Here is a 72089-nt window from a genome sequence, read left to right as displayed (position 1 = left end):
GAGAATACAAAAACGGTCACTAACAGGACCCTAATAACACTCGCCGAGGAGTTCAAGGGCTCGAACGAAGCCCTCATAAGCTTACTTCGGGAAAAGTACATCGGCACGGTAACCATGGCTCCAGTCATACGGAAGTACAATGGCCCCGCAAATGGGACGCTAGACGCTCCGATATCAAAGGCCGAACTATTCGCAGCGGCGCAATCCGCACGACGGAACACCGCCCCCGGTCCAGACAAACTAACTTACGCAATGCTACGAAACCTTAGCGACGAACATCTGGAAAAGCTCACAGACTACTTTAACCGGCAGGTTTGGCACAGGGGAACACTACCGACGCAATGGAAGGAAGCGTCCATAGTTCTTATACCAAAGGCCGGGAAAGCCCGCAGCCTGTATAACCTTCGGCCCATATCTCTCACTTCATGTCTAGGAAAACTATTTGAAAAAGTCATACTGAATAGCTTAACTAACCACCTCGAAGAAAACGACTACCTATCTGACAGCATGTACGGTTTTAGGCAGCATTTATCCACGCAAGACATATTCCTAAGACTGCATGACGAGGTTATCACCAACATCCCAACAGGAGCAGAACACGTAGTGGTGGCATCAGATTTGAAAAGCGCATTCGACACCATAGCACACGACCTAATTCTGCAAGAGCTAAGCAGTACGGCGTGCGGAGAAAAAACCTATAACTACATTCGATCCTTCCTAACGGGCCGAAAAGCCACAATAGGTCTAGGAGAAGTCCGATCTGATACTCTCGAGATGCCCAATCGTGGAACTCCACAGGGTTCAATATTATCCCCTTTGCTATTCAATATGGGCATGAACAGGCTAGCTAAACAACTGGAAAAAATACCGGACCTAAAATTCGCGCTATACGCAGACTATATCACGCTTTGGGTAACAGAAGGATCCCTGGGGCACAAAGAAAGCGTGCTACAAGAAGCAATACAGACAGTACACCACTTTGCAGTAAAGGGCGGTATGGCTTGCGCGCCGGAGAAATCTGAATTCATCAGAATTCACGGCATAGGGTACCGCAAATCACAATTCTCGCTCCGGCTCGATGGCGAAGAGCTCAAAGAGGCACAAACAATGCGCGTACTCGGCCTTCGTCTTCAAAGTAACAGGCGCGCAGATAAAACAATGAGAACTCTCCGAACGACAGTCAAACAAATCTCTAGAATTATACGAAGAGTGACGAAGCATCGTAGCGGCTTTAGCGAGGCCGAAACTTTGAGACTTGTTCACACCTTCGTCATCAGCCGCATTACATACAGCCTCCCTTACCAGGAGTTGTGTAAAACGGATCTAGAGCAGACAGACGCCCTTATACGAACGGCCTACAAAGCTGCAATCGGACTCCCTATGAGCACCTCCACGGCTAAACTATGTGCACTGGGGTTGTACAACACCTTCGAAGAACTTAAGGCAGCGGTATTAATATCGCAAAGAGAGTGCCTAAACTTATCCCCAACCGGGAGAAAGCTGCTAGAAACATTAGGCTACCCCGTACGACCGCACTACTGCGAGGAAGACTTATTGGCTCTACCTCGAGCGATACGCGAAAACCTCATAGTGGCCCCAGTTCCCAAAAACATGAGCCCCTCTAACACCAGGGCCGGCGCAAGGCTCGGGCACACCAACTTCAAAAAAGATTTGGAAATTGTTCTGAAGCGCTGTACACAGATGCAGCTCCGGGGCCAGGTGGCCATGTAATAGTGGCCACAAGCTCGATGGATCGATCGAAATTCCAAATTAGCGCGACAATTAGGTGCAAATCCATAGGCACGGCGGAGACAGCCGCCGTTGCAATGGCAATTAAAGCCAAAGATGCAGCCGGCCAGCCCTCTGTGATCCTCACGGACTCACAGGTGGCTTGTCGCCTGTTCATGCAAGGCAGAGTACCGGCATGTGCCCTACGCATACTAGGTCACACGCTCCGGGAAACGCACAGTGTCATCTGGTGCCCGGGCCACGCGGGGGTTGCGGGCAATGAAAGGGCAGATGCTCTCGCTCGAGAATTGGCTTGCCGAGCGGGAGTGCAGCCCGAGAAACCCCGATTCGATCATTTGACATCTCCACGCGACTCCTTGAGCATCAGCGTCTGGAACGCAGAACATACTCGGGGCCCCATCCTAGTCTGAGCGGAGCGGATGCCCGGGATTTGAGACTAATTCAGACAAATACCTACCCGCACCTCGGGCTGTGGCATGCCATTTGGCCTACGGCCTATCCAAGCCACTGTCCATGGTGCTGGGAGAAGCCAACTCTCGCCCACGCAACGTGGGAATGCACGATTAGGCCCCCAAAATTCCATTCCCCCCTGTTGGGGTCCAAATTCACTAATAGGGAGCAGTGGGAGACCATCCTCTCCGGCGCGGATCTGGAGACCCAGAGGGGTCTACTCGACCAGGCCCGGCGAGTAGCTTTGGCCAGTGGAGTCTCGGAATAGGGACCCACCCACCCGCTCCCAACACCCCTTTCCTGTCTAATCAATAAAATGTTATTCTCTCTCGCTTGCGACGTGCACCCAACTTTGCACAACCAGGCACAAAGGCAACGCACTACCCGGCACGAAAATCGTTGGTCCACATTTGCCGGGCGCGCCACGCATAAGGCGAGTTTGCAGCAAGACACAAGCTATCTTCTCGCACTATTATTGAAGCTAACTACGTCACATTTCATTACCGCAAACACAAAAACACACGATCAAACGTATCGTAGAAGCAGCGAAGCAGCTCGCACATCTAACAAGCACGTTGTAGACGGAGGAATGACAACGGCGCCACCTGCGCACTGGTGAGGCTGTGGTGGCCTCCGTGATACATGAATATTAACTAGCCGTGTTGCGCCCAACTATGTGGCGAGACAAAAAGGTTTAGCGTAGAAATAAATTCTGTAATGTATTTTCGAGGTTCTTAAACGTGCATGCAATGCACTATACGAGCGTTTTTACTTTCTGCCTAAAAGCGGCCGTCACGTCCTCGAGCCCAGCGGTAGGGTGGCTAGCGTCGCAACGCCGTAGCCACGGGAATACGTTAAAACACTGCAATTAAACCGTTCAAGATTATACATCTTTATATTAAAAGGTCTGTGTGCATTGCCTGTACCTGTCATACCACCTAATACGTTTAGGTTTGTCGCTACCAGCAAATGTTTAACTTGGCAGAAAACTGATTTGCATTTCGGCACAATTGGGGGGTCGCATTTCGTGCCTATATAAGATCGTACGCAAGTTCACAGTATGTAAAAAAGAAAGGCGGAAGGTGGCGTTATATGCGAACGTGTGTGCGTGGTGGTCAGTTCTGTATGAATTTTTGTGGCATTGAATCTGTTCATAATTACGTCTGTGTGTAAAAATGTCTTTGTAAGCTTGTTAATGTGACCATGTGTACTATATAAACCGAACAGTGTGACTATGTGCGTGTGTTGTTGATTCTCAAGTGCTCTATGAATTGAATGCGTATGTGTACAGTTGAATACTGCTCTAAGTGTAATGTGACCATTGTGTGCGCTCTTTTAATTAAGTGTTATATTATATAATCTCTGAGAATTAATAGAATGTTATATGCAAAAATGTGTGTTATACTAATACGTTCACACATGTTTCGCTTGTGGGAAAAATCTTTTTGTACATACAATTTTTTTAATCTTTTATTGCCTGTATAAATTTTTATAGCCTCCGAGACCATTGCTCAGTGCGTGCGAATCTCGAAGCCTTGTATTGGCGCCCCTAGTAGCTTCAATCCTAGTTGTTAAGCCTATAGTAGTGTTGCTGGCTTCAGTTGCCTGGCGTCGGCCATGTTGGTTTTGGAAAGGGAGTAACAGTTGCTCCCAGCCATGAGGGAGGAAAGTTCCTCCATTTAAAGACGAACATAGGGGACATCGCCGTTCCTCCTTTAAAGGAGCAAGGGTCACTCCTTTTTTTTTTTTTTTAGAGTGTACCAACCGTGGGGCTGCACAACGTTTGATGCTTATGCCTATCAAGGTGTATACTCATGTTAAGTGTTCAGGAGCCGGAGTTGTGGCTAATTAAGGGTGGTGTTGGGACTCGGGTAGCGTTTAGGCCAGTGATGAAGGGGGTGGCATCGGGGAAAGCACCCAAAGGATGCGCACTGCCGAGTTCGGGCGCTTGTTTGCCCGTCTCGTCGTTGTCGGGCACTGTCGCCGTCTGGGCGACGCGGATGAAAAGGCCTGTCTCGATGGGAAACAATCACAGAATGCGCCCGGCCGATTCGGGACGCAACAGACTCCTCCCGCGCTGGAAGATCCGACCTGAGGGTGACCAGCTGTCAGGTTGCCCGAAGCGTCGGTGGTCAGTCGTGAACTCGGGGTTTCTTCTTGAAATGATGGCCGATGACGCAATGGAGCATGAGGTCCCAGCATTAACCTCTTTGTGGCCTTCTCCCTGGGAATACACAAGCACACACACGACCACAGGGCACAGGAAAGCGACTTGCTCGCACCGAGAGCCGTCGGCTCTAGCGACGGCTTCAACACACCTGCCCTTATCTAATAATAGCACCAAACCAGCCATCAAATCACTAAACCTTCCCTGAAGCCCAACATTTTGAGATTAGACCAGGATTCACAACTTTCTCGTAACTTCCGACACTTAAGAGTCATTCCCAGTGACAAAGCACACCATGGTGCGCAAGCGCCCGAAAACATTTTTAAACTCACCAGGCCTCGCCTAACCCAATAATTTGGACCCAAAATTTTGTGCCGCCAAAGCGAGCTCACGTGTACCTCTGAGTTCAACAATACCAGATCGTTGTGCTGCAGAGAGTAAATGTAGAATGCTTTAAAATGCTCTAAATAAATGATAAATGAAACATCATACGCAGACAAACGCGATGAACAGTCTTACATCCGCTAGTATGGCACGTACTATAGTGCGATTGAGAGCCTTATATGCATCATGGATGTACTGTCAGAGTCGCTTTAACTTTGCGGACAAACTCACATGTAATACGTGCGAATAATGCACTAACAATTTCTTTCTCTTGTCCATATAGGAGACACACTAAAGAAACAAAAAGAAATCTTGCGTAAATTACACGCTAATACTACAAGACTCGTGAAGATTTCTAAAAAGTGAAGTGATGATCAAGCGCTCCACCTCAGGCTTGGACCTGAAACTGCAACCGTATCTCCTACAAAAAAGATGCCTATTTGCCTAAAAAGGAGCGACACGGTGAAAAAAGGTTTCACAAACATTTAGGCGCGCGCAAACTATCTCTTTTGGTATGGGGCTCTTGCGTTGCCCAGGGGGCGCTGGAAAAATGGTGCTAAAAAGCGCCCTCAATCCGAAACTGGGTAGTACCAAGCTCGGTCGTCTGCTTCGGGAAGCACGTTTACAATATGGACCCGCCACTTTCGGTTGTGTTGTACCACGGCTTGCAGCGAATATCGGGCGCCGAAGATTTTTGCACGGGTGGCATGCTGCCTAAAGGCAAGAAATTATGCAACGCCGAATACGTGTACGCCGTTCAAGAAATAAGCGGCGAAGTTTTAGCGCGGTGTCAATCGCAAGTGAAGCGAGTCACGCACGTGCGAAGTTGAACTTCAGGTAAGGTTTCACGCTGCTAGATTCAGGTGCACAAACGCGAGGAAATGCTTTCTATAAATGAACTCACAGCAGCGATAAGCAGACATGTGTACGCAACTGCTCGAGCGCACGACGGTACGCGCCGCGACGGCAGCGGTCTTTCAGCATGCCGCGGTGTACGAACTGCTCGAGCGCACGATCGTACGCGCCGCGACGGCAGCGGTCTTTCGACATGCCGCGAAACGGCGGGTCTCCTGCAATCTTTGTTGACTGCATGCCGCTAGACAAGTAGTTATGCCTGCGCTGTAGTAGCGGCCATCTGTCTAGCAATTGATAAATAACTGATGCAATGCATATAAGCTCGCAGTAACGTAGGTACGTGCGAATCGCGCTGCAGCGCGCGCTCGTTCATTGCTCGCTTGATGTAGCTTTTAATGACAGCACTCGAACATCGATGTGCTGTAATCAATACTACCTTGCTGTGCTGCCTCAACGTGCTGGCTTGAGGTCAAGGATAAGCACATTCAACTCTCTAACCTGTGCTGCTCGTTGTGGGGTAGTGAATTTTCAACGAATCAGCCCGACCATTTGTGGTCATTTGCACACACCTGGTCACTTCACGACTTCGCATCGGTCGAATTATTAATTGTCGCTGTGGCCGGGTCTCGAATCGTGAATCACCAGCCATGCCTGCTGCTATGTCGGCCTTCCATTTCGCTTACCCAGCGCGACGAACTGCAGTTAACCAGTGCGCCCCACGCTCCGCAGTGTGAGGCCTTGAAGGAAAACGGTAGAATCTGATGTTGGGATTCAGGCCTTCTTGTTCATGGCAGCCCACGACGCAGCAGTAACGACGGTGACGCTTTTTCGAGGCTGAACTAGCTCTCGCCGGATCGGCATCGCCGATGTCTTCTGCTTCCAGCATTACGTCCCGCGGCACACGGAGAGTCCGTTTTCGTAAAACTATAGGTTGCGGCCAGCTCGCAGCCTGGTCGCCATGGTCTGTGAGAAGTGACGAGCCTTTTCGCACTCGAAACAGGGCAGAAAAAAGTGCGAATCGACGCAAAACGCGGGCTAGAAACGTGATTCGCCACAGACAGGGCTCAATACTATCCAAGCTGGTACTACCCAGATCACGTTTTTCGCCGCCACCAGGCGCCGCTACTATACCTCAAACTCCAGCGCAAGACGCCCATATCGCTAAGCTTCTAAAATAAACGAACTACAAGTAAGCTCGCAATGTTGGCTTATCCGGACGATCTGAAGTCTCAGAGATCTGAAAACATTTAACCAAACACAAAAATACAAAGAAACAAACAAACAAAATGATGTTTCCACAAACCCTGTATCGCCGCTTTTTGTTCCGAATAGCCTAAGGTTGCGGCATATTTTAAAGCCATACTCGAGGCGGGCGCGGTCTGAGAACCTGTCTTGTCAACGAGGGCGTGCAAAGGGCACGTAGGTTATTCTCCTCACTGCCCACCCCCGACACTTGCCAAACAGGAAACATGCCTTTTTGGCATCGCAATAGGACTTCACTGAAGCGTATACGACTAATTCGCGTCGCCTTACCGGCTCGCCCTCCAGTTTCATGCCTAACACACTTTGAAAAGAACCGAACGAGGGGAACATAATTGCCCCCTTCGCACCACCTTCGCTTTTGTCCACTTTCGCGCCGATCGGCGCTTTCTTTTCTTTCTCGTCCGGCGGTTCGGACGCGCCCTGTCCGGAAACATTCCAAGGAACAAACGCGCCGTTAGAACTCTTTGACTGCACTCCCCACTGGGTTTAGCGCCTTTATTAGGCCGCGTTGCCCTGTCTGCCGCATTCCCGACTTTGCGACGCCGTTTCATCCTAGCACGTTTACTAGTGCTCATTTTCAAGCCTTCCGCTTGAATCTCGTGCTGACCGGCACTTATTTCATCGGTCACTATTTCCGTCTCAACCGCACATTCCGGATGATTTGCGGGTAAATCATTCCTCTCAATGCTACCTCGACTGGCGGAGAGCTTCAAACACACAGGGACAATGCAGCTATTTTCATTTGCGCAAAGTAGCGCGTATACATGGGAGCTGTCCACAATTGCACTGCCCTGACTACATTGTGCTTTAGCGCACTTTCCTGACCGATTGGACTTTGCACTGGTGCTCTTGTCTGACGAATAGGGGCCACTTCGGACTTCTGCAAGAGCTACCTTCGCGACGTACTCCCTGGATAACTGTTCCAAATCGTACACAGCTGGCCTAGCTGCTTCTCTAATATTCCATTGCGCCAGTACCTCGTCGCGCTCAATCCGGTCCCCATTAACGGACTCCTCAAGAACTACGTCACGGTCTACGGATCTGGCCTCACCTGTGAACGTACCATTAGGCTCAGGGGGATCAGCCATGCTTTCTACCATCGGTAGAACCGTGCGTGCTACTTGTTCGCACTTTCCGTGCTCTACTTGTACGGGTGCCTGACATTTCTGTTGCTCCACTTCAAAACCCTGTTCCAATCTTTCAACCTCTTGATTGAGAGCTTCTATCTCTTCGTATTGTTGCTTAATCCATTCCTGTCTTTTCAATTCCTGCTCATGGTCAATTGCTTCCTGTTCCTGTTCTTTTAGAATTAAGTTGCCGAAGTATTCAAAGTATTCCTGATCCTTGTTGCTTTCTAAAATTGCTTAATTTCGGCTTCGGACCTGTCCTCATCTACTTCTACATCGAGCTCTTCACACAACCGGAACAATCTAGCTCCCGTCAAATTCATGAGGTCCATGGTCACTACTTTAGGCTTTGGCTCAACTATTCCGCAATACTTGCTGCGAAACCCGCACAAATTGCAATGCAAGTAAAAAAACTACCAGTGGTTCAATTCTGTTTTCCTAAGAGAACTTGAAGCCTGGAAAATATAGCAGAAACCAAACGCATATACACAGAAGAAGCACCAAGCCCCCTAGTTCTCATCCACTGCATCGAATCAATTGCAAGAAGACGTAAATCCTGGGTCGCCTTTAACTGATCACGATTCCGGTACAGGTCTCTACGTCCCAATTACTCCCACGTAGGTACGAGGTCTGCCTTTAGTAGCTAGTTCAGATCTATGCTGAAAGCGGGTTTCTGCTGAGATGCGCAAAAACGACAGTATCAAAATGGGCAGTTGTACACGCTCCATCGGTTTTTAGAAAGTCTAGGCTAAAAGATCCGATGACTCAAGCGCAAAGCCAGCACTCACCCTGCACCGTGCAGTCATGATGCGCTGCGTTCATCCAGCCGCTCGCGAGCCAGTTGGCGATTGGCGTTGGCTGCATGTTTCATCTTGTCGCTGTCATCCAGTCACTCGTGAACCAGTTGTTGGTGACTGGCGTTGGATGCAGGATCCATCTCACCACGGCGATTCAGTTGATCGCGAACCAGATGCCGGTGACTGGCGTTAGCTCAAGGGTCGATCTCACCGCATCCATCCAGTTGGTCGCGAACGAGATGCCGGTGACTGGCGTTGGCTGAAGGGTCGATCTCACCGCGGCAATCCAGCTTGTTGGGACTCGGGTAGCGTTTAGCCCGGTGATGAAGGGGGTGGCATCGGGGGAAGCCCCCAAAGGATGCGCACTGCCGAGTTGGGGCGCTTGTTTGCCCGTCTCGGCGGTGTCGGGCACTGTCGCCGTCTGGGCGACGCTGATGAAAGGGCCTGCCTCGATGGGAAACAATCAAAGAATGCGCCCGCCCGATTCGGGACGCAACAGTGGGAAGATGTCGGGTGCCCTCGAGACGCAAGCCGAAAGTGGACTTCGAATACACGGGAAACCCCTCGGTTGTATTGCATCACTGTACAACTAGACAAACCGACAACTTTCTTAGTAATGCCTTATAGTTACCTGCTGAGCAGGTGGTTTCATTTCCTTCACAATAAATGTGGTGCTTCCGTCTGTTATTAATCTTGTACAGCAAAATGACGCAGACTGATTCATTTGCAGGAAATCCGTGGGACATGAAAGCAATGGCACACGCCTTTGTCAACGTGAGATAATGAAATAGTGATAGGCCATCACCGGCGAACTCACCCCAAAAAAATGAAGTCAAAAGGGAAGGTCACGGTGTACAGCACCACGTAGCTTTGGTGGTGCTTCGGGTTGACGGCGTAGTACGTGGCCTCCAACACACCGTAGGACTGATACGCCACATAGATGTCGTAGACTTCCTCGAGCGTCTCAGTCACGGCGAACCATTCCCTACTCTGCGAGACAAACGGAAAACAAGTTCTGTGATACCCGGATCGTGCGCGACTCGGGTGACGATTACATTACATCGAGGAGACGTATGGCTCTTTGACATGCGCTGAACCGGCCGCAAAATTTATGTTAACTAATGTAGTTGGTGCGCCATTGGACAGATCGCTGTGCACCTATAACCTGCGCTTTTTAGGAACAAAACTTTAAACTTACGAAGCTTAGCACTCACCATTGTTTGCGGTTATCGTTGTTGTCCAGCGAACATGTGACTCATACCCACTATTGTGGATGGGCGAAGAAATGGTTATACGCTTTTCAAGTTACACAAAGAAATAAATTATCTGGACTGCTATAGAGTAAGTACTGCTGAAAGGTCAAATTGCATAGTAATCCGTTTGGCTCAGTAGACCAGCTCAGTCAAGCAAACACTTGCCAAAAAAAGACAAACGATGAGACCAGCACGTTTTTTCCTCTTTATTTCTTTTTTTATGCAGGCATGAAGAATATTTGAACTGCTGTGTTGGTCGGCGCTTTTTCCGAATAGAGTGCTTTATTTTGTGTTGTTGTAAATAACATCAGGTATAGTGCAAGAAGCTGTTGAAAAGTGAAGTTGTGAGCACAGACTCACCTGTGAGCAGCGAACCCCACCTTCGTCACAGTGTAAAATGAGTTTCTTAGTAAAATTCACCTTTCTAACAGAATTCTTTTGCATGGCCTTGCTTTATGCGACCATCAGAATCGTTAGGGCGTGGTTTTGTGAGCATACAGTAACTTGTATGCAGTGAAGACCACTTTCGTTACCGTGCAAAAAAAAAACACTTTTTAGTAGAATTCGCCTTTCTGACCAATACATTTCGCGTCGTGTTGCTTTATATGTCCATCATGTGTCATTTGTATATTTTTACAAATGTGTCTTCTTTTGCAAGTTTTCTTTTTTTTTACTTGTTACCGTTCTTGGGAAATATTAGCACGAGAGAAAAAAATAGAAGTGAGAATAAGCAATCAATAATTCAAAATGCACACACAAAAAGGAAAAACCTGACCGGGCCGCCGGTTGAACTCAATAAGATATTCCTGGGCAGCGGAGCAAGCATCCCTGTAGCTGAATCCATCAACTATAGGCACCAAACGAAAAAATAACAGGCTCTGTTAAGTTCAGGCCAGGTCTTCGAAGATGTAGTTTCAATATTTTTTTTCTTGCTGCAGTAAAGCGACGACAAAATAAAAACAAGCGTGGAATTGTTTCTTCCTGATTACTAAACGAGCATAGAGGCAAGGGTCGCAAACATGCCCTGTGTAAGTTAACATATTTTTGCGAGGGAGACCTCAGTAATTTTTATATTGCAGAATTCGCAACGCCAAGAAACTACCAGGTGCTTATAATATGGAAATATTAGTCCCAACTATGATGCCCCCAAATTTAAAAATATGCAAATGCCACTAGCTGGACAGAACCAAGGTAAAGATGATGGCCGTCGCTTGAAGATACTCGGATAATATTTTGCCTTCCGCCTAATTACATAATTTGTAATAATTATTTATCAGCTTCTCAAATACTATAATTAGATGTAAAGTGTCACAGAGAAAATCGTAGAGCAACATAAGAAACTGCCGATCAAGCTTTCTGTTGCAGAATGCATGCTACATAAAAGTGTTTTTCCGAGCGTGAAAGAAGCCCGCGAATAAACGCAAAGTGCATCGAGCGGTCAGTCGCGCGGCAATTTCGCGTGTATTCACGGGCTTCTCTCACGCTCGGAAAAACACTTTTATGTAGCACGTATTGAGAAACAGAAATCTGTATCAGGAGTTTTTCATGTTTGCACGCATGTTATGTCAATCATGTGGAAACCGAATGCGTCCTCTGCTACGAAGCAAAGTGGCGCGAGGTGCGTCGGTGTGATTCGAAGGCACCGCGTGCCCTGTGCAGAGTCTTTGTGTGTGCCGTGTGCACAGGCGAGTTCGGCGTTCAGAGCAAGAAGCGTTCCTAATTTGCTATATTTTCCCTTGCTTCGTGACGTTCTCATCCAGAAAAAAGCCTGCGTGCCGATTGTCCTCTGTCCTTCCTCTCGTTCTCATTGCGTCAGCGGACCGCCCAAATAAATGTTAAGCGCCACCGCCAAAGTGAATTCATCTGAAACCGAATCGTTACAGAATACGGCCCCATGTGAGACCTATAGCGAGGCTGTGCATGTGAGAGCTTGACACAAATCTAGTTAACGCCGCTTCTATAAATCACACCGTGCTTTGAAAAAGCATGGTTATCCACTCCACAATTATAATAGCTGGATCCTTGTGTGTTTACGAACTGATAAAATACACGGCAAACGGAAATTTTTAATTTGACACGAAGCAAACAAAACGACATAGGTTGTTAGAAACAACGCTAACGCGCGGGGCCCCCGGGGGGCATTTCCGCACATCATTATTTTATCGAAGTACGATGACGCAAACCTGCTTCTGCATACCCTTCTGTCACGTATTTAGCATTTGCTCTACGCAAAGTTACATGTACCTTCTTTACTCGTACAAATCGCGCTAAGGACCTCTCGTGACGTCTATATGCCTTTAGAAATGAGCAATAGGCCGCTGCGTAAATTTCTGTCGCCGCACTAGGGGCACGCCCGCCGACACCCATCTAAGAATGACGGCGCGTTTGGCCTTCGTTTTCTTCCTCGTTCTCTAGCCAACCGTTGTTTACTCTCATCTATAGCATTTTTTTTGCCTTATCTCTCGTCTTCCCGGATGTACGGTGTACGGCCAGTGGGCGCGGCAGAGGCACAGCGACAATGCCGCTCACGAATCCTTTCCTGTTTTTCGTCCAGGCTGTGCTCTTCATCTGCCCGACATCCTCAGCCGCCGAGACACGCTCCGGCCTTTCTGCGGCTGCGAAGATGGAACATTGTATCTTCAGGCTTACCAGTCCACAGAGATGCGACATGAGTGACAAGCTCCCGGACATGCGCACATGGGCATCGCTACCTAGCGGACTTTCCTTGGCGTCATCGGTTACGTCACAGTTTTGGCAACATAAATGTCCGTCCACTTCGCGGATGGGCGCGGCAGAGGCACAGCGACAATGCCGCTCACGAATCCTTTCCTGTTTTTCGTCCAGGTGAGAGACTATCACCTAGCGTATACCTACCGCAGTGACAATGTTTGCCTTTTGCTTCTGCCGAGCCCACGGTCACTGTGTCATGTGCTTACTACGATTTACCATTGCTTTGTTAACCTACTGCCTTCCTGTGGTGACGTAGAGACTAATCCGGGTCCAACTACTGCAGAGATGCTTCAGACGCTAATTGATGATGTTCGTGAACTCAAACAAACTGTGCAGGCTACTAATAGCAAGATGAATGAAACGAGTATTAAGCTGTCTTCAATTGATAAGAAGCTTGATGACATTTCTGCTACGGTAACTGATTACACGTGTAAAGTAGACGAGCTTCAGTCGGAAGTCGCGAAACTGGTTTTGAAAGTAGACGACTTGGAAAATAGGAGTAGAAGAGAGAACTTGATTGTATATGGCATAAAAGAATCGGTAGCAGAAAACCAGCAATCCCTCGAGCAGGTCGTGTCTAAAAGCATTCTGGCTGACACACTAAAGGTTTCAAATGTGGCTATCGAGCGTATCCATAGAATTGGACGTCCCATGGAGGGCAGGTGCCGACCTGTAATTTTCAAGCTTGTGGACGGCAGGGATAAGCCTAATATTCTGAAGAGTTGTAAGAAATTGAAGGGCACAGCCTATAGTATATCAGAAGACTTCTCCCAGTGGATTCAATTAATCCGGAAGAAGCTAGATTGCAGAGGCGCACATTCCCGCCGCCTCATCCAAAATTAAACAAAAAACAGTCTGTCGAATGGCGGCAGTTACAAACCAGTTCCTATCCGAGTCCAGCTATCATGCACATAATACACCCAGATTTATACACGGCTGACAAGTGCAGACATTGCGACTCTAGAGCCACCCTAGAGCATATCCTATGGGAATGTGCGGGTATAACACACAATAACAGTGATGCAGCCTCAAACAGCGACAGCCTCCGCGCGCGCTGGGAGTCTGCGTTGCTCAGCTCGGACCTGCAGCACCAACTCTGGGCCGTCCAGCGAGCCGAGGAAGCCGCCAAGGGCCAACAACCCTTGGCCGAAGCCTAGGCGGGGTCTAGGCCCACCCCACCAAATCGCAGGGCACTCAATAAAGTTATTTGAATGAATGAATGAAGCTGTGGGCTGCTGCTGCTGAACACAGCAAAAAGGGTGACAAGGTCATGCTGTCCTTCGACAAAATTAAAATTAATGGTGAACTGTTTCGATGGGATGGCACTGAAGATAAAATTGTCCCACTGGCTTCACAATGACGGCCTCACTGTGACCTCGGAAAAAAGAGTAGTCGTAGGAACCGGAATATAGGCCGTAGAGATGCAGTACAAAGCGAGTTTTGTGTTTTGAATATTAATTGCCGCAGTATTTTGAATAAAACTGAAGAACTAGAAGGTCTTCTTTTAGCGTATGAGCCCGACGTTGCAGTACTCACTGAAACGTGGCTGCATGATAACATACCCGATAAGGACGTGATACCTCAATCGCATGAAATTATCCGCCAAGACCGCAGCTCTAGAGGGGGTGGGGTAGCCATTGTGATAAAGAAAGGAACAGATTATACGCTTGTACCACACCACACTAGCACAGAAATGGTTTGGATTCGACTTCAAACTTGCAAACACAGCATTCTTATTGGCGCCGTTTACAGGCCACCAAATTCAGATCTCGGTACGGTCGAGACGCTGTATGACTTCCTAAATGAACACAAAAAACGATATGCGCATGTCATTTTGTGCGGTGATTTTAACCTACCAAAAATAAACTGGGAATCATTGAGTACCTCTTCCACATGCCAGCATTCTGATTTGATACTTGATATTGCCTTTTCTTTTAATTTGAAGCAGGTTGTGGTCGAACCGTCGCGGGTCACTGCAACAACAGGCTCACTTCTAGACCTTATGTTCGTGTCTGATGCTATTGAGAGGCTGGGTTTTACGGTAGGTATTATGCCTGGTATATCCGACCACGATCTAGTGCTTCTCAAAACCAATATGGCGCGACCAATCACACGCCAAGCAACAAAACAATTTTATGACTTCAATAACGCCGAAGACGAAAGTATTTTAGATTTTCTTGAGCAAGAATACGACAACTTTTCTGCAAGAGACAGTGACGGTCATGCAAGTACGAATGAGTTGTGGTTGGATTTTAAAAGTACGGTACACAAGTGTATTCATCGGTACGTTCCGCTGAGGAAAAAGAAAATTCATAGCCACAGTCCATGGATTACACGGGAAATAATTCACTTTAAACGCCGCGTAAAGAGACTTTCCCATAGCATTTCCAGGGTTACACGCGGTACTTTCGCGTCACTTCGTAGAGACCTAAGAAATAAAATAAAACAATCCAAATTTCAATTCATAAATGTAAAACTGCACAACTTCCTCATTAATGACCCACGAAAATTCTGGATCCACCTAACTGAAAAAAGGACCCTATAAATAAATTGACAATAAATGATGTGGACGTTACTGACTGTCAACAAATAGCGGCAACATTTAATGACTATTTTTCTTCTGTGTTCCTGCGTGGTGATGGCCGGTCTACTGATTTCAGATCAATCAGCTTTCCGGTACCTGATCTTACTATAAGCGAACAAGGCATTTTTTCTGCCCTTCTTCACCTGAATACAAAAAAATCATCTGGACCAGACGATATTCCAAACACGTTTCTTTCCAGGTACGCGGAATGGTGTGCGAAATTCCTCTTTGTCATTTACAGTACCAGTCTGCGTGTAGGCGACGTCCCCAGTGATTGGAAACTGGCAAAGGTTATTCCTGTGCACAAATCTGGTACTAAGTTCCACGTTGCTAACTACAGGCCAATTAGTTTGTTGTGTACTGCAAGTAAAGTAATGGCAAATTTCGTTTTTAAGCACATCGCCTCATGCTTGAAAGACAATAACTTTTTTTCAGAAGCTCAACATGGTTTTCGTCGCGGGTTATCTACCGCGACACAGTTAATACACACTTCCAATGATTTCTGCTCAACCCTTGACAAAGTGGGACAAATAGACGCCATTTTTCTGGACTTTGAAAAAGCCTTCGACCGAGTACTGCATTGTAAACTTTTACTAAAGCTAAGGCACATCTTGCAAAATCAACAAATTTTGCAGTGGCTTGATTCATACCTATCACACCGGCAACAGTACGTCCAGATATCCACTTCAAGTTCACCCATCGCTCCAGTATTTTCGGGAGTGCCACAGGGCTCAGTCCTTGGGCCACTTCTTTTTCTTATATATTTATATGACCTCAAGCTTGACTCCCCTGTGCGTGCCCGTTTTTTTTTGCAGATGACTGCGTAGTTTACCATACAATTCTTGCTGAAGGTGACCAGACTATTCTAAATAACTATTTATGTGCCGTTAGTAATTGGTACCAAAACTGGACGATGTCATTAAATGTCACGAAGTGCAAACAAATGACCTTAACCCGAAAAAAGTTCCATTGAAGTATTCGTACACAATTAATAGCGCTTCTCTCGAAACAGTGGAGCAATTTAAGTATCTTGGCGTAACGTTCAGTGCGAATCTCAGTTGGAGCCCCCACATTAAAAATATGGTTTCAGTAGCATCCAAAAGACTATGGCTGATAAGACACCGGTTAAAACATGCAACCACTAAAACAAAGATGGTAACCTACACTTCACTCGTGCGTCCCTTACTGGAATATGCTAACGTGGTCTGGGATCCGCACACTAAAACGGATATAAAAAGTATTGAGGGGGTTCAGAAAAAGGCACTGCGATTTATATACCATGCTTACGGAAGACAGGTATCGATATCTGATCTACTTAATCGCTCCGGTGTTCCCACCTTGGAATCCCGTCGAAAAATGCACCGTTTGAACATGTTATTTGCCATCATCAATAATCGTACCAAAATAGAATTCAATACTTATATGCAGTACAACACAACACGACAAACTCGGCACAAACACGATAAAACTATTGTAATGCCACAATGCAGAACCAATGCATACAAGCTGTCCTTCTTTCCAAGAACAATAGCAGACTGGAACAAGTTGCCTTACGACGTGGCCACCTTAACATCACCTGATGCATTTTTTTCTGCAATCAGTTCTAATCAGTAAGTTTTGTGTGCTAAGTTTTATCTTTAACTGGTATGCTTGTGGTGCTTTATCCTCGGATTTGAATGTAACGCGTCTGTGTCTTGCTTTGTATAATCCTGATTTGCTGCACAAAAATTTTACTGTGTGCCTGTGCGTTTTTTTTTCTCTTCTCTGTTGTAATTGCCATTCTTGTTGCTCTCCTGATGGACCAAGACCTTGTTAATCACATGTACCCACTCCTGCCTTGGCTACCAAAAGGCGGCCGGCAGTATTGAATAAAAGAAATAAAATAAATATAAGAGCATACGTATATCTTACACCGTGTCCGAATGTCAAGTAGCGTGCTGCGTCCCGAGAGTGCCATTGAAAAAAGAAGAAAAAAAGGGCTCACCTCTAATAACCTCTATATATCGGTCGCATGGCTTAGGGTGACCTTATGCAGAATAACAGTGCATACAGTGAAATACAGTGCAGTCACCGTAGGTTAGTGAGGTCTAGGATTTCTCTCAATTTGAAGAGAGAAATAATAATATTAGTCAAGAAGAAACAGGCCAACCTAGACGTGGTAAGGGTAAAACTAGACCAGTTCAGGCTGGTGCTCGCAAACAAATAAGCAGCTTTAAAACAGGGACATGAAGACAACATAGAGGTAATGAATGAAATCGTAACTAGGCTTATCTCACAAGCAGCAATTGAAGTGGGACGTAAGGCACCAAGCCAACCTGTAGGTAAGCTCTCCCAAGTAACAAAGGACCTAATAAAGAAACGACAAAGCATAAAAGTACCAAAGTCAAGAAATCAGATAAGATTCGCTGCACTGTCAGAACTGATCAACAAGAAATAAGTAAGGGATATTCGAAATTATAACGTGCAAAAGATTGAGGAAGCAGTAAAATATAGACGCAGCATGAAATCAGTGAGAATAAAACTTGGCATAGGACCATGCAAAATGTATGCACTGAAGGATACGCAGGGTAATATAATCAGCAATTTTGGTTACATAGTAAAAGCAGAGGATGTCTTCTATACTGACCTGTATAGTACCCAGAGCAGCCAAGCTACTTTCACTCGAAGTAGCGATGAACAAGATACAGAGGTTCCTTCTGTAAATAGCGATGAAGTTAGAAGGGCCTATCAAGACATGACCAGGGGAAACGCTGCTGGAGAAGGTGTAATAACAGTCGATTTAATCAAAGATGGAGGAGATATATAGCATGAAAGCTTGCAGCCCTTCATACGAAATGCCTCACGACTTCAAGTGTACCAGAGAGCGGGAAGAACGCCAACATTATACTAATCCATACGAAGGGATGCGTTAAATAATTGAATAATTGTAGACCCATTAGCTTGCTTTTCCCTGATCCAATTTCCAATTGGATCAGGGAAACACTTGACTTCAGTCAACCAAGACAACGGGCTGGCTTTAGGAGGATATATTCTACGATGGATCATATCCATGTCATAAATAAGGTCATCGAGAAATCTGCGAAATACAATCAACCTCTCTATATGGCTTTCATAGATGATGAAAAGGCATTTGATTCAGTAGAGATACCAGCAGTCATAGAGGCATTGCGTAATCAAGGAGTACAGGAGGCATACCTGAATATCTTGGCAAATATCTAGAAGGATTCCGCAGCTACCTTGCTTCTCGGCAAGAAAAGTAGAAAGTTACCTATCAAGAAAGGGATCAGGCAAGTAGACACAATGTCTCCAATGCTATTCACTGCATACTTAGAAGAAGTATTCAAGCTCTTAGACTGGGAAGGCTTAGGAGTGAGGTTCAACGGCGAATATCTCAGCAACCTTCGGTTTGCAGATGACATTGTCCTGTTCAGCAACATTGAGGACGAATTTTAACAAATGACTGAGGACCTTAACTGAGAAAGTGTAAAACTGGGGTTGAAGAATAATCTGCAGAAGACAAATATTATGTCCAATAGCCTAGAAAGAAACAAGAATTCAGGATCACCAGTCAACCTCTAGAGTCTGTAAAAGAGTACGTTTATCTCGGTCATTTACTCACGGAGGACCCTTTATATGAGAAGGAAATTCACAGAAGAATAAAATTGGTTTGAAGTGCATACGGCAGGCATTGCCAAATCCTGACTGGGAGCTTACCAATGTCGATGAAAGGAAAAGTGTACAATCACTGCATTCTACTGGTACAAACGTATGGGGCAGAAACTTGGAGGATAACAAAGAAGCTCGAGAACAAGTTAAGGACCGCATAAAGAGCGATCGAAGGAAAAATGTTAGGCCTAACGTTACGAGACCGGAAGAAACCGGTCAGGATAAGAGAGCAAACGGGGATTCCCGATATTCTAATTGACATTAGGAGAAAAAAATGGATCTGGGCAGGCCATGTAATGCGTAGGATGGATAACCGGTGGACCATTAGAGTTACGGAATGGATACCAAGCGAAGGGAAGCGCAGTCACGAATGGCAAAAAACTAGGTGGAGTTATGAAGCTAAGGGAAGCGCAGTCACGAATGGCAAAAAACTAGGTGGAGTTATGAAGTTAGGAAAATGCAGGCGCAAGTTGGAATCAGCTAGCCCAAGACAGGGGTAATTGGAGATCGCAGAGAGAGGCCTTTGTCCTGCAGCTGACATTAATATAGGCAGATGATGATGGTGATGATACAAAATAAAACGAAAAATCGAAAAAAAATTATCTGAGCTCTGTGCTGACCTCACTGACTTCGAAGGGATCATGCTTAGGGTTCCCTGTGTGCCAGTGTTTGTGACTCTGCTAGAAAATCGCTTAATATAGCGCGTTTTTAGTCACCTTAACAACTGTTATTCTTTGGAGTCCTTTTGTTAATTTTTTGTGACGAAAATTACCAGTAAATTACCTGCCTTGGTAAAATTCCTCAATAGACTTTGGGTAAGTTTACTGCCTCGCCCCGCTTTACCCGATGGGGGATATATGTGCACCTCCATGTGCACCGCGCAGCCGTTGCTGCGCGTACGCGTTGCAAATCATGTGCAATGAATATAAAGGATAGATGAAACCTCGTAACGTTGGTCCCCTGGTTTCGGTCTATTGAACTCACTATGAGGCAAATTTATGCTATATAACATCATTGTTTTGAGATACAGTGACATGTGTAGGGGGTCACCCGGCAAACCATGAGCAGCTGAGAAAGGAACATCAAGCGTGCAAGACGTTTTAACAGTTTTTCAACCTAAAACACCAAGATGCATGATCGCGCAATTCCTTAGTAACGTCTTCTTGAAAACACGAGTGAAAATAAAGATAACCTGTATTTTTTTTCCTCGCATGATTCTTTAGGTTACTGATATTTGCGTGACACTCTCTCAAATTCTAACGAAACGCTGGACGCGCATTGGTTCAGGTTTTATTTGAATGCTCCACATAAGCAAGCTTTTGTTCTTCACAAAAGGCTTGGATACACATGCATCAGGTAAGTGAAGTTTGAATTAAATGAATATGTTTTGTTTTCAATGAAGTTCATTAATATGATGTTTCCATGTGATAGTTATCGCGGCTAAGTCCGAATGATGCAGCAATTATCATGTGTCACCAACACGCCCTATTTCTGGCGAAGCCGATAGGCAAGCGTCCTCGCTGTCCCTTGACTAAGGGTCATCTGGTGTATGAGATTTATTTATTTATTTATTTATTTATTTATTTATTTATTTATTTATTTATTTATTTATTTATTTATTTATTTATTTATTTGGCTTGCCGTCACAAATCAACAATGGAGCTATGAGAGAGGCTGTATTGAAGGAGGCTACAGAATAATTTTGAGCCCCCGGAGTCTTTGAACGTGCGTGTCAACCTAGTACGCGAGAGTTAGTGCCTTTCGCCCCCGTCTTAATGTGGCCGCTGCGGCTGCGAATCGAACCCGCGATCGTGTGCTGAAGAGCAGACTGCCGCAGCCACTGAGCGGCGGTTACTGCGGCTGCCGTAGCTGCGGCAGGGCATATCTGAAGTCTCTATAACGCCCCCAAAACAGGCAAGTGATTTCGACCTTCGCTTTATGGTGCGTCGTTCAAGTGTAATTTCGAGATAAAAGAACATTGTGCATTGTTTGGCAGTCCCTCCGTTTTTATCTGCTGTTCTGCTCCATCGTACGATTATCGTCTACTGCGTTACAAAGGGGTGGTTTCGTATGGCGCGCTTGATCCTCCCACATACGGGCCGTCCCAGATAACGTTAGAAGCTCTTCAAAAAGCTTTCAATATATACGATTATGAGAGTTAAGATGTTCGATCATCAGTCCTGTTGCGCCACCAGGATCATTTTTGTGCGCTAATTATCCGGCTTATTGGAGAAGACTACTTAAACAAGTTCTTTATCGCTTCTCGGCCTTTTGGCTAAGATCAAATGTAAACAAGTTCTTACATTTTGATTTCGGAACGCGACTTCCGATGAGAATACTGCTATTGTGTCATAAAATAACCAATTCAGTAGAATTTATCACTGCTATGTCCTTCGTCATTATTTTTTTCCGCGCTTGAATTACCGTGCGCGAAATGTGAAAAGTCACGCGTGATAGCCCGTCCGCGCGCCGCGACACTCGCAAGTGATTTCAAGGAACTAAGTGCCTGACTAGGCCGCCGTCTGTAAGTGGCAAGATGTCGGCACTGGCATCTGTCGATAGCGACCTGCGTGTGCCACGTGGCGTTTGCCGCTTACGCACTGGCCAAGCAGCTGCCGAGTCAGACCGCAAATGAGCGGAGTTGGTTTCTTCAAATCACTTTTGGGGCCGCTGCTCTGGCTGCGCGTGGACGCGAAATCACGCGGTACATTTCATATGTTATGGGCGATGAGTAAATCAAGGAAAAAATAATAACGACTGAATGGGGATGTTTAGGGTGCAATAAACAGCTTTCCCATCGGAAGTCATTCCCGGAATTGAAAAATGGGATAACCTTTTGAATTCTCCTTCTTTAATTAGCTGGATAATCAACGAACAAAAATTATCCTGGTGGCGGAAGAGGACTGATGACCGAACGCCGTAGGTCTCATCATACAGTATTGTACCGATTTTCTTAAGGTGTAGGCTAAAGTTAGCTGGGACACCCCTGTAAAAGACAACATTTTAAAGTAATCTCCATGATAATGTTAACGTACAGTTCAATGTGTGTGCATGTGTGTCTTTTTAATTCGAGCGCGGAATATTTATGTTTAGTACACATACATTTAATATTGCTCTCCTTGTAGCTTTACCTCTCTTCACCACTTTATCCCGTCTACCTCAGGGACAGGTATACAGTAACCACACGGGCGTCTCGTTAATCTGCATTTCCTTGCCTCTGTCTTGACACAGAATTTCAATAAAAGAAATTGGCCAATGCCAGTGTTGTTCCACTCGATATTTTCATTACACAGGCAGGCCGTGTGAGCACACCTACGATACCGCGTGGTTACGGTGATGTATACAGCAGGATTAAAATCTGAACGGCTTCTTAACTGCTAATATTGTGCCTACATAACGCGCAAAATAGCATAGACGGAATCAAAATTTGTTTCGTTATTCTTTCGTCGGACGTCTTTTCAATATGCTGCAGTTTAAAATATCATTTACACTGATGTAGTTCTTTCTTTTAAATACTAAACCACGCAGTAATCACTGGTATGCAGGCAACCTAAAATTTATTGCACGCTTCTAGGAACGACCTGCTTGGCCGTGCACTTTCTTGTGTTAATATGTAGCGCAGAACAAAATCGTAAACATGTCAAAGCCAAGACTGTGTAGTGGATGGATGTTTGCGTGGATGCCGCCCCACATAACCGAGCGTTGAGAACGACATCCTCGTGAAAGCTACGAGGTTCAAGGCCGCGGTAGCTAGATAAGGTTCTGAGAGCGCAGGGCGAACAGTGACGGGGTACTCTCATGACGGGTTCTAAAGCAGAGGGGAGGAGTCAGGACATTGGCTTCTACTTCAGTCGCGGTCATTGCTCGCTCTCCTTCTATTGAAACACACAAGGCTCTTAAGCACATCATCTAGCAAAAGAGGGACGTGGAGCTGTTGCGTCCGGCTCTGCGCAACACTCTCGCCACCGTTACCGGATTCACGCGTCCTTGGCAGCCCAAACGCTATGCCGCGTAGTGTTTCTCTCCCATTCTGAGCGGGCGGCAGCCAGCGATGGCAGCAAGCCAGGAAGCGTCATCGGCTCCCGGCATCGATGCGAGGAAGTTTTACAGGCGCTCATGCGCGCCCGAAGTTTCGGAGCCGGTCACGGGCGTGCTACGAGGAGAGCTGCCCGATTGGCTACAAGGTCGGCTTTTACGGAACGGTCCAGGCCTGTCTTCGATTGGCCCCGATCACTACAACCACGCATTCGACGGCCCCGCTCTGTTGAGGCAGTTCACAATCGAGAATGGCCGAGTGCTTTACCAGAACCGCTTCCTGCGAAGCGAAGCATACGTACGCAACCGGAGGGCCAACAGAATCGTTGTCTCCGAGTTTGGAACCGTGGCGCATCCTGACCCTTGTGCCACCGTATTCGAGCTGTTGGCGTCGTACTTCTCCGTGAACTTGACGGACAACGCTTTGGTGAACGTGATGCCCGTGGGAGACGAGGTGTACGCCATTACGGAGACACCTCATATGACTCGTGTGGACCCTGCGTCGTTGGAGACTCTGGAGAAGAAAACCTTGAGAGATTTGGTGGCCGTGCACATGGCCACCGCCCACCCACATTTGGACCCTGATGACGGTGCTACGTACAATATCGGTACGCACGTTGGTGCGCGTAATTCCTTCGTGCTTGTGCACTTTCCTCCCGGTGGATCCGAAAACTCGGTGGACCGTGTCAGAGCCGTAGGCACGATACCGTTGCAATCTCGGATATCTGTGCCGTACATCCACAGCTTCGGAATGACCGAAAAGTGGGTGGTAGTGCTGGAGCAGTCTCTTTCCATGCACCTGCCTTCCATGTTCGCGTCGAGGTACCTGGGCTACACGGCCTACATGAACGCCCTGAAGTTTGATGCCAAGAAGAACGTCCGCTTTCACGTAATCAACAAGAAGACGGGAGAGCTTCACCCCGCCGTGTTTGAGTCTGCCGCATTTTTCACTTTCCACCACATCAACGCCTTCGAACAGGATGACGAACTCGTGGTCGACTTAATAAGTTTCGACGACGACAGCATCATCCGGAGCCTCGACTACACGGTGGAGAAGCCCATCGTGTTCAAGATGGGACACATGCACCGTTTTTCGCTGCCTCTGAATCGAGGTCCAGGCGAGCGTGTTATCATCGAGTCTCGGGAACTAGCCAAGGGCAAGCTGCGCGGGGAACTTCCTAGAATCAACCACAGTCGTAACGGGAAACTATACAAGTATAGTTACAGCCTCAGCAACGTCGATGACGAAGAACACAGGGCGTTCGTCTCCAAACTTGATGTCACTACGGGCGATTGGATGCGCTGGGAAAGAGAAGGATGGTTCCCCTCAGAACCTGTCTTCGTAGCGCGTCCAGGCGCTGTTGAGGAAGACGATGGTGTCATCCTAAGCTCCCTTCTGCACGAGGAAGACGAGAAGAAGCTCGCTCTGGTTGTATTGGACGCGAAAACATTCAAAGAACTGGCCCTTGCAGAGTTTGACTGCCCGTCCTCAATTCCGGCTGATTTTCACGGATGGTTTCTTGAGCAGGACGTGTAAGAAGCATTTGAAATTGCAATGTGCTTTTTGTATGTGATTTTATTATAGTTCATCCTTACTTTAGCGCTATATAAGGCTACTCGATTAATTAATCTGATTCTGCGACGTGTTTACGAACAGCGACCTTGCGAATATTCTGCTCAGTTCTCCGACAGGCTTTTGAGAAAGACTGGGTCAAGGATATTCAATATCATTGGAACGACCATTTTTAATTGACATGTCGGAAAAGTGCACAAACCATGTGTTGGGTCTGTTTTAGTGAGTCAGATGCATCGTCCACCGTAGTTGACACACAAATGAGCCTTGAAAATTTCCAGTTCAAGAGCGTTGTACATTATTTTGTGTTTATTCCTTTCAGATCAATTACTTTCACTGGAATATAAGCAGCTGCAAATTTTCGGAACGCGCATTTTTTTACACTTTAGTGTTTTTACAGTTGACACAAGTGGCACGCAGTGGCACGAAGTGTCGTAGGTAGTCGTAAGAAAACATGTCAGTGTGTTAATTTCGTGAACCTAACCAGTTAACCACCAGCCTAACCAGTTAAATCATCATCGCACGCCAAAATCTTTAGGTGAAATGCCCGAAGGAAGAGCTTTTTGTTGCAGGATTTCTAAATTGTGACGAAAGTTAGATAGGTCACCGAGCTGGCCTGTGTTGTCGTAGTTTATTTGCGTATAAAACGCTCCGGACCAATTACAACACACCAGCAACATTTTCAGGAGTCGGTCATTATTTTCCTCTTCATGTAGTATATGTTACCTACAATCGCTGCTCGTGAAAAGATTTCTGTTAAAGCTCGACGCAGCTTCTGATCACCTGTTTTTGGAGCTGATGCATGCGCTACTGCAGTCATACAGTCGTGCTCCTTTAGCAGCCGCTCTGTTCCGACATAACAAATCAGCTTTTACGTCCCGCGCTGAGAATGTTTTTAAAAATTATCCGGCCATGTCTTATAGATCGACAGTGAACTCATCTGGAGGTCCATAGCAGTAAGTGAGTGAGTACGAACTTTATTTAGGTCCTGAGGAGAAAGAATTAAAGCGGGGCCGGAGGCCCCGCCAATCTATCCGGTGGCTCCACCCAGGTCGGGGCCGGTAGACATAGTCCTTCGGCGACGGCCCGGGCCCTCTGGACAGCCTTGAGCTGAGCGATGAGCTCTGTACTTCTGAGCGCTGAGTCCCAGGAGGACTGGTCAGGAAAGTCCGTGCCCGCGTTGGCAGGGCACAGCCAGAGCATGCGTTCGAAGTTGTTGTATTCGTGGCCGCAGTGTGGGCATGCAGTAGGAAAGTCTGGATTGATCCTGCTTAGTGTTGTTGGTGTGATGTACGTCCTAGTCTGCAACTGTCTGTAAATGACGTCCTGTGCTTTCTTGAGGTTTTGGTGAGGAGGAGGAAAAATTCTTCGTGCTAACCTATGATTTGAAGTGATTTCGTGGTATGATACAAGCGGGTCTTTGTTGTCTAAATCCCTCCAGGCTGGGTTGAAGCGAGGGGGCGGACCGCAGACGCGGAATGTGAGTTCTCGCGCCAGTTGGTGTGCCCCATAGCAGTAAAATTTATTTTGCGGACACTTCACAAGTCATACAACGCCATTTACAGTGCTATACTGCACGTACCGTCAAACGCAATAGTTTACGGGACGCAGGACCTGCCATGAAGCTTAATTCTTGCGAAGCGTGGTCACACAGCCTCAAATTAAACGTTTCAGCATGTAGTAGCCTTCGCCACCTACACAATGATTCATTAAATTAGAAGTGACGTGCCTTAACGGAGCAGTCATTCACATTTGCAGGGCAAACGACACCCCGTAAACTTTTGCGGTTGAATGTACGTACCGTTCACAAAGCAAATGTCAATGTTATTAGGTTGTTTTGATCTGTGAAATGCAGTTTAACTTTGTTGTAAAACATTTAACGTCATTTGCTACATATCTTGTCCCCAAACAATAGTCTTTGTCAGTCTTACGTGCAATTCGCTCACTTGACTTACTCAAATGCCACTTTCATGTCCGGATCACTGTGTCACATCGATACGTGCGTGCCCTTCATGAGCTGAAAACACTACGAGCGTGGCCCTAATTGGTCCTGAAGAAAATGCACGCTAGATGGATGGCGATTGTTGATAGGTAACAGCGTAAGCCCCAACAGGTGCAATTTCTTCTGAATGGGGAAGAAGACGACGAGGTTGGCCTATGCGAACGCGCCTCCCATGGGCTCCTGCTTTTCACCTCAATATCTGCTGAATTACTTGCCGTATCGACCTGACACCGACGTCAACCAGCGCCGCAAGTGAAGAGGCATCTTTCGAGACCACTCTCAGGCCAGTCCACCAAATCTTACGGACTTTACCGACGTTTTTGTTTCGACGTGTACGGCTAGGGCTAGCGCTCGCTTGGCACACAGCATGGACGCGGACACGCCGCCCCAGCAGCACGTGCTCATGGACACGTCAGAAAATGGCCCAGTAACGTCAGAATCCTCCAAAGAGCCGAAAAATGACGATCCATGGATCACAGTAAAGAGTAGGAAGTCGAAATGGACGCCGAGCAAAACACCAGAAAATACATCTATGTCAACTAAGACACAGGAGACGCAACACGCCCAACCGACATCCGCACCGGTGCACAGACGACTCCCTCCGCTACCGAAAGATGATTACAAGGTGATTTTCCGCCCTCGAGAAACTTATACGTTTGCTAGGTGGCAGACGGATCAAATCGCCAACAGCATCAAAAGGGCGAGTAATCAGCCAATCGGAACGTGCACGCAAACCATGATCGTAAGAATAGAGCCACAACAAAACATCGCCATCGGGAGCGTACCCGACAGAGATTACGCGATCAAGCTAATCGGAATCAAATCTCTACAACTTGGAGAGAAAGAATACGCAGTCACCGCATACGCAGCAACGCCTGACAACTCGGGCAAAGGTGTCATCCACGGCATAACCCCTGGAACCTCAGTAAGGACTCTGATGGAAGGACTTTACGCGCCAGGACATGCAGTCCTGTATGCGAGAATGCTAGGTACTACCCACTCGGCTCTCATCACTTTCGAAGGGGAAGAAGTGCCTTTCGTCGTGTATTACATGGACGGAGAAAAACGCTGTTACTTGTACCACTCCACTGCTCCACTGCTCGCTGGACAGATGCGGCCATGTACCCGAATGGAGAGGGCATGGTAATCAGCGTGGCTGGACACAGACAGCAAGAACTGGTATCCGCTTCCGTTCGTACGCAGAACGTCGCCGCAGCCGAGGAGGCCGATATTGCCTTCGCCATCTCGGCATCGAGACAAAACGAAGAACTATATATTCTTACAGACTGTCAATCAGCATGTCGAGCTTACGCGAACGGCCATCTACATAATATCGCATGCGATATTCTACATCGCCTCAACGAAATACCCCGCACTACGATAATTTGGACACCGGGACATGAAGGCGTCAGCGGAAACCATCGTGCACACACGATAGCCCGAGGTCACTGCAACCGGGCACTGCAAGAGACGCCAGAAGACCCAAGTCCAGACACACTACAAACTTACTACGATATACTGCAGCACTACCACTTTCGAGAAGAACGATGCCGCCACCCCACCCATCCCTCACCAGAGCTGAAGCCACGACCTGGAGGCAACTCCAGACAAACACCTATCCTCACCTCACGCTCCTTCACGCGATGTACCCCACCCTTTATCAGCCCCTTTGTCCTTTCTGTACAGAGCGAGCTACCCTCTACCACACCACATGGGCATGCCAAAATATCCCCAATAACTCCCCAAATCGAAACGCAACGCACGAGCAGTGGGAGATGGTGCTGACCAGCTCGGCACTGGAGGATCAGCGAAAGCTTATCGCCAGAGCCGAAAGTGCTGCCACCGCCGCTAGGGCCCTGGACTGAAGGCTCCACCCACCACGGAGATCGACGCTTCTCCGTGCCTCATCAAAATAAAGTTTTGTCTCTCTCTCTGAATGGGCTGGACACACTTCTGAAAAAATTACTAGTCGCATAAAGCTGCATATCCGCTGCGGCAGCCCAATAGCTATGGCCTTGGGCTGCTGAGATCGCGGGTGCGATCCCGGACGCGGCAGCCAAATTTCAATACGGGCGAAATGCACAAAATGCTTGCGTACTTAAATTTAGATGCAAGCTAAAGAAACCCAAGTGTTCAAAATTATGATGATGATGTATGTTGTTTAATGGCGCAAGGGCCAGGTATGGACAAAGAGCGCCAGGCCGGTGTTAATAAGTTGACAATGGAGCAATGAATTGCGAAAGGTAGATGTGACGTGGCTGTAAAAGGGCCTAAAAACAATCGCTGTAAAATGCGTAAAATATATATGTAATAAAATTATGGCAATGGCTAATGAGGTGCACTATGAAACGAAAGAACAAATTGCAAGATAATGATGATAAATGAGAATTTATCACTGATAAGTCTTTCAAAAAGCATTACTGCCTCTTCAGGCCCTTTGAAATGCAAGGGCCTGGAGACGCGTGCTATACAAAACTACTATCGCAGCGGCATCCTCTGGAGAGAGGATGCGCTATGAAACTATTGGGCAAATAACATGCAATGTAACATCGCTAAGAAAACCCAGGACAGCTTTGGTGTTAAAGAGGGGTTTGTCACCCAGAAACATAGCGGGATGGAGAGGGAGACAGTACCGGTACGCTAGAGGAAAGTGCCTTTTTCTCTCTGTTTCGGCTTCCCTGCACTCCACGAGGGCGTGGAGCACGGTAAGCCTGTTTCCACATCTACCACAGGTTGGTGGGTCATTTCCGGTTAAAAGAAAATTGTGGGTGCCGTATGTATGTCCTATTCTCAAACGAGAGAATAGGACATTAGTTCTTCGTATTTTCGTAACGGGATGCCAGGGACCTATCTGTGGCTTAACTAAATGGAGCTTATTGTTCGTTTCGGCATCCCACAAGCGCTGCCAGTGGCTTCGAAGATTATTTCTTAAGTAGGGCTTGAGGTCTGCGGCAGGGATAGAAGCTGTAGGGTTAACGGCTCGCGATGTAGTTGATGAGGCCATTTGATCAGCCAGAACATTGCCCTCGATGCCTCTATGGCCAGGCACCCAGCACAAAATAATATGCTGGTTAGCCATATATGCTTTGCACAGAGCAGAATACAGTTCAATGAGTACGGGGTTTTTGTGTCTGTGTAGAGTCATGATAGCTTTTACAACGCTTAGGGAGTCTGTAAATATTATTGATCGTTTGAGTTTTGACTTGCCTATATTCTTCACGGCTGATAAAAGTGCATAGGCTTCAGCCGTAAAAATGCTTGTTTCCGGGTGCAGTACATCGGACTCGGAGAACGATGGGCCGACTACTGCATAAGAAACCCCTGCATGTGACTTGGAAGCGTCAGTGTAAAACTGAGTGCAGGACGAGTACTTGAACTGGATTTCTAGAAAATGCATCTGGATATGTGCCTCTGGAGCGTCTTTTGTGACCTCTACAAACGAAGTATCACACTCTATGAGTTGCCACTGCCACGGTGGCACTGGATTTGCTGGGGCCATCAAATTATTTTCAAGTAGTGGGATATCCATTTCTGCACTAATTTTTCTTATACGTAGTGAAAAGGGTTCTCTTACTGTCGGCCGGTTATTAAACAGTGTGGCACTGGTCATATCATTTATGATTGAGAAGGACGGATGTTCCGAGTTCGAATTTACTTTTAGGAAATAGGCAAGGCTTAAGTATGAACGTTGCATGTCAAGCGACCACACGTCCGCTTCTACGTACAAGCTTGACACAGGACTTGTCCTGAAGGCACCAGTGGCTAAGCGGATGCCGAGATGGTGTACAGGATCCAGCATCCTTAGGGCGCTTGGCGTAGCGGAATGGTACACTATGGCGCCGTAATCTAGTCGTGTGCGTATGAGGCTCTTATACAGATTTAAAAGGCACTTTGTGTCACTACCCCAAACGGTGCGTGACAACACTTTTAGAATATTAATTGTTTTCATGCACTTGTTTCTTATATACTGTATGTGTGCCACAAATGTAAGTTTCGTATCTAGAATCACACCTAAAAATTTATGTTCTGTTTTTACGGCCACACGTTGTCCCTGCAACTCAATGTCAGGATCGGGGTGCAGACCCCTCTTCCTGGAGAACAGGACGCAGGTGGTTTTTTGTGGGTTAAGGCTAAATCCATTCTCGTCTGCCCACTTAGACACCTTGTTCAGACCAAGCTGAGTCTGCCGCTCACAGACTGCAAGATTGCACGAGGCGAAACCTATCTGTACATCATCGACGTATGCAGAGTAAAACATGTTTCTTGGGATGTACAGACGCAAAGAACTCATTTTTACGATGAAGAGAGTGCAACTCAGCACCCCGCCCTGTGGCACTCCAGTTTCCTGCACAAATGGTCTTGATACAGCATTTCCCACACGAACACGGAATGTGCGATTAGATAAATAACTTTCTATGACATTTAACATGTTACCACGTATACCAACGTGTGAGAGGTCTCGAAGTATTCCAAACCGCCACGTGGTATCGTAGGCTTTTTCCATATCAAGGAATACAGACAGAAAGAACTGTTTATGGACAAAAGCTTCACGAATTTGCGTCTCAATACGTATTAGATGGTCGGCGGTGGATCGACCCTCTCGAAACCCGCATTGGTACGGGTCAAGCAATTTGTTTGATTCGAGGAAGTGTATTAGTCTGCGGTTTATCATTTTTTCGAACAGTTTGCAGAGACAGCTTGTTAGTGCTATAGGCCGGTAACTTGAAGCAGACGAAGGGTCCTTGCCCTGCTTCAGTATAGGAATGACAATGGCCTCTTTCCAGGCAGAGGGGATCTTGGCGGAGGACCATATAGCATTGTAAAGGCAGAGGAGCGTTTTCTTTGTTTCTTGGGGAAGGTGTTTTAGCATTTGATAAACTATGCGGTCAGAGCCTGGGGCAGACTTGTTGCAACAACTAAGGGACGCATACAGCTCAGCGATGCAAAATGGCCGGTTGTATGCCTCGTCTCCGGTGCATTTTCTTTCTATTTTCTGTTTTTCTATGGTAGCCTTGTGTCTTTTAAATGTTGGCGAATAATGGGATGAGCTGGACACATGTTCAAAATGTGCTCCCAGGCAGTTAGCTTGTTCTTCCAGACTGTCGCCTTGTGTGTTTACCAACGGGAGTGAATAAGTTTGTAGCCCTTTTATCTTATTAACTTTCTTCCAGACTCTGCCCTCATCTGTATACGAGTTGATGCCTGATAAAAACTTCTCCCAACTCTCTCTCCTGGCCTGTCGACGCGTTCTTCTGCCCTGCGATTTTATCTTCTTAAAATTGACAAGATTCTCCGCAGTTGGGGAGTCCCGTAGCAAGCCCCACGCTTTGTTCTGTTTTCTACGTGCGTTCCGACATTCGTCGTTCCACCATGGGACACGGCGTTTGCAGGTCGCACCACTTGTTTTAGGTATACATTCAGAGGCGGCATCAATTATAAGAGATGTAAGATACTCGACAGCAGCATCAATTCCCAGCGAAGATATGTCAGACCACGAGATACTACTTGTCAGACTTTGGAATTTCTCCCAATCTGCTGTATCCAACTTCCAGCGAGGTGCCTGTGGTGGTTCGTTTTGTAGTGGTGATCTCAGCAGTATCGGGAAGTGGTCACTCCCGTAAGGATTTTTTATAACTTCCCATTTAAGCTCAGCAAATATAGACGGGGAAGCTACACTGAGATCAATGGAAGAAAACGTTTTGTTTGCGAGATTGTAGTAGGTGGGTTCCTTCTTATTCAGGAGACACGCACCAGAGGAGAAAAGAAATTGTTCGATTAGGCGTCCTCGTGCATCGATACGCGTGTCGCCCCACAAGCTGCTGTGTGCATTGAAATCGCCAAGAACGAGGTAAGGTTCTGGTAATTCATCTATAAATGACTGAAATTCATGCTTGTGTAAAGGATAATGTGGGGGTATGTAGAGAGAGCATACGGTTATGAGCTTACCCAGAAGTACAGCACGAACGGCTACCGCCTCAAGTGCCGTATTGAGTGGAAGTTGCTGACAGGCTACACTTCTGTCGAGTATGATGGCCACACCACCAGATGATGAGGCAGAATCCTCGCGGTCTCTTCTGAAAACAATATTTTGACGTAGGAAGTTGGTGTTTCTGGAGTTTAGGTGTGTTTCTTGAACACACAGCACCTTTGGATTGAATTTATTGATAAGTTCTTGGATGTCGTCTAGGTTGTGGATTAGTCCCCTAACATTCCACTGCATTATTGTGTTCATGTTTGAGGAAAATGAAAGGTGCTGTGTGTCTCAAAAGGGAGGAGAGTAACTTACTTTACAGAGCCTTTGTTAGGCCCTGTAATTGGTGTTTTGTCTTTTTTGGAGCGGTCGAGAGAACCTCGCCGCTCCATCGACGCTACTAGCGCCGTTTGGCTTGGACTGGTGTCCATAGCCTCTTGCGAGGCACTGGACACCCGCTCCAGAGAGCGATGTGTGCGTCGCGTAGACTTCATCTCGAGCGACGAAGTCTTCGTCCTCACCGGACCGGAGGTCGACAGGACCCCTGGGGCCTCTGCGGTGCCCTGGCTGCTGCCGGAGCTTGTAGAGGCCACTGGTGTGGACAATTTGAGAGATGGCAGGGCAGCGTTGGCTGCTCCCACCTTAGGGGCGGGTGGCGTTGGCCTCGGCACGCTAGGCGTGGTCCGGGCTGCCGCCAGATGCCGTTGTGGTGCCGCCCCCCGTTGCACCACTTCGGCGAAAGATGTTTTGAGCAAGAATAAAGAGGAGATACGTTGTCGTGCTTCACGGAATGTTATGTTCTCCTTCACTTTTACAGTAATTATTTCTTTTTCTTTCTTCCAGGCTGGACAAGCTCTGGAGTATGCAGGGTGACTGCCATCGCAGTTAGCACAATGTACCTCGTCATTATTGCAATCGTCAGAAGAGTGACCGGTTGTGCCGCACTTTGCGCACATAAGCTGCCCTCGGCAGCTCTGGGATGCGTGACCAAATCTTTGACATTTGAAGCAACGTCGCGGGTTCGGAATGTATGGTCGAACATTAAGTTTTACGTAGCCGGTTTCAAGAGTCTCGGGTAAAGTAGTTGAACTGAAAGTTAGTATTAAATGCTTTGTTGGGATTTCGTTGTCATTCCGTCTGATTTTGATGCGCTGCACATGGATTACCCCTTGGTCCTTCCATCCATCCAGGAGTTCTTCTTCATTCAATGTCATTAGGTCTTCGTCTGATACTACACCTTTTACTGTGTTCATTGTTCGATGTTCGCTTACAGAAACAGGGATGTTACCAAAGGCTACGAGGTGTGCGAGTTTGTTGTATTGTTCCTTGTCTTTTAGTTCGAGGAGCAAATCTCCGGTTGCCATTTTTGTTGCCTTATACCCAGCTCCAATGGTCTCTTTTAGGCACTTGGCCACAAGAAATGGGGAAATTGCTCTAGCTTTCGTAGATGGTTGCTCACAGTGAAGGACGTGAAATTTCGGGAAAGTTTCTTTATTTTTGGGCCAGAATAGCGAGGTTGCGTCGGTGCGTACCCTTTTCGAGGCACGATCGGTTGTAAACGGGTTTGAGGATCCCATGGAAAGAAGTGGTTTATTCGGCAACGGCGTCTGCCACCCACCACGGAGCCCAACAAGGGGACGTGGCAGAACATGTAAACAAGTCTGCACAGCGCCAGCAGTATGCCGTTACTATAACCTAACATGGTATACCCAAGGTAGGACAGCCACACCAGGTTAACCCTTGCCGCCAGGAAAAGTTGAAGTGAATGGAAAAGATGAGAAGACAGGAAAGATTAAAACTGATAGGGAAAGACGAAGATTGGAGAGAGAGACAGGAAAAGGCAACTACCGATTTCCCCCGGGTGGGTCAGTCCGGGGGTGCCGTCTACGTGAAGCCGAGGCCAAAGAGGTGTGTTGCCTCCGCCGGGGGGCCATAAAGGTCCAAACACCCGGCTTCGGCTCAACCTCCAGGATCCCCTTTTCCCCGGACACGGCTAAGCCACGCACGGTTAAGCGCGGGAGGGCCCAACCCTCTTGTGCTCGGGTACGTGGTGGCGCAACTCACCAAACGCCTGCTTGCGCAGACGCCCCTGCGGGGAAGTGTTCAAAGTGTTCAAAATTAATCCGGCGTCCCCCACTACGGCGTGGCTCATGATTGAATCGTGATTTCTCCACGTAAAGCCCCGAATTCCATTAAAAAAAGGCACTTGAGGCTGCAGTTTCAATATTGATGAAGTCCACGCTGTATAATGGCAGGATTCTGGAGTTGTTGGACAGAAAATGAGCACAGAGAGTAAGTTCTAGGACATGAAAATTTTCGCACTGCGCTCTCACTACCACACAATTCACTTCAATTTTGACACTTGAAGAAAGATGCTTGAAATAGAAAAGCACACTATACCAAAATGATGCACTCGGCTGCTATTATTCCATGCCAACGTTTAGCAACTTTTTTTATGACCCGGTGGTTTTGGCGTTGATTTTGTGCTACGACCTGTATTGATACCGAGTGTTCTGGAAGGAGGTAAACCAAATGGAAAAGAAACTTGAAGCTGAAGTTCTTAAGTTTGTGAAATCGGCTGCAATATGGCAAAATGTCATCTCTTGCATCGTAAGCCCGATGAAAGAGAACATCTCGTATGAAAGGCGCGACACTTCATCAATAAAAGAGAGACAGCTGATGCAGCGAAAAATGCATTGACCACGTTTTTTATGAAGAGTACTACGCTGAACTCTTCGTTAAGCTACAGTGACGAACCTAGTTTACTTCCCATTGATGCAGTGAAGTAGGGATTTCTGACAAGACGAACAAAATTAGAGGTTCCTTTCAGGTGGAAACATTTTCAATACCATTCCCACGAAGTCGATCATACATGTTCATTTCTAAACAACTACATTCGTGAACTTCGCTTCTGCAAATGCGAAAATTATGACCACGTCAATGCGGTTTAAGTGAATATTGCGAGAGCAAGAAGCAGAAGTGCCAGCTATTTATAGGTGGAATGACAGCTCTCCTTATCGAAATGACAAGCATATATCAAAAGTATGAGTGCCTGAAACGTGCAAGCTCCCACGATGTTCCCCCGTGAGACATCAACGAGAAATAAAAGAAATCATGCATTCATGCTCCGAGGTATAGGCACAGTGGTACATAAACCGAAGAAACGGGAGTGAGCTCGCGGGCTGGCGCAGTTTCACACACCCTAAAGAAAGAAAGCAAGAACGTAACACAAAACACCTGCGCTAATCCACGTAAACAATTAAAGCATAGCAGTGAAATAACGCCTCCCTCACCCGCAACGATTTCCTCGAGGCTCGCAACACTTTATTTGCCCAGTTCGACGACCACGTGTGTTGTACCACAAATGCAAAGTATTGCTTTTAACTTCAGTGGCATCAAGGTTTTTGAGCTAAGCGCAACTCTCAAAATACTATCAAGCACAAAGCATATTCAGAAAACTATAGGTGCTCGTCAGACGTAGAAGACACAATCCTATGTCAAGTAAAGTGGAGAAACAATAGAAATCTGTTGCCACCACTGCTTGCACGCTCAGTCGCTCACTTTTTCGCCAAGAACAGACACTGCACAACGCTCTTGCAGCATCTTCTACAGCCGCGGAGCCCGGGCCTGTCAGAGCAGGTGGCGGAAAAACTGCCCATGCGCGCTGTGCTAGCCCTCATGATTTTTGCTAGCGGCATTGGACTCTCATCCTCCTGTTCGTCTTTTCTTCCTCCTTCTTGAGACAGTGCGCATGCGCGTTGCTCGATAAACGGAAACCCACCTTTTCTCGCAGTGCCGGCATAGTACCGTGATGTTTAGAGGGAACAAATGCGTGAAAAGAACGCGCACTTTTTACAGTGTATATTCAGTGAGCTACACACTTTCAGCCAGCTTCGCCGCTATACATTACACTCCGACGTTAGGATGTACCCACTGTTGCCTATAAGATGACACTCGACGTTGAAAAAAAGGAAAGAAGAAGGCGTGCGCGAAGGCAGAAGGGAAATACGACGTTTCTGTTACATGTCCATTCTCTTGGCACGAACTCTTTCATGCAAATTTCACCTACTGGTGGTCCAGTCTTTCTGAAGGTTATGTGAATCAACTTTACACCACTCTTAAATAATTTTCATCTCTGGTCCAGAACAAGGTTTTCCTGTTGACTGGCCCAGGTTATTATAACTGTACAAACATCACTTGAGCCCGCCGCGGTGGCTTAGTGGCTATGGTGTTGCTGTGCTAAGCACGACTTCGCCGAATGAAATCCCTGCTTTGGCGGCCGCATTTCTATAGCGGACAATTGTAAGAACACCCGCATCCCATGCACTGGGGGCACGTTAAAGGTCCCTTGGTGGCCGAAATTAATCCGGAGTCCCTCACTACGGCGTTCCTCATAACCAAATAGTGATATTGCACGGAAAACCCACCATGCAATTCAATTCAATTGAATGCCGAAAGAAATTCACAATGTTCTTACCATGTATACTCATTTTATTTCCCTGGAATTTTTGTTTAAAAACATTTTTCCGAACTACGTGAAACTACAACCATACAGCATTGTAAGAGGAAGATTTCGCTCGGGGACAACGCCAATTTCGCCTGTTCAAATACAGATAAAACGCAGCAATGTTTCTTAAGCAAACCCAAGACCGATTTCGATAAAATTTGCTGCATTTATGACGGAAGGTAAATTCTAGTGTCTATAGAAGTTTGATTTAGAGCTTGGAATGTTTACAAAGATTGTCGCAAATCGGTTTCTAAAACTAATATAAGCAGAAAGTTTGCAAATGGTTAACTCTGCTCCAAAAACACATATCGTCGTTTCGTCAAGCGGACAAATTTGACATACGGGTTTCCACCTGGCGTGAAATTGTTACAATGCTTACGACGTTTTTGCAACAGTTATACTCACAGAATAATGGCAGGGCATTGTATATTACATTATATTCTAAAAAACGAAATTATGGAGTTTTACGTGCCAAAACCACAATCTGATTATGAGACAAGCCGTAGTGGGGGACTATGGTAAAAACTTGGGGTCCTTTAACGTGCACCTAAATGTAAGTACACGGGTGTTTTCGCATTTCGCCCCCATCGAAATGCGGCCGCCGTGTCCAGGATTTCATCCCGCGACTACGTGCTCAGCAGCCTAACAACGTAGCCACTGAGCAACCACGGCTGGTCACAATATATTCTCGACTTTCGATTTATTATGAGGTGTAGTTTAGGCAATTGTGGTATAAAGTAAGTTTTCATTGCTGAGTTGCAGAGTTGTACACTTTATAGTTTTGTTGTTTGAACTTTTGCGATTTTCAACAATTTTTATTAAAATATCGAAGGCCTAAATAGCTTCCTACAGTCACTGTATGTTTTCTTTTTTTTTTGCTTTTAATGTAACGACCTTATCGACTTTGGTGCAATAGTTGCCGAGAAAAGGGATTTCCTCGTTGCTATGTATTTAGACAGGAGCCCCCGTGATAAAGCTTCCTCTTAAATTGAATATTACCCCCCCCCCCCCAAGATCATTTAAAGACACTAGCAACAAACGGTGTAATTTCGGCTTACGCATCGCAATGGGAGGAAACATCTGGCATTCGAATATTTAGACCTGTACTCGGCTGGCCTTTTTAAATAAGGCTGCCTGATTTAGTGCCTCCTTTTCTGACTGCCTTTATTGGAGTAATTCTAGCTTTACGTAAATTCTGCCCTGCAACTACAATAGTTGCTATTGTTATCGACTCACTCCCTGTGTGCTCTTCGTTTTTCACGTCTAGTGATTCGATCATGCTTAACTCTCTAACTTGCGAGTGCGTGTCAATCTACTATGTGTTGATGTAATGGGCGCACCAGCTTATGAAGGCTTATTTTTGGACGAAACAGCCCATTCACTGGTAAAGGCACCGCTTTGCGGCCCCGTCTTTCCTTTTTCGCAACCGACAGCACACATCACAAGGGCTAGATTTCGGATGCGTTCATTTTTGAAGCATTATCAGACGCTGTACTCACTGTTTGTCCAGGTTATAAACACCTGACATTTCTCCGGCGTAGCAAATGCTACAACACAATAGTGCTGAGGCCTTCCTCAAAAAATTACGTCGCCGAATTCACTCCTTTAACTTTTAATTATACTGGGCAGGTTTGGTGTCCTCCCCCTCTCCCGTGCTCTTTTCGTAATGAGGAAGAAACAATTACACATTCATTTTTGCCTTGTCGGTGTTTTATTACTACAATAAAAAGAATGTTGGAGCTACGTCTTCGAAGACTTGGCGTTGGCTTAACAAAACCTGTTAGTTTTTGTTTGGGGCCATTGTTTGGGATTCCGCCACCAATTAGTTTGCTCCGCTGTCCAGAAATTTCCTATTGAGTCCAACCGAATGCGCTGCTAAATTTGTATCGTTTTTCTTTTTCCTGCGACAACAGTTGTGTTTCAAATCTCGTTTGTATTCTGCGTCTGTCCTTTATTATGTTACGCTGATGACTACCTCATCGTCATCGATGCTATCTTGTCGTCAAGCATCCAACAGCCTCCACAAATGAGTTATGAACCCGTGTCTCTACCAAGATATTCATTTCGTAGTCGTGTGCGCTATCTTGTGCCCTAACGATCAAACAACAGGGGCATGTAAACAGTAGAATGTACTGTGCTTTTCCAAGACTCTGAGTGTGGTAGCGTCTGTGCATGTATGCTGATACGTACATCTGCGCAGGTATGTACATACATACATGTGCTAATGCATGTGCATGTTCGGAGGCCATAAAAAGCAATACTATAGCGGACGAGGATCATGCTGTGTGCCCGACACACAAGTTCTTCTTAAGAAGATGGTGGTGTGTTGGTGTGCTATTATTTGACGTCATGCTCGTGAAAATACCATCGATGAAACAAAAGAGGCTTAGATGGCAAATGATGATCATGAGCCGCAAACATAGAACATGCCCATGATGCACCCCAGAAACCACTCATCTCCTGGATATCTCCCACAAACATCTTGGACCTCCCTAAAAGATGTCGACTGAACCGAAAAACATCCCAGGAACGTTTTGGCAACATGCACTTTCTAACAAAACTTTCCTCGCACCGACCTCCCCATTTGTTTACTCACCAATTTCTCGGCGCCGGTGCAGCATTTGGATATCTAAAAGCACATTTGAGCCAAATTCTGTGCACCTGCAACCATTGTGAGCGGTACTCACGTTGCCGGTAAAACAGCAAATAGAGACATGGTGTTGCGCTTCCTGTGCGTTTGCAAATGTCACGCAAAATCAAAGGCAAGTGATCTCCTGACTCCATCAGCCTCGCGCAGCTTGTTCCTCTCTGTCACATCACGTATAGTATCTGTCATGACTGCTTATACGAATATACGCAGTCATCACATTATACGTCACCGGCAGAGACAGAAAGAAGTGGAAGGCTCATGGAGTCAGCACATCGCTTGCCACATCGCGACATCTGCAAATGCACAGGAAGCGCTACCTACAGTGACCGCAATAACATATGTATCTGCGTAGTGTATAGCGGCAACATGTGTGTGCCGCTCACAATAGTTGTGTGCGCAACATTTGGCTCACACGTATATTGCACAATAATGTGTTTCTGCAGTAATGAGGCATACTCCAAAACCTGCGTCACGTACAACACTTTTTTCTTGTAAAATATGTTTATTAGCAAAGTAAAAGCTGTACAACAGCATCACAATGAACACATGCTTCTCTCGTTATTTCACGAAGCATAAAACTTTAAAAAAGACTAAAGTTTTATGCAAGCAGACACATTCTTTGTCTGGCCTTAAAACTTGAAAAAAAAATTGCACCATCTTCCGAGGGGAACCATGGGCTGATGCGCAGCATCGCGGTCGTTATAACGGCGTTCACGCGATGTGATGGTGACCAACGCAAGTTAACATGTAATAAAAACAACTGACAGCGCTTTGGTACGATGAGTATCATTCTGGATGTTTCCAATCCTCGTGAGGTTGTTGTCGAACCAAAGTCTGTCACACACCTTGCAACTGTGTCCGAAGCTCCTGTCCAGGAAGTCACGTTTGAAGCGAGCGTTGGGCTGCGCGTGCAGCATCGGGAGCAGCCTCTCGTTGTTGACGTTTACACGCGGCTTTCCGTTCTCGAACTTCGGGTTCCGCCGCTCGCTTCGTACGTTTACGTTGAACTTCACAGTCCCGAACCTCAGGTTCTGCTGCTCGACGTTCTCGAACCGACGCTGCTTCACGTTGCCGAAGCTCACGATCCGCTGCTCGACGTTCACGAACCAACGGGGCTTCACGTTCTCAAAGGTCGGGTTCCGCCGTTCGCTTCGTACGTTTACGTTGAACTTCACGGTCCCGAACCTCAGGTTCTGCTGCTCGACGATCACGAACCAACGTGGCTTCCCGTTCTCGAAGCTCAGGATCCGCTGCTCGACGTTGACGTTTCGAAGCGGCTTCGCGTTCTCGAAGTGTGGAATCCGCTGCTCGACGCTGACGTTTCGAAGCGGCTTCGCGTTGGCGAACTGAATCTGGATCCGCTGCGCGTCGCCGACGTTTACGTTCTGCGTCGAGAGCTCTTCTCTGCGCAGCCTTGTCTTCAGAGGTGCTCGCGGTTCTGTTAATGAACTGGCTGCTGCTGCTTGAAGATTTACCAGACAGTTCGTTGACAGATTCGTTGGCATCCATTCAGCGCATCGGACGGCGCAGCGTGACTAAACCGAAGCAGCAACTGAGGCAGCGGCGCATGCACCGGGTTTATATAGGCAGCTGGCGCGGAGAGGAGAAGGAGAGAGAGAGGCGCGCATGCGCGCGCTATCACAAAGGTGGCGGATGAAGACACGGAGGGAGAAGCGCGTTATCGAACAGATGGCGTGGAGAGGGGGAGAGGAGGAGATAGGCGTTATCGCACAGCTGGCGTGGAGAGAATGAGGAGAGGTGCGGACGAACGCCGACGCCGATGCCAACGACGCCGCGGGACAGGCCGCCGCTATAACATGCTCCGCATCTAAAATGGACACTGATTACATTAAGCGGAAGCTTCAATTATGGGGCTCCTATCTATTTACATGGGAAAGAAGAAATAGTTTCTCTCCAACCACTGCGCCGCCCCCGCCTTTTTTTGTACTTCACTTATTCTGTGGAATGGCGCATCTCTTCTGAAATTCAGACCCGACCACTCAGCAGCAACATTGTATTGTTTATTCTTCTTGTTTTTCTTAAACTTCTGAAAAGTGAGTAAAACACAACAATTCAAAATAAATGCACCGACAGCTTAGGTAAGTTTGTACATAGCTTCGTGCAATATACTTACAGCACTCACTCTCTAATGACTACAACCTAAACTAAACTGCATGTATGTACAGCAAATATGCGCTAGCATAACTACAGATAATTTAAAGTGGTTATGAACCTTTTAAGTATGGTGAAGCAGTATTTCCGGACGGAAATCGTTGCAACAAATTTCTCAGCCATGTACCATTAGGTAACCATTCTAAGGGAAAGAGCTCTTGGTCGACTTCATCAAGTAAGATCGAACCAAAATTTTTATCTACGTATCCCAGAAAGCCAAGCATATGACATACGCTGTTTCATACTTGACATAGCTGATTTGAGAATGCAAAACTTAGCATAAAGCCCACAGTAGCTTTTCTGACAAGCTGGAGCAAAATTTCTGTTGTAGATAGCTCAGCAAAACAATTTCTAGTTCGGTATTAGTTAGTACAATACTTACTAATTTGTAAATCAAACAACATTTTATTCATTTTGTGGTGAATGCAGTCCTCATTGCCATAAATAAAGGTGCTCAAGTTGATCGACTCCTTCTTGGTAGGATCTGATGCTTTGGCTTTCTGGGCTCGAAGAAGGTTATTGAAGTTATCGAAGACCACATGAAAGTAAAGCCCAGTGTTTACGCGCACTTCTTGTAAAGTAAAGTTTGGCTTGCATAACTGAAAAGCTTTTTTAAAAAAGGTATTTCAACATGTTTGAGTAAATCTACGTTGCCGTGCCAAATATGCTTGAGCACGGCCCGGTATGAATTAATTTATACTTAGAAATGTTGCATTTGGCCCACGGATGTTTATTCTGCAGAGCTTGTCTGTTTGTGTTTCGCAAAATTATTTCATCCCGTTTTCAGTGTGAACAAAATAAAATTTATGACGCCTGATTATCCTTTCTGACCGCTAGAAGCTTAAAAAAGGATAATCCAGAACTTCAGCCATTGAAAAAAGCCTTATAATCAAAAACATGCTGCATAATATCGATCGCGTGACGGAGTGCAAGCGCATCGTCCGAATTCCACAGGAATTATCTAATGTACCATCAGGCCGGACTAAAATGCGAAAATGCGATCAGGCGCAACAAATAAAACGCGCGACGTGTGGTTTCGTACAAGACAGCTTGGTATATATATTGCACCACTAAATCCTAATGCCCGATATTTATTTTATTTATTTATTCCATGCTGTTAACCTGGGTGCCAGGCCTTAAGCAGGAGTGGGCATACATAATTTTTGATGGCAAAATAGTTGCAACACATAACATCACAAAGACATATTGAGAAAATCGAAAAATAACCGAACACAGAAAAACATTGCATAATCTACAATGAAATGCATCTTTATATACAACCAATACAAAAAAATCGGGATCTGTTCCTGAGTGAATTTATAAATAAACATACTGTTCCACATTCTACAATATCAGCTGGTAGACAATTTCATTCATGGTTCGTTCTTGGAAAAAATTATTTTTGGACGTATCCGTGCGACTTAAAAATCTATAACTTTCTTAGAATGACAAAAGCGAACTGCAAATTCAGATGCTGGTTTTATATACAGTTCCTTATCAATTCTAATTTTTTCATGAAAAACTAAATAAAAGAGATTCAGCCTTTCCGTACAGATTCTTCTTCTTTGTAGCTCTTAAGTTCCGCTTTTTGTAAGAGGAGTGAGGGTTACGTCGGCCAGCTATAACAATTAAAGACGTCAGTGTCATACATTTAGGTGAGTAGTTTAGTTCGCGTTGAATTCCTACGCGGTATTTCATTATCTAAAGCCCAAACCACAAGGAACTAGCTCCCGGCCGGATTTTCATGATCTGCCGGCGTCGTCAAAAACAGTGAGACGCTCGTTCGACGGCAGAATATGGTGACTACCCTAGCCTGCAGTCGCCCGCGCCAGAATCGATGCCCGAAGTGGCTAGCAAAGCATGCGGCCCACGTTGGCCGATGCCGAAAAACCGTCGGAAACTTGTTCCTTGGAGTTGGGCATTAAAATAAAAGCAATGTTGTTACAAATTAAAACGAAATGCCCCACAGGCGCGACGTAGGAATCATCGGGATCTAGATTTGAAGCCTGCTATGGTCCCGGAATAAAATACAAAGGATAGGAGGAGGAAACAACCTTTATTTTTTTTATTTGGCTTAGTGAGGGGTGGCTGCCAGGCGATGCCTTACAACCTCCTCCTCGGTTCTTTTGATAGCCCGAAGTTGAATCTCCAGGCTCGGATCCCCGATGAGAAAAACGAGGTGAATCGCGTATTCAGCACACATGAATAAGTTAGCCCTGGTGCGATTCGATCGTCTCAAAGGTGTTCACATTACCTTCTTGTAGCGCCCGTATTTCATTTCATCCTCACAATACACGCAGTACTAATTCGTGACTTCGAACTACGCGTTCACACGCACAATGGCACTCACATGACTACCCCGCACAACGAGTAGTACGAACAGTCGTTTGCAAGCTTCTCTTTCAAATTCGGGCATACACACCTCTTGGGAGAATGAACAACCTACCAAGAACCTTGCCGCAAAGCTCGAAGGAGCTCGAAGCAAAGAGCCACCGCACAAAACACACAAACGACGAACGCGTAAGGTCAGCACCCACTGCCATGGCGCCGCACCACTTAGAATATTCACAACAACTTGCACTCGCGAAGCACAAGGCACATGGTTGCTTGCCATTACTTCAAATTGAGTGATTTTTGACTAAATTTTTCGCAAGAGCTCTGCAAAAGCTTCACCGTCATAGGCCAGCGTTCAAGACGCTGACGTACAATGCTGGCGACAATGAAATAATACGGAGACGAAAGGTTCACTCCTCGGATTCAGTGCTCCCATTTGGTACCATTTTCGGGCTAAATGGGCTGTTTGGCTTTTGATGGTATTTTCATCGAAGGATTTAGTATCATAGGGACGTTCTGTGGCCTGAAGAGGGCTGTCTTGTTTGGACTGCATTTTAATGAAAACATTCAGTCCCGCAGCGGCATTCGCTGGTTATGGTTCTTAGTAACGTTTAGTTTTTTGTTGTAACCACGGAACTCATTCAGATACGGTTTCACACATGCAGCTTTGGGATATAGACATTCCAGCCATTTGGGGAGATCGCAATAACAACGCAACATAGTGTTTGCATAGTACATCACTTTATTCATAGCCGCCAAGTGCTCGATAAATCAGTAAAGCAAATGGATAGGACAAAGTAGATTCTTTCAAATCTTGTTGGTGTCACTGTGTTATTTCGCTCGTGACATCAGTTGTAGAAGAAGGTTTAGGATCAGAATTGAATCGTCTTCAACCGGAACGGTTGGAGACAATTCAATTCTGATCCCAAACGATGAGTCGTCTCCAACCATTCCGATTGGAGACGACTCATCAAGGCTGGAAAGCAAGAAGCATTTAACAAAGCAATTGGCTCATCACCGACGGCTTATACACTGACTTACAAAAACAGTGAGTTTTAAACACATTTGAGAAACATTTTTAAAGGCCGTGTGAAATGCCACGCCTCCGAGAAATCAGACGGCTTGTTGGACGTTGTGCTATACTAAATGAATAAAGCAGCAAATATGGTTGTTTTGCACAACTTCTAGGAATTTAATACAGTGGCCACACGGCAACCTCATCATGATGATATACAAATGAAAATATTCGATTAAGATAATCTGGCGCATCATGTCTATTATGCTTTCTAACAGCAAAATTTTTTGAACCCCAACATAAAATGTGAGACCACCTTGATAAAAAAAATTCCAAAGCCCAAAGAGCTGAGAACATTAACTTCCCTAATGCCCATAAAATCGAACCTACTTAGACATGGGGAGGCTGAGTGTGCCTAAGTCTGTCCATGTGTTTCTAATTCTACAACAGTCATTACTATAACATACGGAAAAGAAATTGGGCACATGACAAAAAAGACAGAGCCATAACTTTAATCTAATATCACGAAAATTATTTCTTATATAAATATTACCTAAAGTATTTCTTTGCATCATAATATTACTTCACATTATTACATTATGCCTCTTCGACCACACTCCGAAACCAACTACCCTCTAACAGCTGCCTGTCCACTCTCCCGTAGTGCGTGAGTGCAATTTTTTGAGGAAAACATAAACAACCAAAGCCAGATTATGGTCTCTGTTGTAGGAAAACGCTGCCGAAAAAATCGCTGCGGTCAGCTGTCTTTAAAAGCGACCCTTTCTTTGCCTCTTCTGCCCCCTCCCCCACCCCTCCAACATTTCGCGATTCTCTGCTAGCTGCTGGCTGCTACCTTGCACATTTTGTTACTTCTAGGTATAGTGCAATCTAGTCTCGGGTATAGGCACCGTGCATTGCAGTTTGCGTGCGATCTATGTGCCACTACAAGTGAAGCTTTGGAACGGCCAGTGTTAAAACCAGCAAAACCGGAAAGAAGCTGTATACATTCGCCATGATACTTTCGATCGTTTATCACGAAAGAAGACTGTCCGAGTTGTGAAAATAACAAAGTGCGCATGCTCTGCATATGATAGCACGCGTTCGCAATCAATATGAGCAGCGGGAACAATTGTGGGCTTCATATCATCAAAGCGCAGGGCATACCTCTCAAACGAGCGACGATAAGGAAGCCGTTGTCGTTCGGAATGGCGTATCATTTTCATCGCCTCTCTAGCGGTCGGCGTCGGCAATACTGGGGCGAAACATGAAATGTCGTAGCGCCATCTGAACCGTGAACGGTGCCAATAGTGCAAACCGAGCAAGCGGAGGTGGCAGCCGATGTAGTAGTTGTGGTGTGAAGTAAATACAGAAGAGGAAAGGCAGGGAGGTTAACCTGCGTGGAAAATCCTAATTGCAACCCTACACCGGGGAACATGAAAGTGATATGCAGAAATATAATAAATTACAGAGTGAAAGAGGGAGCACAAAATATGATGATAGCTAGTCACTATCACCACAGGTTATCTATCACCACAGCACATGATCTCGTGCATCACAAGGAACACCAATTCACACTGCAGCCGCAGTTTTGAAAACTTGGCCTATGTCACATTGAAAACGTGATATCTCGTGCAAGCACTCGAAGTGTTCGTGTGACATCTGACCTTGATAACCGTATCGACCCCTCTTTGCTGCCTTGAAGAGCTGACCGAGCAGCGTTATCGGCATGCTCGATATCATGACGCCAGAGTGATTGGGAGCCGCTGGAATGCCATGTGGCGTTATTTCTCGGCCAAAGTAGGGATAAGTTCTCTAATCTCAAATACCACTTGTTGGCGTGGTCCGCGCCGCAGGGCTGATCACAAAGACTGTACAGTTTTACTGGCCACGCCTGAGAGTCACTGAATATCGACCATCTTCGACGTTGTTCTTGACTGATGAGACGAAGTGCAGCGCCAAGTTATGCAAGTTCTGTAGCCATCGATGTTGTCCGGTGGCACGTCTTGACTATGAAACATTTATCAAGCCCTAAGGGGTAATTCAGGAAACACAGAATCAACTAACAAATGCTTAAAATATGCCTCGAACGGATCATTAAAAGGTGCAGTAGCGATCTTGTTCAAAACACTTTTTAGTCGTAGACGTGTCGAGGTACTTCAGTAAGCCCTGCTAAAGTTATGCTAAAAGTTGGCTAACGGTCATCTTGACAAGAACAACTGACGACTTTTATTAAGCATTCCCACAAATTTTTGTGGCGGCGTTTACAGTAACAAGACGGTTGTCCACTTACAATTTATTATTAAGTGAGGCACGTGCGGGCGTCAGAAAACGTTTATGATGCCGGATAGAGTGATGCCAAGGTAGCGTTCCAGATGTGAACAATCTTTCCTGTCGGCATTTTTTTAGCATGGCAATATTGTAGCATAGCCAGACTGATCAACAATCTCATTTCAGTTAGACGAATCAAATCAATGCAGCGTGTAAAATTTTCTCTGAACTTAAAATAAAGGTATGTTTTGTATAGTGATCTAACGCTAATGTTCTACCAGTTACTGAATCAAGGATGACACCTCTGCCTAAACCACATCATTGTTGAAAAAAATTTGCCCTGCTCAGTCACCTGAGCACTGAAATAGTTTCTAGCGGGGAAACATTTTGTCAGCCATGCTGTGGTTCAGGCAGCAATGACATCCTGGTTTTAGTTTCAGGGGGCAGGTTAGCAGGACACTAGCACATAAAACACAATGATGTGCTACAATAAAATCGTAAACTAATGGACAGTTCACACCTCAAAAAAATCTGAAAATTGAAAGTAAACTTTAACTTACTTTGTGGGTGTCCGTGGTAAAATATCGCCCTATGCTTTCGTAGCATAACGCCGAAGTAAAGACCACTTCTTCGGCCTAACACCCATTAGCGAATGTCATGGCATATGGAATATTACCGGAACCTACAAATAAATCGGAATATGCTGATATACTAGTTTTTGACACACAGTGTAAAGAAGAGCCCTTCATGCAGCGCATTGCACAAATAATGTATGCGGATTAAAATGCAGCAAGACATCTACTACCCGCCGTCTGACATAAACAAACTTTATTGCCTAATAAATTAGTTGAGATGCAGAACTTGCAATCAACAAAAGTGACAAGTAGCACCAAATATGCCCACACATAGATTTTTAGGATTATTGCTACCACAGCCCTAGCGCTAGGCCAGGCTGCCCAGTGAAATTTCCCTAAGTAGAAGAGCACTGGCGGCCCACCAAATATCGCTGTCCTTGTAGACACAGATAACAAAAATGTGTACGCAAGAAAAAAACATCAAGGGAGCAAACGAAAATGCGTAAATTGGAAGTTTAGTTAGCAATATATGTTAAGCAAAAACTTCGGCTCACATTCAAAACAAATTTAAGCACTCCTTTCTCTTAAGGTACTGGGTGGTTAAGGAATGTATGTGATCATGTTTAAAATTATTAGATTTTCCAGAATATAACCACAAAAGTCTATAATATAATAATATCTATACATAATATAATTATAAAAAACAGGAAACTGACTTGCCGTTATTATATGGTGTTTTGTTTCTAAAAAGGTACTAATCAACTTCTTAAACTGGTGAAAAACACCTACGCTCCAACTAGGTGAAAAACACCTAGTTGGAGCGTAGACACTGTGAGGCCAATATTCACGTGTCTAATTCTCCCACAACGTCATTCGTTCTGACGGAGCGGGGTGGCAGTGCCAAGCCTACGGCGTTACGTCAAATGGCTTCAATGTTGTTTCTTCTTTCCGTGCCAATTGATGGTTTCATTTGAAAACCCATGGTTCCGGTCACCTGCTTCTCACTGCACGCAGGTCTGTGATCAAGGCGTTGGTAAGATTTCTGTTCATTCTTTTGATCATCCGATTAGATAAAACTACTTTAAACAGATGCGAGGCTGTGGCATAACCAGGAATTCAATGCGATCTTGCTAAGCACCAACAAAGTTTACCAGATTCATGAACTCAGTGGTGAATATGAGAAATAAAGCTTGCCTCTGACGTTTTTTTTTTTTTAATTCGCGATTTATTCTGAGTTTTTAACCAAACGCGCGACCTTGTACACTGCAGCGCAACGCGACCTCCACTGACCCACGAGGGCAGGCTCCAATTCGTCTTTCAGAACAGGGACCAGTAGAAACTACTGAGATTTCACTACCAGTGGGTAACACGAACTTTCTCTTCTATGAGAAAAATTAAGTTTGTTAGGCCAATAAAATTATGCTGATCCAATGCACCTGTTGGAATCAATGTGAAGTGAAGCGTTTATTTAGATGCTATACAAGTAGTGTGATGCGTACAACTGTGTTCATTTTCATCATATTCAACGTGTAATCACACGCAATGTTTAGATTTATGCAGTATATCAATCACAAGCTGTAGAATGCAAACACCAAATTAAGCGAATGAACAGTATGAGACGCCGAGACAGCGATGTAACAAGAACGAATGCGATGTATGGTGCTTGTAGAGGGAAGAATCGCGACCAGAAATATATTCACAGAGACGTATGACGCATATCAGAATGCATCGAAGGCTTTTATACCATTTATATCGCATGTACTATCGACCAAAAAAGTTTACGGACCAAGGGATCCGACAAAAAGCTGAATATCCGCAGCCTCAAAACGCAGCCTGCTATTCCCACTTCCAGCCTCGGGCTAGTGGTATATGCGAACAACATTTTGATGTACGGTTTTACTGGATACTCTTAAAGGCTGCCCGGATATATAGTGTTTTCTTAGATCCCGTGGTCATAAACTTTTTTGGTCAATAGTACGTACAATTCTGAGGCATTGGCTTAAGAATGGGCAAGCCCCCCAACCATAAGACATTTTATAAAACCAAATAAGTCGTTGAATATGTTTCAGTATTTCGTTAAATATTCTGAGTTGTTTAGAAATAGCTATGAGCCGACATTGTAACAGACGAGACAGCACCATATTGAAAGTGAAACCTGCATGTGGAACAAGGCTAATTAGAGAAGGAAGACAAGCACAGTAGTTGAGAACTTCTGAGGTACTCTCTACCGCAATCCATTGCTTTAACTTAATAATTTATATGCTTAACTTAATCTTGCTTATGCAAGGCTGACTACCGCATACTACGCATTATCTTATTTCATTTATCACCTATTTTTTCGTACTTTTGTTTATACTTTATTATACCATCCGCCTCTTGGGCTGTTTCCTACAGAGATATTGTGCGATTTCTTAAACAATCATTATTATCATAATTTACGCCTAATCAAAGTGTAGCAGAATATCTCTGCTTAAAGAGCCCGCCACCGTTGACGGCATCCATCTGATTCGTAAGACGACGGCTCCTGTCACTGTTGTGACCTGGGTGCAGAACGCTGCGGCGACCGCCACTATAGCTCTCGGTTAACGATAAGCTCAGACTCTGAAATTTGCACATTTGGAACGCCATTTGGCCGCTTTTGTTTCTTGCGACTGCATATGAGTTAACCAATCTGCATTTATGTAAGCGTCGGCTCCAGAAGTATTTCAGAAAGTTTTGAGTAAGATTTTTGAAGACCTCCCTGGTGTAAGAATGTATGTCGACGATCTCTTGATATGATCGAGGAAGCAATAAAGCAGAGCATGACGAATGACTGCAGTGTGCTGTACAAGCGGCACGTAAAGCCAACCTCACATTTTTTCCTGACAAATGCCACTTTAAGAGCGAAGTGTCTTTTCTGGGCGATGTCATCAGTGCTACGGGCACGGCGTCGGAACCAAGCCTTGTCAGCCCTCCGACGCACTTGCCTGCACCGACTGATAATAAATCAGTGCACCGCCTGTTAGGTAAAAATTACACGCCGAACCTCCCGTGGGAGTTATCTAAATGATGCGTAAGTATTTGCTATTAATCACCTGCTGTTATAGACCCATTACCTTGCTTTCAGTATTGTATAAACAATTCACCAAGATGATTTCCATTAGAATCAGGGAAACACTTGGCTTCAGTCAACCAAGAGAACAGGCTGGCTTCAGGAACGCATGGTCTACGATGGATCAGCTCCATGTCATTGATCAGTTAATCGAGAAATCTGCGGACTACAACCAACCTCTCTATATGGCTTTCATAGATTATGAAAATGCATTTGATTCACTAGAGATACCAGCAGTCATAGAGGCATTGCGTAATGAAGGAGTACAGGAGGCATACGTGAATGCCTTGGTAAATATCTACAAAGATTCCGCAGCTGCCTTGGTTCCCCACATGAAAAGTAGGAAGTTGATTATCAAGAAAGGGGTCAGGAAAGTAGACACAATCTCTCCAATGCTATTCACTGCATGCTTAGAAGAACTATTCAAGCTCTTAGACTGGGTAGGCTTAGGAGTGAGGATCAACGGCGAATATCTCAGCAACCTTTGGTTTGCAGAAGACATTGTCCTATTAAGCAATAACGGGGACGAATTACAGCAAATGATTGAGGACCTTAACCGAAAAAGCGTAAGAGTGGGGTTGAACATTAATATGCAGAAGACAAATATAATATTCAATAGCCTCGCAAGGGAACAAGAATTCAGGATCGCCAGTCAGACTCTAGAGTCTGTAAAGGAGTACGTTTATCTAGGTCAATTACTCACCAGGGACCCTGATCATGAGACAGAAATTTGCAGGAGAATAAAATTGGGTTCGAGTGAATACGGCAGGCTCTACCAAATCCTTACTTGGAGCTTACCATTGTCGTTGAAATGAAAAGTGTATAATCATTGCATTCTACCGGTGCTAACATATGGGGCATAAATTTGGAGGTTAGCAAAGAAGCTCGAGAACAAGTTAAGGACCGCACAAAAAGTTATGGAACGAAAAATGTTAAGAGACAGGAAGAGAGCGGTGTGGATCAGAGAGCATACGGGGATAGCCGATATTCTAACTGAAATTAGGAGAAATAATGGAATTGGGCAGGTCATTTAATGCGTAGTATGGATAACCGGTGGACCATTATAGTTACAGAGTGGATACCAAGAGAAAGAAAGCACAGTCGAGGACGGCAGAAAACTAGGTGGGGTGGTGAAGTTAGGAAATTTGCAGGCGCAAGTTGGAATCAGCTAGCGCAAGACAGGGGTAATTAGAAATCGTAGGGCGAGGCCTTCGTCCTGCAGTGGACATAAATATAGCCTGCTGCTGCTGATAATGATGATGATGACTCGGTTATCATGCCACCCCTTCAGAAGACGGCCGCTCAACTAGTGAACTTACTTATTTATTTAGTAGTACCCTCCAGGCCAGCGGCATTAGGGAGGGGAGTGGTGACAGCATTTTAATAACACATACGTTGTTACCTCATGAGAAGACTGAGAACCAGAGTATCAGAGTTAGGAGTTACGAAGGTATTTTGAGTACTAAAATATAGTCAAACAGCCCCGCGCCATCATCTAACACGACTGCAACGAGGTGACGTGGTCAGGCTTAAAGGCGACACTTGCTGGCCGCCAAACGTCAGTGTGCTAGAGGAGCAGTCAACGCGTTCTTACCGCGATATAACCAATATCGGGCGCCGTCTCTGCACGAACAGAAGCCGCCTGTTACCCACCAACGAAGGCTGGGACAGGGAAACAGTGTCAGCCGGAAACGACGACAACGTCGGAATCTGAATGTCACTGCCAGATGCATACGTGAGCTGGCGCATGCGTAGCAGGCACACACAAGCCCTCGAGCGACTGTGTCGACAGCAGCGTCGACGTCAGCAGCGTCTTTGTCACCTCCGACAATACCAAGAAGAATCAGGCAACGATTCCAACCTAAGAGGCCAACTTGTCATGGGCACTTCAACAATATGATTCTCTTTCGTCTATGAAACAAGCGAAGATGATGCATCGAACGCGTACAAAGCCGAGCTGCTACACTGGTACTCCGCCCAGAAACACTCTGTGTCAGGGTATAAAAGGTTGCACTGCAATAAAGCTCGTTCGTTCGCCGGTCACTGTCACTCTTCGTGTCCTTATCGAGCAGCTGCCTGATACCCTGTGCCCACTTCAGAGATCCCGATGAGATCACGCTGGGGGGCTCTCGTGGAAGGGAATAGGTTTGGGCATGTGGGTAAATCATCGTTATAAACAATACATACCGCAGTAAGAATAAAGAAGGGGTCCAGACAGGACAAGCGCTGAATTTCAACTAAGGCTGTATTTCGGATCCCCAGCATATATACCAGCTATCACGCAGCACGATTTAAAAAAAGAGGAACGACGTTACGCGAAGCAAACCTAGTGCGTATTGTTTCCAGTACAGTGGAGTAGCCACCAGTAATTTTTTTCGTTTCTGAGATTTAATTAGGTAATTAATTAAGCAACAGAAAGCTGTATCGGGAGTTTTTTATGTTGTTCTACAATTTTCTCATCGACACCTTGATAATTAGGGCAGCACTTCTCGAGTTAGATAATAAATTACAATTAGCTAATTCAATCTCAGCGACGAAAAATTTCTGGCGGCTACTCCACTGTACGGGAAACAATACGCACTAGGTTTGCTTCGCGTAACTTCGTTCCTTTTTTTTGAAATCGTGCTGCGTGATAGCTGAGACACCCTGTATATACACACCTGAATCTACAAATGGAAAAAACTGACAGAGAGCAAGAAGGTAAACTGCCAAGTGCAGTCTACGCCACGAAGTCAAACTCTTTCTTTGATAAAGCCGCAGACGTCTGACAGATATATACATCTCCTGCCCGTGTTATCTCGGTGCCTTCTACGATTTCCCTAGTCAGGCTGTTGCAGTGCACATACACAACTGTCTGTTCGAAAAGAGGACGGCAAGGTTGCTTCGCGCCCCATTTTTTGCAATAGGCAGCCAGTCGGCTGTTTTTAGCTGTGTTACCGACGTTATTGTAGCGCTCCCGCAGATGCGCATTAAAACATCTGCCAGCCCGGCCTATATAGTGTCTTCCATGTGAGAGTTGAAATTTCTAAACGAAGCCCCTTTTGCAGGGGACGTAGATATTTCTTGGCTCGATAGTGCAGTCTCGTTTCCGCTTTCTCGTAGAGCAGCTCACCTTGCACAAACTTAACAGCTTATTTGGCGCCGTGACAACACTTGCACGCTGGAACGCTGCCCTACCTTCTTAACGTTCTTAGATACTTTATGCAAGTAGGGAATCACTGCTCTTTGTCTGTTTTATTGCGATAGCAATTATATGGACATTTCAACCAGATTTCTGCCGTCGCTGTCGCCGTGGGGTTCATTATAAAGTCCCATGGCGATAAAATCGTCGCCGCGCGCCGTATGCGCGAGTGAAAGCACGCGGGGGACGCGCGCTATCACAAAGAGCGGACGAACGGCGGAAAGCAAACGCGACCGTCGCGCGAACGAAAGGATGTGGGGGTATGGGAGGGAGGGAGGCGGGGGTGACGCTGTGCTGCGGCACCAAATGCTTATCTTGCAACAAGCCGCAAGGGGAACTGGCCACTCAATCTCCCACGCGAAAGCAAGAAAGCGGGAAGACAGCGCGGGAGGGAGGGGTGGGGGGCGGCAGCTTCTACTCTGCCAACAACTGCGTTTGTACTTTGCCCCGCTGTGGCGGTCACCCGCACCGTCTCTTAAAAGCGATCTCCACATGGCTCTGACCTTTGTATGCGCCGTGCATTCGCCGCTCAGTTTCCGTTGAAGCGATAGACTGCACAAACCTTCGCCCGCTGCGGCGGCTGCGCTTGCTGCCATCGTTTTGACAGTCGTTGTCTGCGGTCATTCAGTGTGATCTATTCATGTTTGCTTGTGCGCGCTGACACCACGCGTGTTAATTCAGTTAGTAAGCTAATGTGTCCAAGTTTATGCAGCCGATAAAACTACTATCCCTACTCTGAATAGCTCTGTACTAATTTGCTATCGCAATTGATGCTTGGCCTTTCGGGCGAACCTGGGATATTTTTTGTTCTGTTCCCGTCTCTGTTCGTCGCTCATGCGTGATTCAGCCTTCCTTCTGCGAATCTGCGATTCAGGCCTTCGGCAACTGTGACTGTCACATGCATCGGATAACCAGCCACCTCCAAACGTGCCACTTGCATTTCGAGGCTTTCTTTCATTGAATGATCGCATGACTTGCTGAGAGCACTCGACAAGAAACGAAGCCCAATGGTTCTGTTTACAAGCTTTGAGTGTGCAGAGCTGTACGGTAAAGGCGGCTTGTTGGCTCTTGACTCATACATCCTACACGCGTGATCATCTTTAAAACACAGTCCCAAATCTAAAGACCTTATTTTGCCTTTTGCAAAAATTTTAACAAGAAAAGAGATTGTCCAATCTCAGCGTTGTTGTACTCGGTATTTTTAACATATTATTATCACTCCCCATTTTAGTAGCCTGTGTGAACGCGTAGATACGTTAGAAGAAAGTTTAAAGTGATTATAGTTACAGCAAGAATGAAGGTTGGCCAGCTCCGTAATGGTTTATGTCTTGCCTCCAGCACGCGCAAAATACAGTGAACGGAATGGATATTTGTCAGTTTCATTTTTGACCACACGTCTTTTGAATTTGCTACAACTTTAAATATGATCTACGGTGATTTAGTTACATCTTTTAAGTACCAAACAGAGAATGAATGAATAGTATAGGCAACCTAGCATTTATTAGTTCAACGCATGGCCTCCTAGCCCGTTCATATTTGTGTGTAATTGCAGAGCAGAAGAAAATAGTAAACAGTAGACTGTCAAGGCTCTGTGGCGAAATTGCTTACGGGGAGGGTCGCTTCACATACCCGGTCATTGCTCTACACATAATTGAGAACGGCATGGCCGTGAGCTGTTGCGAGACCCCAAGGCCCCCTGTACCGAGAAAAAGAAACTGCTTTGCGCACTAAGCTGCGGCAGGGGCACTCTCGAGACCGGTTCTAGCGCAAAGCCGATGAGGGAGATAGGAGGACACAAGCTTCTATTTCAGTCGCGGCCGCTGTTTGCTGCGTTCAGCTGATACATAACAGCCCCTTAGCGGATCCGCTAGATAAGGGGAGACGTTGAGCAGTTGATAATACTCTCGCCAGCACAATCTGATTGGCGCGCCTTTGGCGGCACGAACACGATGCTCTCTGTAGATTTGGTGCCGAGGCTGGCGAGTGTTTCTCTCCGATTTGAAGCATACGGCAGCCAGCGATGGCAGGAACCCAGGAAGCGTCATCAGCTCCCGGCATCGATGGGAGAAAGTTTTACGGGCGCTCGTGCGCACCCGAGGTTTCGGAGCCGGTCACGGGCCTTATATGCGGACAGCTGCCAACATGGCTTCGAGGTAGGCTTTTGCGTAATGGTCCGGGATTGTCTTCGATTGGCCCCGACCATTACAACCACGCATTCGACGGCCCCGCTCTGTTGAGGCAGTTCACCATCGAGAATGGCCGAGTGCTTTACCAGAACCGCTTCCTGCGAAGCGAGGCGTATGTACGCAACCGGAGGGCCAACAGAATCGTCGTCTCCGAGTTCGGAACCGTTGGGCATCCTGACCCTTGTGCCACCATATTCGAACGGCTGGCGTCGTACTTCTCCATGGACTCCACGGACAACGCTCTCGTGAACGTGATGCCCGTGGGCGACGAGGTGTACGCCATGACGGAGACACCTCATATGACTCGAGTGGACCCTGTGTCATTGGAGACTCTGGAGAAGAAAACCTTGAGTAAAATGGTGGCTGTGCACAGTGCCACCGCCCACCCACATTTGGACCCTGACGACGGCGCTACGTACAATATCGGTACGCACGTAGGTGCGCGTCATTCCTTCGTGCTTGTGCACTTTCCTCCCGGGGGATCCGTAAACTCGGTGGACCACGTCAGAGCCGTGGGTACGATACCGTTACAATCTCAGATATCTGTGCCGTACATCCACAGTTTCGGAATAACCGAAAAGTGGGTGGTCGTGCTGGAGCAGTCTCTGTCCATGCACCTGCCTTCCATGCTCGCGTCGAGGTACCTGGGATACAAGGCCTACATGAACGCCCTGAAGTTTGATGCCAAAAAGAACGTCCGCTTTCACGTAATGAACAAGAAGACGGGGGAGCTTCACCCCGCCGTGTTTGAGTCCTCCGCATTTTTCACTTTCCACCATATCAACGCCTTCGAACAGGGGGACGAACTCGTGGTTGACTTAATATGTTTCGACGACGACAGCATCATCCGGAGCCTCGACTACACGGTGGAGAAGCCCGTCGTGTTCAAGATGGGACACATGCGCCGTTTTTTGCTGCCGCTAAATCGAGGCCCGGGCGAGCGTGCGATCATCGAGTCTCGGGAACTAGCCAAGGGCAAGCTGCGCGGGGAACTTCCTAGAATCAACCACGGTCGTAACGGGAAACTATACAAGTATAGTTACAGCCTCAGCAACGTCGATGACGAAGAACACAGGGCGTTCGTCTCCAAACTTGATGTCACAACGGGCGATTGGATGCGCTGGGAAAGAGAAGGATGGTTCCCCTCAGAACCTGTCTTCGTAGCGCGTCCAGGCGCTGTTGAGGAAGACGATGGTGTCATCCTAAGCTCCCTTCTGCACGAGGAGGACGAGAAGAAGCTCGCTCTGGTTGTATTGGACGCGAAAACATTCAAAGAACTGGCCCTTGCAGAGTTTGACTGCCCGTCCTCAATTCCGGCTGATTTTCACGGATGGTTTCTTGAGCAGGAGGTGTAAGAAGCATTTGAAACTGCAATATGTGATTTCATCATAGTTTAGCCTTATTTTAGGGTTATATAAGACACCTCGATTCATTCTGCGACGTGTTTACGAACAGCAACTTTGCGAATACGCTGCTCAGTAGTCCAACAGGCTTATGAGAAAGGCTGAGTAAAGGATATTGAATACCATCCGAACAACCATTTTTAACTCACATGTCGGAAAAGTGCACAAGGTATATGCTGTGTCTATTTTAGTAACTCTGGGGCACTCTGCACCGCGGTTGACGCACAAAACAGTTTTGAAAATTTTCTATTTAGGAGCGTTGTACATTTTATTTTTCATTATTTTCAGATCAATAAATTTCACTGCAATATAATCAGCTGCAAATTTGCGGACATCGCATTTTCTCTTCAATTTTAGTGTTTTTACCGATCACGCAAGTACACGCAGTTACACGAAGTGTTGTATGTAGTCGTAAGAAAACATGTCAGTGTGGTAGTTTCCAGAACAATGACCCAGCCAGTTAAATCATCATCGTACGCCGAAAATCATTAGCTGAAATGCCCGAAGGAAGAGCATTTTACAGCAGGATGTCTTTATCATCACCATCACCAACATCAGCCTATATTTATGTCAACTGCAGGACGAAGGATTCCGTGCGATCTCCAATTACCCCTGCCTTGCGCTAGCTGATCCCAACTTGCGCCTGCAAATTTTCTAACTTCATCACCGCACATAGTTTTCTGCCGTCCTCGGTTGCGCTTCCCTTCTCTTGGTATCCATTCTGTAACTCTAATGGTCCACTGGTTATCCATACAACGCATTACATGGCCGGCCCAGCTCCATTTTTTTCTCTTAATGTCAGTTAGCATATCGGCTATCCCCGTTTGTTTTCTGATCCACACAGCTCTGTTCCTGTCTCTTAACGTTAGGCCTAACATTTTTCGTTCCATCGCTCCTTGTGCGGTCCTTAACTTGTTCTCGAGCTTCTTTGTTAACCTCCAAGTTCCTCCCCACAAGTTAGCACCAACAGAATTGAATGATTGAACATTTTTTTTTTCAACAACAGTGGTAAGCTCCCAGTCAGGATTTGGTAATGCCTGCCCTATGCCCTCCAACCCAGTTTTATCTTCTGTAAATTTTCTTCACATTATCAGTGTCCCCTGTGAGTAATTGACCTAGATAAATGTACTCATTTACAGACTCTAGAGGTTGACTGACGATCCTGAATTCTTGTTCCCTTTCCAGGCTATTGGACATTATATTTGTCTTCTGCATATTAATCTTCAAACCCACTCTTATACTTTCTCGGTTAAGGTCCTTAATTATTAGTTGTAATTCGTCCCCATTGTTGCTAAATAGGACAATCTCATCTGCAAACCGAAAGTTACTGGTATATTCGCTGTTGATCCTCCTTCCAAAGCCTTCCCAGTCTAACAGCTTGAATATTTCTTCTAAGCATGCAGTGAATAGCATTGGAGACATTGTGTCTACTTGCCTGACCCCTTTCTTTATAGGTAACTTCCTACTTTTCTTGTGGAGAACCAAGGTAGCTGTGGAGTCTTTGTATATATTTGCCAAGGTATTCACGTATGCCTCTTGCACTCCTTGATTACGCAATGCCGCTATGACTGCTAGTATGTTTACTGAATCAAATGTCTTTTCGTAATGTATTAAAGCTATATAGAAAGGTTGATTATACTACGCAGATTTCTCGATTACCTGATTGATGATATGAATATGATCCATCGTAGAATATTCCTTCCTGAAGCCAGCCTGTTCTCTTGGTTGACTCAAGTCAAGTGTTGCCCTGATTCTATTGGAAATTATCTTGGTGAATAATTTATACAATACTGAAAGCACTGTCTTAATAGTGACTAAATTTTGACAGGTCGCTGTGTTGGCCTGTGTTGTCGTAGTTTCTTTGCGCATAAAACATTCTAGACCAGTTCCAGCACAACCACAACATTTTCAGGAATCGTTCATTCTTTTCCTTTTTATGTAGGAAATGTTACCTGCACTCACGGCTGGTGAAAATAATTCTGTTAAAGCTCGACGCAGCTTCTCATCGCCCGTTTTTGGAGCACATGCGCAGTAAAGTTTGTTCTTTCTTCTTGAAGTTGATCAAGTCGCTTCAAGGCGATAATGGGCGTTGATGAAACAGGAGGCATGTTGCAGGTAAAAAAACTTGGGAGCTATATTACAGCGAAAATATTTACACAGTCAAATGCAGAGTTTGCAGGAGAACACAGATGAAAAGCACACACGTAAACAGCTCCTTACTCTTGTACTTTTCCTAAGTTAGAGCCTAGAACAAGTGTCCGTACTTACGACCAATCATGTCTCACTGCTCGACCACCAAGTGGTTACGCCCCAGACTAGCGTTGCATTGTACCGAGCCTTACTGATCTATCAGTTTAGTTATTTCAGCCTAGACTGAAATGAATGTGTCCCAAACAGTCTTTAAATACACTTCAGAAAACAATAAAAAGGGGAGGTGGCAACTGCTGGCCCACCTCAACATTTCCCTAACCAATGCGGTTATTACTGAACTTAAGCCACCACCTACTTGGTTCTGCCTATTCTTGTTAGCACACTTGTTAGACTTTAGGCAAGCTTTTGGCACTATTTCTCATTATGGCTTTCTCTCCCTATATATCCTATTCCCATGCTCTTAGCCATTCCTCAGTGCTTCTAATTTCTGTCGTCACGTTTCTGCGTAATTTGTCCGCAGGCCCGCTCTCGTTGAATAGTAGAAGGAACACGCGCACCGGCAGTTAACAAGCAGTCCGTCAAAGGAGAGTTTTTGTCGAATCCTGCGCTGTCATCATGCTGGCCTCTATGAGTTTTTGACTGGGCCGTTCTTCAACTGGCGAATTCTTTGCACCGTCTTCGCGCAGATCATAGACCGCGTAAAAGGTGCTTGCCACTCTGGATCCTTTGTGGCATGTCTTTAGACCGAACAGAAAGGTGTACGACATCATCACCCTTTTACAGATGACCCATCACCAATCACCCTTTGGTGATGGTGTAAACGCTCCTATATTCATGGGCAAGGATTACCCCTACGTTCAAGCGCTTCACGCGCGGCCAATTACCGTGCAGAGAGAAAGTCGGAAAATTCTTGTCACGCCGCCCCTTCTGCATGTTTGAGAGATGAGCGGCTTAACTCGTCCTCCCTAAAGAGATATTGTACTGATTTTCGTTCAGTGATACGATAAAGCATTGCCGCCATTACGTCATCAAGTTTTCTAACCACACAATTCCATAATTACATGTACGATGAACATCAAACCAACCCACAAAACAACAACACAGACACAAAAAGTCACAATACATGCCCCTAAACAATTAAGCACACGATTGCAGTTCCAACCTATAAAAGCAGTCTAATGCCGCTGTCTTCAATTGGCACTCACAAAGTACGCTATATACAGCGCCAGGTGGTCGGGAACATTCACGCCCATCCAGTTAGCATGGCACTAGTATTACGATGGATTCTATGAACTGTTATGAAGCCTGGACAACGCACCCGCGTTACCATTGCGGTCTCACTTCCGATGTCGTACTGACATGTGATATCGCTGCAAAGCCGACGCCCATCTGGTCAATTTCGCTCCTTACGGAGTCGAAGTTGTAAGGCACAACAATCTCTTGTGGTCGGAAACGACGTTTATTATGGCAGCAAAAAACCAACAGTAAAACTTCTTTAAGGCCCAGATTACAGCGAACGCTTCCCTCTCAACTGTCGACCATCGCATCTGAGTCGGCGTGAAGCAGTGGCTTGCAAAGGCAGTAGGCTTCTCCTTTCACTCAGCTATCATGTGTGCCAAACAGCCACCCGCTGCCGTAGCTGTAGCGTCTGTGAAAAGCCAGTAAGGCTCAGATGGCTCCGGAGTTATGAGTGCCACGGCTTCGCACAGAGACTGTTTCAGGACCTCAAATGCTGTCTGAGCTTCCTCCGGCCAGGGTCTCTTATTAGGTACCGCTTTCTTTGTTAACCGCGTGAGTGGTTTCACCACCTCTGCATATTCTCTGACGTACTCGCGATAATAGCCGCACAGTCCTAGCAGGCTGCGTAGTACCTGTTTAGTGCTCGGTGGGACCAGGTTCTTAATTGTAGCTATTTTTTGGATCTAGTGCATGTGTCCCTGAACCGACAATATGCCCCATGTAATGAATGCAATGAGTGCAAATGAGTGCAACCTCACACTTTTCCGGAGTGGCTTCCAGCCGAGCCTTTTCCAGGACCAGCAGGATAATGCAGAGATGCTTTAAGTGCTCCTCCCATGTGCTAGATAAAATACCAATATCATCTAGGTATGTCGTGGCATATGTCTGGTGCTGCGATAGAGTTTGTTCACCATTCTCTGAAAGGCCGCGGCTGGAATTTTTGGCCCGAATGACATCACCTTCCAGGCATACTGACCTTCATGCGTTACAAACGCGGTGAAATGCTTACTGTTCTCTTCCATCGGCACCTGCCAGTACTCACACCTAAGGTGTATTACCGCAATGAACTGCACTCTTCCCACTTTGAAAATCAGTTTCAGTTCTTGAGGATTCATCATCGGGAACGCATATATTTTTGTGACGGCATTTATTACTCTCTAATCTACGCACATGCGGATCCTCTCATCCTTTTTTTCCTACGCATACTACCGGATGTGCAAGTTCGCGCTCAGTAGGATAGATCAATTTCCAAACCAAAAGTTCGCCAGCTTGCTGGCTCACCTCTTTCTTTAATCGCTGAGGTATCCGATAAAGAAACGTCTTCCTCGGCTGGTGCGCTAGTTCTAATTCTATCCTATGTTGACATGCGTTTGCTATACCCGAATCGCCGTCAAATAGAGTGTGATGCCTTTGAAATACATCCTTTATTTCCATCTGTGAGTTGGCATCAAGATTAGCGCTTGTCACCGCCAACTCTTCCCACTTTATAGTTGCAGGTTGTGGAGCATATTCCACCTCCCCAAAGTCATGGTCTTGATCGAAAACAACCCCGATATGGCTGACTCTTGCATGGTGTGGTCGAATGTAGTTGGCGTCAACACTTTTCACCATGCCCTTTACTGTTTCGACCCGGTAAGAATGTATTCTGTCACATCCAACCAGTGTGAATGGACCCAGCCACTTAGGCGCCATCTTAGAATTCCGATCACTGTCGAAAATCAGAACTTAGTCACCAACGTTGAAAACTTTATGCGTGGTGCTGCGATCATAGGCACTAAAATGTTAGTTGGCTCAGCAATATTAGCGGCGGTCTCAAGTTGCTCCTGAAGTTGCTATAAATACTTAGCGTGGTCCTCTCTTATAGTTGCAGGTACCATCAGTTCTCCCGTCCAATTCCGCAGCACTATTAGAAGCAGTCCCGTGGGGTTTCTACCATACAACACACGAAACGTTGCTGTTCCGGTAATCTCGTGTGGAACTTCCCGATAAGTCCACAAAACAAGTGGGACCAATTGGTCCGAATCGTTCGAGTATCTTTAAATGGCATGAAACGACGTGTTTTTTTCAGTATTCTATTGTATCTTTCCACAACTCCATTACTTTCTGGGTGTTCTGGGGTTGACGATCTTCGTGCGCAACCTACTTTCTCCAGCATCGACTGTGTAAGCTGCGATTTGAAATGAGAGTCCTGGTCGGAACCGATCATTTCCGGAATGCTAGTACGACTGAAGATTTTAATAAACGCGTCATAAGTCGCCTTAGCTGTCAAAAAGCGCAGTGGGATGACCTCTGGCCGCCTTGTGCAAAGGTCCACCAAGCACAGCGCGTACCTATTGCCTCTCGCGGATGGTGTGTCTAAGGGTCCAATGATGTCTACGTTGACAATTTGACAAGAGTGCTCTGGCCGATTGAGCGCCTTGGCACCGTCTCCGCGCAGTTTATAGACCGCGTAAAAGGTGCTTGCCACTGCGGGTCATTTGTAGTAGACATTTAGACCTGCCAAAAGGGTGTGCGACATCATCACTTCCCACCTTTGGTGATGGTGTCAACGCTCCTACATTCATGGGTAGGGATTAATATGCAATTACCCTTGCATTAGAGTGCTTCACGCAAGGTCAATTACGCTGCAGAGAGAGAGAGAGCCGGAAAAGTTGCTTGCATACATAGTGCGTCACGCCGCCTATTCTGCATGTTTGAGAGGTGAGCGGCTTAACATGCGCCATTACAGTCATACATCCATGCTCCTTTCTCAGCCGCTAAGAGCTACGTGTGACATAATAAATCCGCTTTTACGTCCATGGCTCAGAATGCTTTATCAAAATTATCCGGCCATGTCTTTTATATTGACAATGAACTCTTGTGAAGATCCGTAGCACTAAAACGTATTCTACGGACGTTTTACAAGTCATGCAATGCTATTTACAGCGCTATACTGTACGTTCACGAAAAAAACGTCAATGTTATTCGGTTGTTTTGATCTGTGAAATGCAGTTAAGCTTCGTTCTAAAAAATTTATCGTCCTCTGCTGCAGATCTTGTCCCCCCGCGATAACCGTTGTCAGTCTTATGAGCAATTCGTTCACTTGACCAACTCACATGCCACTTTCCTGTCCAGATCCCTGTGTCACATCGGTACGTGCCAGCCCTTCATGACCTGAAAACACCGCGAGCGCAGCCTATAAATCCTGAAGAAAATGCACGCAAAATTGATGTCGATTGTTGATAGGGGACAGCGGAAGCCCCGACGAGTGGAATTTTTTCTGGACGTGTTGGGCACACTTCTGCAAAAATTGCTAATCGCTAGTCGCCATAGCCAGCTGCCCACTGGCTATGGCCTTGGACTGCTGAGCTCGAAGTCGCTGGTGCCGAACTTCAATACGGGCGAAATGCACAAATTTTTGCGTATTTGAATGTAGATGCACGTTAAGGAACCCCAGGTAGTCCAAATTATTCCGGCGTCCCCCACTACGGCGTGCCTCATAATCAGCACGTAGTTCTGCACGTAAGACTCCAGAATTGTTTTATAATGTTACAAGCCCCCTTATTAACCATCCCATCTTGCTTCTTATCTTTGTCCGTGTAGATGTTTCATCATTTTTAATTTTAAAAATCGCTAGGCTGTATCACAGACGCAGCCGCAGGGGTTACGGGAAACGTCTTGTTTCAGCTGCAAAGGTTATACGGGCACTAGGGTAGGAATCACGTAACCAAAGACACAAGTTTCACAAATTCACGTATTCGAAAGCTGGCATGCCTAACTTATGTCATGGCTAGTAGGGGTCTCACCGTCTAATTTCGCAATCGCCCTCGCTCTCTATGCATAAAAAAATTAGTTATGGGCTTTTACCATCTGATTATGAGGGACGCCGTAGTGGGGGACTCCAGAAATTTGGACCACATGGGCTTCTTTAACGTGCACCTAAATCTAAGTACACTGGTGTTCTCGCATTTCACCCCCATCGAAATCGCTCTCTATGCATAATAGGCCCGTTTGTTTTGCAAGGATGTTTGGGCTTCAGGGTAAATAAATTATCCCTCTACTGGTGTTGCCCGAGACTGCCCTGTGCCGATTGAGCCCGCCGTCCTCGTAAATGATTAGGGCTCCGGCACTTGCCTTAATCTCCTGCGCTTGCACTCCATATGGAGGCGGACAGGTTCCGCCTTGGTCAAAGGGGTTGCATATCCCTCTGTCTTGCTGCCCGAGTCTCTCCACGCCATTTCTAGACCCCACGTGTCGTACGCAGGGGTACCGTAGCCGAGGGAGCTTGAAATGTCTTCTATAAATTGCGCTCTTGCGGGCCTTATAACGCGCGATGAGCAATAGTTTGATTTTGATGGAATATACTTAATATACCTGATTGAGCTCTCTCGTATGCAACCACTGCCGTTTTGATTGACAAATGTACTGCCGAGCCATGCCTCTCTGGATGCCGTGCGACAGGATAAATATAGCTCCGATTGCGTCATGCGTGGCGCGACAACAACGTTAAGTGTGCACGTGTCACATATGATCGACTAATGGCTCATTTCATCTACACAACAAAAAACAAGAAAGGTATGTGGGTAATACGGTTCCAAAGATATAGCGATAATGTTGTATAATGTTTTCGTTATATGCGGTTTCAGCAAGCGACCCCCTCTAACTGTATTGAAAGTCGTTTCCCTTTAAACTTAGGGACGAACGCATCTACACTGGCCATCCAAGTACGCATATAGCCGCACCGGGTCATATATAAAGCGTGTACTGCTGCCGTTTTCCTCTCTCACGCTTTCCTCTGGACACGCTGCGCCTCCTGGTGGTGGCGCCATGAAGTCCGCGCTTACTCAGTGCAACATACACACTGACCCAAGTTGCCGTCAAAACGATTCATTGAAGAGCGGCACTTACCTGTTGGTACATACCCAGGCACACATACCCAGCCCGCATTTTCGACTGCACTACCTTCGTGATCGCTCTCTATACTCCTTTCATAAATTACGAAAAAAGCATTTCATTTGGTAAAGGTACCAGAAGTGATGGAGGAATTGCGTAATCGGGGAGTACAGGAAGCACGCACGAATATCTTAGCAAATGCGCATAAAGGCTTCATAGCTACCTTAATTTTCCACAAGTGAAAAAATACCTACGAAGCAAGGGGTCAGGCAAAAAGACAATCTTTCCAATGCCATTTGGTGCATAGTTAGAAGTGTTCAAGCTATTAGACTGGGAAAGATTAGGAGTGAGGATCAATGGCGAATATCTCAACAACCCACGGTTAGCAGATGACATTGTCCTGTTCAGCAACTCTGAGGATGAATTCCAACAAATTGTAGAGGACCTGAGCCGAGACAATGTAAGAGTAGGGTTGAAGATAAATATGCCGAGGGCAAAAGTAATGTTCAATAGTTTGGCAAGGAAACAATAATTCCTGATCGCCAGTCAGCCTCAAGAATATGTGCTGGAGTATGTTTATCTAGGTCAATTACTCACAGAGGACCCTGATCATGGGACGGAAATTTATCGACGAATAAAAATTGGTAGGAGTGCGTGTGGCAAGAATTACCAAATTATGACAGGCAGCTTACCACTATCCTTGAAAGAAAACTTTACACTCAGTGCCTTCTACCGGTACAAATTTATAGGGCAGAAACTTAGACCTTAACAAAGAAGTTTCAGAACAATTTAAGAACCGCGCAACGAGCGGGGAAACAAAAAAATGTTAGGCGTCACGTTAAGAGACCGGATCAGTGTGTATAAGAGAGCAAACTTGATTAGCCGATATTCTAGTTGACATTAGGTGAAAAACTGGAGCTGGGCATCCATGAAATGCGTAGGGTTGACTATTGGTGGGCCATTATAGTTACAGAACGGGTGCCAAGGTAAGGAAAGCGCAGTAAAGACGCCAGAGAAATAAGTGGTTTGTTGAAATTAGGAAATATGCAGACATAATTCTGAGTGAGCTAGCGCAATAGAGGTGTATTTGAAGATCGATGGGGGATGTCTTCGTCCTGCAATCGACACAAAAATAGGCTGATGATCATGATAACTTTCGCTACCGGCCCACATTTTTGATGGGATAGCTAGATAGCCGGAAAGAAACTAGTATGACAATGCGAATAATACTATTCGCATTAATATTTTTTGGTAACTCATTTTGAGATTCCCAACGTCTTGCGATTCTATTCTTCAAAAAATGAGTGAATAGATATCCAGCCCTCGGCTCATACTTACCTCTATACATATGCCTATTGCAGGCGCACAAAGTCTTGGCGTATGTAAGCAGGCACAGTAAGGATTTGATCTCCATCTTTCTTTCTACAGTCAAAATTAACGCTGAGGCAGCTTGCTCTCCCCATCATGTGGAGTGCGATTATTGCTTATAGGGGGAAATACGTGAATCAGAGAAAATCGCTTGGACTGATGTCTTCTCTCAGAGAACAAATGGATATCTGGCAACTTCTCTTCACGAGGTTGGCTGCTTGTTCCGCATTTATCTCCCTTTTCAAAAACATCTGGTACCCGCCCCCCGCTTCTCTCAAATACAGAAAAAAAACAGCCTGCTAAGTGTTTATGGGCAAAGGCAAAGTGAACACGTCCTCCATCACTGAATACGACCAGTAATCTAAAAAGGATCCAGAGGCGAGAAAAACAATTATTCCTGTATGAAGGAGCTATGAGTGTGCCATTCCTGTTAGAGCGTCGATTTGCTGTGACATGTGCCGGGAATATTCTGCGGATGCTTTTGCAGTTTTATTTTAGCGACGTTCCGCTTATATTTACCTGAATCAGTAGATGAAAAGACGACAACGAAATCGGCGAGGAGTTAGCATCACAGCAGGTAGCAGGTATCGCTAGGAGATACTGATATTGTACAGACCCGGAAAACAAAGACTGTGTTTAAAACTGCTTTTGCCAGAGTAGCATCTTGTCTCTTATTTAGCTCCAGGTTTCACCTATTAGAGTTCGTGCGCCAGCTACCGCTTCTTCCCTTAATGCAGTATATTAACTGATTAGGCACGAGTGAACATACTCCATCTGAGAGTACGGAAACTCACAGAAACATAGTTTCGTATAGGACAGTCACTTAACTCCGGATAAAGAAGTTTCCGGCATGTCATTATCTGTAGAATACACAGTCTCAAGCGATTTCAGCATCTTGTAATCATCGCTTACCATACTAAGCAGTTGCCTTTCTTCATAGCTCATTTTTGCGAGTGAAAATTACACACTTTGAGCCCACTTTCTCGGTTATCTATTCTTTACCTTGGCTTTAATTGTAAAGCAAGTCACTGTGACGCCACGCGAGAGTTGTAACTTCGTATTGCTTTGAATTCGAGGTGCCCCTCCTCCCGCGTTCAACAAGGCATGACATGTCACACGTGTTCTTTCCAAATGACATAAGTGGATCCTTTTCTGACACTGAGCTGAATCGCACTTTAGGCGGGCCGCCGATTTCTGGCACCAAGCCGTCACTAACACCACTAAGTCAATATTGCTTCGCTGATCAGTATTTAATGTGTCAAAGCCACACAAGCTCTATTATAGACGCCGTAGTAGTGGCTTGCGTGTTCATTTCAACCAACCTGGGGGACTTTGAAGAACTAGACCTCTCTCGACCTACGTCACAACGAGTCGGACACGTGGTCTGCCGGTACACGTGGGAGTGATAGTGTGCACACAATTATATGAGTAGCGCCGCACTTAAGCAATACCCTCACACACTCAAGAAAATAATCTATATGAATTGGGGAAGAAACTGTCTTTTTTTATGGAGACCAGGACGACACCTCTTCTTCGCTATATTCTATCGCCGCGAAAAAAAATTTAACTCAGACCAGCTAGCTAAGATAGAGCTATCAGACCCTGTTTCGTTCAGCCATGTATCAGTCATAGAAAAGATAGATGAAGAGCAGGTTTCTACAAGTGATGACAGGGCAAACGATTCAGGAAGGATGCTTCTAATCTTTGTGTACAAGAAGGAAGGTGCAAACTTATCCGAACTTTTGTCGGGACAGCGCATAGGCGTTGACAGGCGACAGGTTGTGCGCGAGCTTGAAGAAAGGCAGGGGTGTATTTCATTGAGAGGCACGACTTGGAATAGGTACAGCATGATTGGCATTCGGATCCCACAAAAACACTGATCGTTCACGAACAGCTTATTAAATACAAGACGCACTCGGCCCCGTCCTTTATCGTCTTGGAGGGCTACCGGAGCCTACGCCGCTGATATGGTACAGCTTCAGAATAGTGATGTCCGATGCTAAAGTTCGTATTTTTCAATTTGTAGGCGCAGGACGAAATAGACTCAACTTCTTTTACAGCGGAACTGTTAAACTGTAAAGCCTCGCTAGGTTGGTCTCGTAGTCGTGTGCAGCATCGCCGAGCTGAAAGAGGGTGAAAGCAGAGCATAGGAGGAGAGGAGGTGCAGAGAGAGAAAGCAAGACAGACTGACAGAGAGCGAGAGAAATAAAGAAATAAATAAAACCGAATGAATTTTCTTAGCGAGGCGGGATTCAAAACCCGGGTACCCACGGTCCGAAGGCGAGTGGCATAACCACTGCGCTACGCCCCCACGCTTGCAGAACATACATTTATGGGAACCATATGGTTGCATTGTACCGACGATTGTAACACAACTTGCCATGGGCGCGAGAAATAGAAAAATAGCGTGAGAGAAAAAAAACAATATCAACTTTTTTTGTCGTGGCGGGATTTGAACCTTGGTACTCACGTACCGAAGGCGAGCGCCATACCCACTACGCTATACAAGCACGCTTGCAGAGCTGCGCTGTTTCATCAGATTTCTCAAGCTTGGAACTGGCTTGCTTTTTTCGTTGTAAAGCTTTGCTACGATTGGCCGGCATTTTTCAACCGTGAAGCGGCCGATTCGATGTGCTCCAGCTAGCAATGGTAGCGGCAACCAAGTCGAGTTGATTTCTGCAACACTCGGTGATGGCACGCTCGGAAGATTTCCAGTTTTAAAATTGGTCATTATTTGCAATGCCCTAAAACAAGATGTTCGATCTTCGCGATCGATTTTCCTAATCATCGATCTTGTCTGCAATACAGATATGTTTTCCAGCTGAGCGGAACCCGCTGGCGTATCTGCTGCGTCAATTTTTGACTTTAGGGTGTTAACTCGACTGAGCATTTCTGCAAAGTTTACATCTTTGCCAAGGAAGGAGCATGGGCGTTGCTAGAAACGAGCCTTTCGCGTCGATTTCAAGGATTCGTTCGGTCAAGGATTCGCGCAGTTTCGAAAAGGCGTCGTCGTAGTTAGAATAAGATTGTCTCACGACAACGTCTGAACTTTAGTTTCAAGACCTGCTACTCGTTTAGTCAGTGCCTGCTGTGCCATTTTGTACTTCAATGTGAAGATTAAGTACCTTACTCACGGCGTCCAGAAGGTTACTGCTGCTAGCTTCAATCCTTTGAATCCCAGCGGACACAAATTCGAGTTTTTCCTCCTGAAGTTTGGTCATAGGACCTGGATTGGCCTCTATGTCTCCGGCTAGCAATAAACGACGCCACAAATACACAGCGACCGCGCGAACACAATTCAATAAATTACAACTTGAGGGCCATGACACCGCAAGAAGAAACACATTATCGTCACGATAGCAATAGGCAGGAATAGTAACTGACTTGTAGCAACATGACTAGTGAGCGCATCGCAAGAAATGCAGTGTCGTGACCCGAAGCGTTGGTGAAAAGCGCGACCTTTTGAGCTCCCTCAGAAATGGCCGATAAGGCGGTTGTAGTTCCACGTTGCCAGACGGATAACCATACGTTCACCAGAGGTGGCGGGTGGACCATGAGACGATCCGCCAATTCGGCGCGTTCCATTGGGTGACTGTACAAACAGGCGGACGCCGTGGTCAGGCACATTTCGTCCAGTCCAGAGTTGACGAGTGCAATTAACGAATCTGACGGCAGCTGGCCCAGCATGAAAAGCATCAGGACCTGTAGCAACATGATTGGTGAGTGCGGCGCAAGAAATGAAGTGCTGTGGTTAATGGTACATTTCACAGCACCGTATAACACATTAATTTTGTCCACTTTCGATGTATTATTCGGTGTAGTTTAGGCAATTATGATATAATTTTTCATTGCTGAGTTACAGAGTTACACTTTATAGTTTCGTTTCTTCAACGTTTGCGATTTTCAACAATTTTTATTAAAAATTGATGCCCTAAATAAAAGATTTGCTTCCTACAGTAACTATATTTTGAGTCTTAATTTTTTTTCCTTTAGTGTAACAACATTATCAACTTTGATGCAATAGTTGCCGGGAAAAACAATTTCGCCGTTGCTATATATTTAGATAGGTAGGAGCCCCCGTGCTAAAGCTTTCTCTTAAATGGAATATTACCCCCCCCCCCTCTAAGATCATCTAAACACACTATCGTCAAGCGGCGTAATTTCGGCTGATGCATCGCAATGGGATGAAAAGTCTAGCATTGGAAGTTTAGCACCTGTACTCAGCTGGTCTTTTTTTAATAAGGCTGCCTGATTGAGTGTCAGCTTTTCTTACTGACTTTATTACAGTAATTCTAGTCCTACGTAAATTAAGCCCTTCAACTACAATAGCTGCTATTGTTACAGACTCACTCCCTGTGCGCTCTGTTTTTCCTGTCTAGTGATTCGACCATGCTAAAGTCTAACTTGCTAGTTCTTTCCTATCTACGATGTGTTTATTTACCTGGCTCCCCTGGGCTCACCTGGTCATGAA

The 72089-nt window shown here is 46.0% G+C and overlaps 1 protein-coding gene across 1 annotated transcript; it reads left to right on the top strand.

Annotated features, from left to right (window-relative positions):
• Positions 1 to 23066: 23066 nt before the first annotated feature.
• Positions 23067 to 59030, top strand: LOC119442747 (beta,beta-carotene 15,15'-dioxygenase). Its single transcript, XM_037707750.2, has 3 exons — positions 23067 to 24172; positions 57516 to 58346; positions 58795 to 59030. Exons 1-2 carry the CDS (start codon positions 23077 to 23079, stop codon positions 57938 to 57940), a joined length of 1521 nt encoding a protein of 506 aa, XP_037563678.2. The 5' UTR covers positions 23067 to 23076; the 3' UTR covers positions 57941 to 58346; positions 58795 to 59030.
• The last annotated feature ends 13059 nt before the right edge of the window (positions 59031 to 72089 follow it).

This window comes from Dermacentor silvarum, chromosome 1 (genome assembly GCF_013339745.2).
Source record: "Dermacentor silvarum isolate Dsil-2018 chromosome 1, BIME_Dsil_1.4, whole genome shotgun sequence".
NCBI lineage: Eukaryota > Metazoa > Arthropoda > Arachnida > Ixodida > Ixodidae > Dermacentor > Dermacentor silvarum.
This window is presented reverse-complemented; position numbering and strand designations above follow the sequence as displayed.

What these genes read in the sequence shown, in the direction of transcription:
- LOC119442747 (XM_037707750.2), top strand. Translation starts at nt 23,077, where the DNA reads ATGGCAGCAAGCCAGGAAGCGTCATCGGCTCCCGGCATCGATGCGAGG. An exon ending in TTCGCTGCCTCTGAATCGAG is followed by an intron (nt 24,173 to 57,515) that starts GTCCAGGCGAGC and finishes CGCTAAATCGAG; the next exon opens with GCCCGGGCGAGCGTGCGATC.